The 72,089-nt window shown below is 40.3% G+C and overlaps 4 protein-coding genes across 4 annotated transcripts; 2 read left to right on the forward strand and 2 right to left on the reverse strand.

The window, feature by feature from the left end:
• Window positions 1-5,775: 5,775 nt before the first annotated feature.
• On the reverse strand, window positions 5,776-16,224 carry rragca (Ras-related GTP binding Ca). The gene is made up of 7 exons (XM_026913723.3): window positions 15,705-16,224; window positions 14,521-14,724; window positions 10,436-10,635; window positions 8,787-8,901; window positions 8,504-8,646; window positions 8,089-8,237; window positions 5,776-7,536 (listed from the first exon to the last, which is right to left on the reverse strand). The coding sequence occupies exons 1-7, from the start codon at window positions 15,882-15,884 to the stop codon at window positions 7,382-7,384; spliced, it is 1,146 nt and encodes a 381-aa protein (XP_026769524.1). The 5' UTR covers window positions 15,885-16,224; the 3' UTR covers window positions 5,776-7,381.
• Window positions 16,225-20,210: 3,986 nt separating this feature from the next.
• On the reverse strand, window positions 20,211-23,784 carry LOC113526881 (uncharacterized). The gene is made up of 2 exons (XM_026914304.3): window positions 23,416-23,784; window positions 20,211-21,943 (listed from the first exon to the last, which is right to left on the reverse strand). Exons 1-2 carry the CDS (start codon window positions 23,432-23,434, stop codon window positions 20,454-20,456), a joined length of 1,509 nt encoding a protein of 502 aa, XP_026770105.3. The 5' UTR covers window positions 23,435-23,784; the 3' UTR covers window positions 20,211-20,453.
• Window positions 23,785-24,574: 790 nt separating this feature from the next.
• Window positions 24,575-28,667, forward strand: rrp15 (ribosomal RNA processing 15 homolog). The gene is made up of 5 exons (XM_026913404.3): window positions 24,575-24,718; window positions 25,272-25,636; window positions 25,796-25,893; window positions 26,267-26,456; window positions 28,109-28,667. Exons 1-5 carry the CDS (start codon window positions 24,676-24,678, stop codon window positions 28,262-28,264), a joined length of 852 nt encoding a protein of 283 aa, XP_026769205.1. The 5' UTR covers window positions 24,575-24,675; the 3' UTR covers window positions 28,265-28,667.
• A 1,975-nt stretch (window positions 28,668-30,642) lies between these two features.
• tgfb2 (transforming growth factor, beta 2) lies at window positions 30,643-51,344 on the forward strand. Its single transcript, XM_026914132.3, has 7 exons — window positions 30,643-32,998; window positions 44,011-44,174; window positions 46,586-46,718; window positions 47,399-47,509; window positions 47,821-47,959; window positions 48,077-48,230; window positions 50,147-51,344. The coding sequence occupies exons 1-7, from the start codon at window positions 32,653-32,655 to the stop codon at window positions 50,303-50,305; spliced, it is 1,206 nt and encodes a 401-aa protein (XP_026769933.1). The 5' UTR covers window positions 30,643-32,652; the 3' UTR covers window positions 50,306-51,344.
• Window positions 51,345-72,089: the final 20,745 nt, after the last annotated feature.

The raw sequence follows: 72,089 nt of genomic DNA on the forward strand, positions 1-72,089 counted from the left end.
ATGTATGTATCTTTAAAGGCTTGTGAGAACTTTTCTGAAAATCCTAGAAAACATAAAATAATAATTCAACTCAATTCTTCTCTAACATGGTCAAATAGAATTGGTCTTCATTTTTGGCATAAGCCAGAACCAACCTTAGTTGAATTTTTGGATAAATAAGCTCTGTTCAATGAACACAACAGGAAAAGGCTGATTGGAACTTTTTCAATTATACATTTTTCAATAAATGCTTAAGCGTGATCGCAATCGTTTATTCAGTTGTAGCTTTATAACTTTATAGATTGCATGTGGTTATAAATCTAACACTTTATCAAGAAAAACAGGAAAAAAAGATTTTCACTGAAAAAAAAAAATCAAGGATTCAATCAAAAGACTAAAGATGTTCCTATCAAATTATAGAGAAACAGAAGCTTCAAATAAAAGTCTAAATAAAAGATTTTTTTTTAAAAATAGCCAATAAGGAAACACAGCCTTGTATGCAGATTACAAAGGAAAAGACACACACTTACGAGCATGCCACTTCTTTCCTGCCCCTCCTCCTGTTTCAGAGCTTTGGCAGCTTCACATCTGACTTGAGAAAGGCAAATGACTTGAAGAGTGACAATCCACTGTCAACAACCATCCCTGAACTACATCGTACTGCCCCACATGGCTGCACCACACCGAGCATGCTTCACATTTGTTACACCCAGAAAAACACTGTCTAACAACTCGGGTTCTGTCTAAGCCTGCTGGACTCTAACACACACCTCACGCTCCCCGTTTTTTTTTTTTACCCCTATCTATGACCAGAACATCCCTAGTGAAGCGAGAATGGCATATTTTAAACCTGAGTCTGATGAGAGCACAGAGCATGCAATATGTTTTTCATGATCCTCGTGAATAGGCAATGAGAGACGAGTGAGTAGAATCCTGCACCTCTAGCTGGAACTAGAGTGTGTATACATAGTCACACACTCAGGCAGCTTCACTTGGAGGCACTGAATGTAGACGGGTTCAGACAAGGGGAACAGGACATCCTTGTGCTAGCGATTATCCAGTGCTTCTCCATCGTGTTCCATTAAGTTTAAACAAGCATGGGGGAACACACACACACACACACACACACACACACAGTTCAGAGGCTGAGCCTGTCCAAGGGCCTGACTGTGCTGTCCTGCGCATTGTATCTGCATGAGGCTGAGATAATGGCATCTGTCGCTGCTACTTTAGTCACAGCCGCTCGTGCATTGCCCATTAGCTTACTGCTGGCTGGCTGCCCTGGCTTGACATGCTCTGATGCCCTCCTACAAAAATACAGGAGACTGTTGCCACTCTCTCCCTCCCCTTCCCTCATTCTTTCTCACTTTCTAACCCTTCTGTTTATCCCTCGTTCTTCCTTCCTTCCGTCCTTCCTTCCTTGTCTTGCCTTTTGTCTCCCTGCTGTCACACATACAGGCTGGCTTCTGTTCTGTTCTCTTGGCCTAGGAGTGAACCATTAAAAGTGCTTAAACGAGACTGAACCATGGCCACTGCTAGTCCTGTTTACGTCCAGGTTCTTACTGAGGAACATGAGACTCATAAGAGCATCAATATGGGAGTCAAGTTTTTTCTGGGATTATGTTTATTAGAATATAGAAAGGAATAAAATCAGGGTATGATGTGGACAAACACAAGATCTGAAAGACAGCTTGTCATCCCAGATACACACCTATACAGAGAGTGAAATATGCTCACCATCCACTTTATTAGGAACACACCTGCACAATCATGGAATTATCAGCCAATCATGTGACAGCAGCACAATGCATACAGGTCTAGAGCTTCAGGTAAGGTTTCCATCAAACATCCGATTGGGGAAAATGTGATGCTGGTGACTGTGGCATGGTTGTTGGTGCTAGACAGGTTGTTTTGAGTATTTCAGAAATTACTTATGTTTTTTTCACACCATTGTGTGTAAACTCTAGACTATTGAGTGTGAAAATCCTAGGAGATGAGCAGTTTGGTTTGAATTGCAGTTTGGTTTGAATTACTCAAACCAGCCTGTCTGGCACCAACAACCATGCCATGGTCAACGTCACTAAAATCACATTTTTTCCTGTTATGTTTGAGGTGAACATAAACTGAAGCAGTTGACCTGTAAATGCATGATTTTATATACAGGTATTCCTAATAAAGTGGACATACCTGTAAAGAATAAAATTTTTGAATCTGTGAGACATGTAAAGCCAAAATCTAATGCTTTCTTAAATGAAACTAAAGCCAAAAATTAACATCAGTCATGAATAAAACGCAATTAATACAACAGTTGCAAAATTTCTATCTTAAAGAAGAATCCCAGAAAAATGAGATTGAAAAAACTTGCTTTAAACAGCTTCTTGATCTCTTTTATAGCACTAGTGAAAATAGTTTTGTTAAAAATGATTTGTTTTACAAACAAACAAACAAACAGATAAATAAATAAATAAATAAAGGCCGTAGATGTTTCCACTTATTAGCCATTGGTCATTAGTGTCTGCCAGTGGAGGGGATGGAAAGTGTGGCATCAGTTTTGATAAAGCAAAGCAATTTCAAGGCCTGCTATTCAGCCAAATTACAGTTGTACATCATGCTGCTCCCTTCCCCCTCCTCTCTGTACAACTGTGTGATGTTAACATTTCATTTGCATGTCTGCTAACACACACTGGGTCCGTGCAGAACCTTGGGCTAAACAGTCACTCATCAAGAACCAAATCAGAGCACTGGCTCCATCTAGTGAGTACAGAATGACACATCAGCTGGACTGTGTCCTGACACATAATTGCATTATTTCCTAATATCTGCTCATACATCTGTACATTTTCTTTAATCCATAGATCCAGCGTGTTACCTCTTTACCTTTACTCTTTACAGATAATGCATGAAAAGCAGCACTAGTTCAATTACCTTCATTAAATGTGTTTCTATTTACACTGGAAAATATATGAAAATTTGCAACCTGCATACAATACTATTTAAACAAATTAACTAATTTCAGTTATTCAGAATGGGTTAAAATACTTATCACTCAAGAGCTTCTTCTTCTATAGGTATTACAAATGATCAAAAAGATTTATTTTTTTCAAAACATCAAATAATACAGCAATTTAAATGCAATACTCACCACATTTGTGTCGCTTCTCTTAACTTTAAATACTCACCGCATCTCTGTCACTTCTCTTAAGATGGTGCTGAAAAAAATTTCAGCCACGGATATCCTGGATGGAGAACAGTGTGACTTAAACACCAGCTAACCTTCAGTGTGAAAACTGACAGTGATTGCTCATGGAGACATTAAATCAAGAACAAGAACATCTATTTGGCTTTAAAATGAACAAAGGGAGCAGGAACTACAGAATCTGCTCTCTATATTGGACACTGTATGTTTGCCGCAGGGAAATCAGCTTCAGAATCTTGTTTTGCGTAAACTGTGGCCATGGAAGATTTCTCTTCTACAATAGCTCTTGATGAAAGCTACCGGTGTGAGCGGAATAGATTGCTGAATTAGCAATCCTGCTCACCGGTCTCTTTATCTTAGCACTTTTATCTTAGAAACCATTCACTTATTTGTCAAAATAATTATTTTAAGTTTAGCTTTTAAAAAATGGCTTTCACATTATTGCAGACTTTACTTATTACTTATTGACTTTTTTTTTTTTTTTATATATTACATTGTATTTTTTTTTTTACTTAACTTAAAAATGTAATTTTTGTGTTTTAATTTTGGTTATAATTTAATTGAATACTACTACTACTAATAATAATAATAATAATAATAAAAAATTCTGAGTAGGTCTTCAACATTTTTTTAATGAACTGCTACATTTTGATCATGTGCTGTTTTTTTGTTTTGCTTTGTTTTGTTTTTTAAGTTTAAAGTTTATGATCTGGTCGTCAGAAAGCTCAGAGTTGCCAGAGAGCCAATGCTGTTCTGATAAATAAATGTAAATGCATATATTGTGTATCTTGCCAAACTGAGAGCAACTCAACACCCATGCAGCAAGACAAGAACAACTGTTAATAAACTTAACTCCGAGCTATAAATCATCAAGGACTTTGAGACATGCCAACATATATAAACACTACATATAGCTAACTCCATGACATTTGATTTAAATTGGTTTATTTCCATGCTTTAGTAAGAAATTAGTCATTCTAAGGTAAACAATACTGCAGGCAAGCGAGACAATGTGTGGTGAAACAGCATGCTACTTGAGGGCAGCAGGAAGCCATTTAGAGGATCTATTGCTGAATATTTACCAGAAATTAGTAGCTTAATGAAGTGGATAAAATTCTGTCACTGTTTCATTGCATCTAAATTGTGTGGAAGTGGATTTTAACTGCCGAGCCTACTTTTCATAATGACTCGTGACAATAGCTGCGAGGCTTATTGGCTTCTCCAGCATTTTACGTTCCAAATGCCAGGCTCACATTAAAATATGCAAACTATTCTGTTACACAATGCAGTATGCACTTGCGCTAATTCATAGCCTGTTAATATTATTAGCTGGAGAACGTTGAATTCATATTTCCCCAGCCCGGATTAAATCTCCGGGGTTGTACCACACAATTTGGGTTTTAAAAAATAATAATAAATTATGAATTCTGCTTTCTCATGTATCAGATGTCTCCATTATCAGTGAGATAGCCGAGATCAACACAGCTGACCAGTACTTCAGCATCAACAGCCTGAAGAAAAGCCACGTCCTCCAGAGAACGGAGTCACCTCATAGATCTCCGTCTCCGTGCAAGCCACACACACTTACACAACCCATCCTGATCTACATATTAGGTCAGATAATCCCAGACATGTGAGCATTTTTTTTCCCCCTCAGGTAGACCCAGCCTGCCAGAGAAGCATTTTATTCCACCTCACATCATCAGACATAAGATTTGGAAGTGCTGCACATACTCACATCACTCTCTAATCTAAAATCTTCAGTACTCAATGTTCTAAAGATTCTACATTAGAGCATTGTCATCTTTAGTCACTAGGTTTTAATAGAAACGTAATGCATAAACAACTCATAACACCTACCTTAAATTCAGATTTTTTTTTAACTAAAACTTTATTTCCCAAATAACAGGAAATGTGTATCATTTCAATCTATGCATTTCATTACTAATATGGCTTGCTTAAAGCTTTTACATTCAACACCACCTCTTTTTCTGTGTCCTCGCATGTTCTTGCTCTCCTGATGCTCTTCTCTATTGGATTATTCTCCTAATGCAGCGGTTCTCAAATGTTCTGTAACCAGAGACTCTTTAAAAAAACAACTATAAAATAAAATCCATGGACCTCCTCATGTACATGTTTATTTAAACATTATTTAAAATTGTACAGTAATTTGTCTATTATTTATCAGAGCTTCATTATGAGAGAACTTTTCCACTGACAGAACACAATAAGTACAAGTTGATATTTATAGCCTACTTGTTTCTGAGTTTGATTTAAAGCCATTCAAATCAAGTGACTAGTTAAACAGGCTAATAATTATAGAACTCAATAAGCAGTAGTTTTGATAATGGTGGGTTGTGATTTCCACTGCTGTGACTAAATAAAAAATAAAAATCACTGACCACCTGGTTTTGCTTCATGGACCCCATGGCCACTCTTCAACTAACACTCTAGAGGACATGATACGACTGTCACGAAGAGGCTTGGTGATAAAAATGCATGGGTTTGGAAGTGAGCGTCTGTGTCTATAGCAGTCTGTGGTCTGTACAAACTGACCAATATTTCTGATGTGAAAGGCAGCTACAGTACACCAACCAGCATGACTTCAGTGCATGTTTTATTTCTTGTGAATGGTAACATTTCTAGCAGAACATAAGCCAGATATAATCTCAGATGAAAAGCAAGAATCACAAGAGGTCTAGTGAAATACTCTAGTAAGGTTAGAATGAGATATTTGGTTGCTCCTTCTTTGATTTTGTTTATATCGGGTTAGTGCGCATCCCTTTACAACTCAACAAAAAGTGTTATATGGATTCAGTAGACATGCTTGGAATGAGAGTGATATAGTATCGGCTACAGTGTGGAGTCTTGTGATTTATTTTTATGCCAAATAAACTACTGGTATTTCTGTGAAAAGAGTGAAAGTGAATATGTCAGTGATAGAAGATACTGGCACCACACAACCGGAATGTAGTTCATTCAAATGTTCCTTCTGACTCGAACCACCGTGTGCAGAGATGTGCGGAGTCTCTGAGACCAAGCAACTAAACAAAAGTGAGTGCAATCACAGTGTCCTACCGCTTAACTGTACAATTATTTCCCTGTTTCGCAACATTCCGAGCGAGAGATGAGGGCTGCACAGCTAAACCGCTTCATAGCAAAAATAACAGCTTTGGACTCTAGTCATTTCGACGCAAAAGACAGTGATTCCACTTTGATTATAATGCAGCTGACTACTAAATCCTTGTATTTATGAACAGCACTGTGCATTTAATGAGTGCTCTGTAAATGTTCCATCATTTTTCTCTAACAAAGCATCAGGGTTTCGCTGGAGACAATAATAACTGTTTATTTCAATTAATTATTAATTAAAAAAAAAAAAAAATACAATTATTGTTTTGTTACAACTGTGCAGCCCTGTGTGTGAGGTCACAAGATCTCTGTGAGCCTCAGCAGACAGGAAAGGAACGCACATACATAAATACACACACGCGCGCGCGCACACCTCCTTCTTCACACACAAACAGGCTACACAATGCACTTTAATCCCTTTTCACACTCCCTGGAAAACCTTTAAAAAAGCAACAGCTTAGGAAATAGGATTAGGTAAATGTTGTAAGCAGGTACTTGCATCAGGCAAGTCTCCTCTATATAAGGCTTCACAAGCATTGTTGTGTACACAGCCAGCCGGGCTCTCTAATCGGTGCCCAATAGCAAGTACCATCACATTTTCTGCCATTGGGTTAAACAAGATGCTTTGTAGAATCAGCTCATGAGGCCAGTTGTAGAACAGAACAGGGTTCATTCAGCTTCTGCTGCTCAGGTAGCGGTCAGTGTGTGTGAAGGCTTTGTGCAGAGAGGGCCACAACTGCGGTCCCCTCGGCTTGCATTTCTTATCACTTGATTGCGGTCTAGTATTATTCTTTTAAACCAGTTTTTTAATGCCATTTAATTACACAAAAAGGGCTATCTCTTTGTGCATCTTTCCTTCTGTCCTATTGCTTACCCCGTTATGCTGCAAACGTCCACCCCATTGCTCTGTGTTTTCTTTCAGAGGCTTCAGAGTCCTTTGCTCTGTGTATAAGGCATTTGGGAGCAGGCAGAATGGTTGGCATGGCAGTGCGCCTCCCATTTATTGTCTTTCTGTCTTTTTCTACTGACTCCCTCTTCCTCTCTATTCTTTTCCTCCTCTCATCTATGCATTCTCTACACGGTGCTCCTGGGGGTGCCATTCATTGCCACCGTCTTCATCATGCAGGGCGTTCCAGCTGCCTGGCCTCCCATCCTCGGTGTGGACAGACCAACCTCAAACACTTCATGAATCGCTTTCCGGAAACAGTGGAAGTTGTAGTCTATTAAGCCTAGAATCCAAAGAGAAGAACGGTATACGTCATACCATGCACTAAAACTATTTACAAAATACTGCCCATTATGTAGAACTATATAGTTGTGTATAGTATATAGTTGTGTAATATTTATTTAACCATAATCAGTCATTTTAAGTTACTTTGATTTAAAGATTAAAAGAAATGTAGGCTTTAATTATGCAATAGGAAAAAATCATCTAAAAGTGCAATAATACGATTCCAAGGTTTAGCAAAATGATCATAATTATCATTTTAGCTATTGCTATGAAGCCATAAAGGTTCAGCCAAAAAAAAAAAAAGTTAAATGATTCAATATAGGGGAGATGGGATCCAGATCTCGAGGGCCACTTCACTGCAGAGTCAGCATTTAACTGCATTTAATACACTGCAACGAATCTGGAGTGTTGGAAGTGTGAAAACCACAAAGGACTGTGATCCTCCAGGATCGGAGTCTAACACTCGCATGTAAACCATTTAATAGGAAAATTTAATGCCACTGGCAAACCTTAATTAAAGGGGTACGTGAGGGGAGGAAAATGTGTTAACCTTTGCGCTCGAAGCTCTCTTCTCTAAGAATACAGACAAGGGCAAGAAACTTGGTGACTTCTTTCAGGTAGAGGACGGTGGTGTTATTGAGTTTAATGATTGCCATTGACTCCTTGTCATACGCACTGCCACTGCCATCTTCCTTTAATCTGTATAGAAAGATCTGTTAGGCACCACTATTGCCAGATATAAAAATGGAGCATAAGGAACAGGTGAAACTGACATTTTAGTCACATTGTGCATTAACAAAAATGCGGAAAGAAACTAAAAAATAATAAGACTCAGGAGAATACTGCAACATTTATACACAGACATAAAATCGACCTGCACTACATGTAAGCATGCACACATATTTAAGCTAAAGTAGTATAGAAAGTATGCTTTTATGAATTAACTCGGAAGTCGGAAATCTTACCCATAGATGCACGACACGTCAATGACCACGTCAATCATGTCGCAGCACAGCTCATAGGACTGCATGTCCACCGGTGAACTGTCTGTGGCTATGTAGATCTTACTAACCACGTCAAACAGGAAAGCCTTTTCAATCCCTGAATTCTGTCAGCAAGAAAGCAGAAGAGGTGTACAGGGAAACTGTGAAACACGATGTCAAACAAGACTCAAAGCAGCATTTTCTACATGATAAAAAAAAGATTCAAAGCTTATATTTTATAAGAAGGATATAATAAAGTACATACAGAAATAAAAATGTTGAGAAGGTTCTCCAGGGTGGGCAGCTGGGGGATGAGCTTCTGAACCACTTTACTGAACGCCTCAAATATAGAGTGGTCATAGATACTCGTCAAATAGAAGCTGCCCCAAAAAACACACAGGAACAAGATAAAAGTTATGTTTGCAAAAATCCAGCACTTTCACACTGATATGCTACTGCATTCCCAATTATCCTTTAAAATGACTGGTGCTTACAACAATGAAAGAACAGTAAAAGTTACAAAAGCATGAAGACTAATACAGATAGATGGCCATTTTCCAAATGATGTCAAAGTGAAGTGAAAACAAATGTTGGCTCGAGTGCACACACAAACAAACACACACACACACACACACACCCACACCAGACCACACCTGATGCAGCTAGGCTACAAGGAAATTTAACTCTCATACACCCAGATGAAGGTACACATAAAGCAAAAGCTATGTAATGCCTGTAGTGCTCTGTAAATCTTTCAATCACTACAAGGATTGGTAATGAAAAAAATGGCAAGCAGGTCCATCATCTATTATTATTATTATTATTACTATTATTATTATTACTACTACTACTATTACTACATTAAGTATTCAATCAAAAGGAAATATAATTTAATGAACACATTTATTTAATTTAAATATAAAAAATAATAAAATACAATTTAATAATTATTATAACAAATAAAAGACAGTAGGAAATATAAAAAAGTAAAAGCTGAAATAATATGAAAGTTAAAACAATGCTAAACTAAAATAAACAACGATAGCATTTGACAAATAAGTGCATGATTTAAATGCTAAAGTACAGAGCTGGGTTTCGAAAACTGGTAACTGAGGGGACCTGCTGAATATCAGGGAGATTACAGAATCTCAGCCGTTCTACTGAAATCCCATTTTGAGCAGTTAATGTTTAACGTCCAGCCCACACACAGCATTTGGTTCTGTTTTCTTTATTTGTGTTTCAATCCAACTTAAGCCGGTTCATCTTGAGCAATCTTTAGACGAGGGCCTAAGGGGAATGTGGCACTGTGGATCAGATCATGCAGTACATGTGGTATGCATTCTACTCCACCCCTCTGGCCAAAACAAGCCACGAGCACACATTCCCAAGTCCCTGTCACTTATGTTGCTGAGCTGCACTCACAGTGATGCCAAAGCAAAACAAGTTCTTCGTTATCTCTGTGTAAGCTTAGCAAATGATAAATATTTGCTAAACCTACTAATCTATTACACTGTTTAACATACCAAATAGGTTTCCTTTTCTTAAATTATATTACAAGTAGAACCGCAAGGCATTATTGGTATTTTACTATTGGTTTACGTAAACTTTATACTCTGCATCTCAGGAAAGGCATTTTTTATTTTTACCACTGTGCAAACCTATGACCCAATGAAAGTAGCAAATTCTATTGTAATACACTATTTATGCAATAGCGGCACTGTTTAGCATGTATTAAATTTTTTATAAACTTAATATTGCAAAAGCCAGCATCACATAGGGCAACTGGAAACTGGGGAGAAGGTGATGAAAAAGCAACAGTAATGCTTTTTGTGAAGACACTTGATTTGCTTAGTATTTCACAATTCACAGAAAGACAAATGCACTGCATTCAAGCCAAAAAGAAAAAAAGCTTACCTAAGATGCAGTTTCTCCAAGCTGGCATCAGCCAGGTCATCATTAGCCCTCTGGTGAATATCCCTCTGTGTCTCAATTTTGTGGTCGTCAGATAGCCCGTCAACTTTATGGATGAACACTTCAAAGTTGATTTCAGGGTTGACGCGATAGGCCCGAGATACCGTTAAGTGGAGTCTGCCAAGAGCCTCCACGTAGTCATCCTACAAGAGAGAAAACATATAAAACAAGACCACGTCCCTCAGTCGCACGGTTTATTTGATTCACAAAAGCACAAAATGTGGTCAGAGCAGGGTGACAATAAAAGCACATGATGTATGTGATGTATTTTTCCAGTATGACTCTCTGTAAGACTGAAGTGGATGCCTAAGCGAAAAATTTCACAGTATTTAAAAAACTTTCCTCAATCACGGCTATTTCTCGATCTGATGGATGACATTGGTCCTCCTTTTCATATGTAAGGAATAACATTCCTTACGTTCTGTTATACGAAAATAATCCACGCTAGGGTGGTGTAATACATTATCACCCTCAAGTGGAGTATTATTCCGCTCACACCGCAGTGATTTGCCAACAATTACAATTTTTTTATTTATTAACAAATGACTCATTGCGCTTTTTAACTGTTTATAGTTGCATTTAACGTTATGGAACATCCATGAGACAAGTCAGTTCTTGTTATCACTTACATTGTAAACATCTAACAGAAAACTTATAAAACCCTATCAATGGTATGTTTTTCTTTGTTAAACACCACACTTTTTTAATTCATTTATAACTAGCCTTATATTATGTGGAATGTCTATCATATATGTCCCTGTGAATGAGCTTGTACTGTAAAAACGATAACGCATTAGAAATCCTTGGACTGTTTTTTTGGCCACTCGAACCATCCTTTTCAAGGTACATTGAGACAATACAGACACACGTCCTCTTCCAGGTTGATTCATAACATTTTCAGTTGACTGGAACTTCTTAATTATTGCCCTGATGGTGGAAATAGGCATTTTCAATGCTTTTGCTCTTTTCTTATAGCCACTTCCCATTTTATGAAGCTCAACAACCTTTTGCCACATATCACAGCTACATTCCTTGGTCGTAACCATTGTGATGAATGATTAAGGGAATTTGGCCTGTGTAACATCATATTTATATCCCTGTGAAATAGGAAGTGATGGTTGAACAATTTCCTGTTCCTAGTCATCCAGGTGTACTTAAAAAAAAAAAAAAAAAAAAGTAAAATATCAATGAGAATATACTTCAGATATATTTTTCTCATATGAATTTATAGGGGTGCCAATAATTGTGCCAGACATATATTTAACAAAGTTTTTTTTTTTTTTTTGGATAAACCTGTGTTGTGTTTGCAATGGTTTGATATCCATGAGAGCAGAGTATTTTTGTGAATTTTCTGAACAAAAGATTATTATTGGAAGGCACTGTATGTGGAAAGGGAAATGCAACCACTTAGAAAAACCTATGTCGCAGGGTAAAAACATGAGGTGACTCTCACTGACATTTGAAGCATTAGTATTTTTGTTCTTAACCAAGAGCTATACCGTGGCAAATTACAGAAGTAGGTGTGATTTGCAAGCATTACGTCTTGCGAGATTTCAGGATTTCTCTTCACTTCTCAAAATCAAAAAAGTGTTCTTAGCTCATTTAATAAGACTCACAATGATGAAATTTTTGGTTTAATGTCAATGGGTGGAGAAGGGCTTTCTTACAGACTACGTAACATGAACACAAACGCAGATGCAGAAAAAAGAAGCAGCACAACAAACATCTTTCACAGCATACAGTACAGTACCGAGTTTGGATAAGTTAAAGTGGAATGGCTCATCCAGAAAGATCACGGTAAGGAAGGAAGTCATAAGCTGACCTATTCGCGATAACCGTTTTGTGGGCACTCCACGTGATGGAAACAGGAGAAAAGAAGTCACTGAGGGTGACGTCTGCCAAAAGACATTTCTACAGTGGAACAGGAAGCAAGCAGATAAATGCTGACATCTGACAACAAATTACGAATTGCTAATCCACAAGTACTTATCTCAAACATCTCTCAAGCTGCTAGTCAGGATCAAATCACTCAGAATTTGCCTCACTTTTCTACTACTGATTTGTGATTTGTGAATTTAACAAGTAATTTAAGGCAAAGGTCAGTATCTGTCAATTTTATCAAAATTTGATGCATTGTTTTTGGCCTGCCATTTTATACAATCGATTATAAATAACCTTACAATGAACCATCAAACAACCATCTATCTAATTATATTTTTGTTTGCCTCTACAAGCAGTTAATGTGTTAGTTGGACAGCAAAAAAATATATAAAGGGTATATTTAACATTTACATGCAACTAGGGGGAGATATGATCTGTGAAAGAAGCAAAACAACAATCACGAGGAAACTGTTGTGCAGTTTCAGAATAATGTATTGCTCCATGAAGCACTACTTCTGACCCATGACACACTTACATATTACATATTAAGTGATATTATATACATCTTAAGGTCACCTAAACATAGGTATAGGTAATGTACTTCTCTCATGAAGCTGAAAAACACGAAACATCAATCTTCGTCGTGATATGAATGAAATGATCACACTTCCGAACCACATCAGGTCTAATGCCTAATAGCTAATCAGATGATGTTCTCATATTTGCTGACTCAAATCAAGCTTACGTTGCAAAAACATTAAGCTCAAAGTAAGAAAATGGTACACAGGCCGTGTCACATGTTTCAGCTTTATTTATCAAGGCTTGAAATTCCCAGGCTTTATATAGAGTGTGAAATGAGTCCCTGTTGTGAATCAGCAGCTTGAGATCAGGTTTAATGCCAATTTTGTTATTCTGTTTATTCTGCTATGAAGGCATTCATTTAGATATACTGTTTTGTATAAATGTAAGGGTGGGGTGTATAGGATAATAATCATCTACACTAACAAGTACGCCTCCTATTTGGTTGGAATGAAAGCCTGTAACCACACCGGCCCTTTGTGGATAAGAGTGAAGACCCCTGATCTACAGGGTGTATGCTTACAGAACGAATAGGAAACAAATGGCTTTATATATCCGCGCATTTACATGAAATTTATTTTCTGGCCTCTATTACACAAACATTTTACTCATATTTGTGAATTTAAAGTTCTTTACACTAGAAAACACCCTGAATGTGTTTTGAATATTCAAGGAATTTTTCATATTTCATAACAGTGGTTCACTAAGGCCGCCTACAGGTGATCCAACAGAAAACAGATTTGCACCGGAGAAGCCGTTATTTCTCTATGCGGAGATCAGTGCCGCTTTGCCTGCAGACACACTGCTCTGAACGGCACTCCGCTTGGATCTGACACCCTGAGGCTGCGCTCAAAGTTCACTCAAATTCAACTTTGACCTGGGTTATGCTGTCTTTTCCACAACCAATAAGATGAGCCCTCATATATGACATAGCAAGGACACATGTTTTCTCCAGTCTTCTCCAAAGGACAAGCAAAGCCGGACTTTAGAAACATTCAGAATAAGCTAAGTTTATAAATGATCTTTTCATACATGTCCTGATGACGTAGCACTGCTTTAACCCTAGCGCTTATAAATGATGAGTGTTTTTACCTGATCACCTGAAAGCACACTGTCATTTCTGTCTAACTGGTGAGACAGTGTCTGCTAGAGTTTGTTTGAAGGGGACATTAGAGGATACACATGCCCATGATTCTGCTGGATGTAAGGTTCATAAAATTCTTAGCTTAGAGTCAAATAATAGCCTTGACGCCAATGTCAAGTCCACTGGTTTCATGTGTGATTTCCTGCCTCCTATATGCATTCTTTTCAATCATCCAGCACCAGAATCGCCCCAACCCACCCACCCACCAGCCTTAGACCAGTGCGGTAAGTGTTATAGTGAACATTTGCTCTCTTAGTCAAGATGATCGTGATACTTTTGGAAAGCCCAGGTCTGGTAAATTACAGACAGAACATCCTGTCTGTTGTGCTACAGAACAGGCTCAACTAACAAGACAGTGAAACAAACGTGAGGAATGAACAGACAGTACCAAAGGACCAAGTTCCTTAAATATTCCTTATATTACCTGTGCATCAATGACAAATATCAACGCGCCGGTTCCTCTGAAGATCATCTCGTAATCAAAGGTCGGGTCAAAAAAGTCTACCTGACCAGGAAAGTCCCAGATCTGAAAGTTGACAAAAGAGCTGCTGGAGATGTCGTCCTTGTAGATTTTATTAGTGCTCTCCAGAAACAGGGTCTCATTGGGGGACATCTTATGAAACACAACCTGAGGAGAGAAACATTACTCATATTATTTATATAATAGCACAGTTCAATGAATTCATGCTGCTGAAAAAAAGGTTTGGAGTAGAACTAGGATGTAGATTACTAGCAGGTCATAAGTATGTTGAGAAATCAGGCTTAAAAGTATGTCAACTGCACAGGGACTCCTGGCCTAAATGATTCATGGGGCCCAGTCATGCACACTAGATCATCTGTATTAAACAAGAACATCTGTATTAAAGCAGGGACTGCGGATGTGAGGTTTGGTGGAGATCCGAGCGTTGGACTTTCTCAGGAGGCCCAGGATTCACAGCCTCGACTCTGACCAGCTTTAAGTCCAGCACCATTGATCTAAGGAGTGACCTTAGACATGCATTTTCTATAAGAAGCAAAACACTGAGCCTCTGTACAGAACAATAACAACTTACATAAAACATCTAACCCCCACCCTCACCCCACTTCCAGACTAATCCTTAGGGAAATGTACTGTTTTTTTCATTAGTAGATAAGTTAACCTTACTTCTTACTACTAAAAAAAGAGGTAAACACCAATAATAGGTTTGGTGCCACATTCTGGACGTCAAATGTAGAAACAACTAGCTAATACAGAAATAATATCAATACAGGGTTAGTTCTTCAGTATGGTAAGTTAAAGGACTTTACAAGGTTTAGTAAACTTGTCAGTTTTCACCTTCAAATGAATCCTGAAAATCTATTTCAGAGATCCTCTGGTTGTTTAGCTAAAGAGCACCTTTGCTAACTCAGCAAGTCCATGGTGTCTGTCGCTTAATCCCAATCAGCTGCTTATTCCCTACATAAGCACACTAGGTCGCGCATTAAATACAAGCTTTTACAACCGGTGTAGTGGACTACCTGTCCAACAGAGAGGCATTTGGGACTGAACTTCAGTCTGAACACCTACAGCTGTGGCGGTAGGAGTTAGCTCTGAGGAATAAATCTGACCAGACTCATTTTCACTCGTACCTTCTGAATGGAGGACTTCCCACTCCTTCTCAAGCCCATCAGCAGTATTCTCGGCTTGCTGTCGGACGGTGCTGGACTGTCCTCCATGTCTGTCTCCTCTTCTCCATAGCCGAAATCTTTGGGGAACGAGTCGGCCACCCCGTAGCTATCTGCCAGCGCTTCTCCGTACTGAATCGACATCTTGACCCAAACGACGCTTTCTCCCCGAAAAATCCCCCACCCCTTTACTCTACACTCATGTGCTTTAACACACAGCTGTCGTACATCTAGCACACATACACTGTAGCATGAACAAGCACAAAATGCCTCCCTGTCTATTAATAGAGAACAAAGTCGTTCAGACACATTCGTCTTCCCCAATGTTTCTCTGTAGCAAAAGCTTTACTTTAGTCCCGCCCCCTGCTTGCTTATTGGACAACTGGCTGGCTAGGTGCGCTATCATTGGGTGAGCCAGCTGTCAGTCTTCAAAGGAGGCCGAGGATGCGGGGAGATCCGTTAGAGTCATGTGCTTGACAGTCACCTGACTGCACTGGCGTGCACGCGGAAATGCAGCGTTCAAGAAGCCTACCTTGTATTATTCAGTTTCCGGGTGGGGAAACCTTAGACGTATAACTGAAAGGCGATCAAATGAGGCAAAAACACAAAAAAATGTTTCGTAATGTTTAGAAGTTATTAAATGAAACATCTGTATGTCATCTCAACACAGTTGAAAACGTATCTGAAAAACTTAAAATACTTTCAGCCTATGTGATCACACCCTGTGCATTTTTTTTACTCTAGAGCACAGGTTGCCAACACTGGGCCTGGAGAACCCCTGTCTTGCACTTTTTTTTTCTCTATCCAGCCCCCCTTGCTTTTCCCCCTGCTCTAACACATACACTTCAATTAAGACAGGGCTGTTAATTAACTTATTAGCTCAATCAGGTGTGTTGAGAGCAGGAACTCCAGCACCTGGCCTGGGAACCTGTGCTCCAGAGTTGTGCATGCTCCCAAAAAAAAAAAAAAAAAAAATCACAAAAAATGAGAGTGAGCAGACTTTGAAAGAATTGAGAGTATTAGCACCCAACTGTACTCCACTGTCAACTAGAAAGGAAAATGTACATTGTTCATTTATGTTCACAATTACGATATATTTTCAAGCATCCTGCTAAATGTCCTCTCCTGATCCGATCCTCTGTGCACAAATTAATGATAAGGTGGAGAAGTGAGACCTGAGCCAGAACAAAATTGAGAACAGGAGCCAAATAGGAACGTATTGTGATCCCCTCCAAGTAGCTACGAATTGCTCAAAATAGAAAAACACCTTGTGAAGTATAGTGTACACAGGATATTGTTGTCTTAATGGGAAAATCTTATCTCAGAAGTTTTCAAGAGAGATCAAAAAAGTAACTTAAATATAAAAGATTTGCTTTTCTAAAATGCTCAGGCAGTGACTCTTTCAGTCTACACTATATTACCAAAAGTATTCGGTCACCCATCCAAATGATCAGAATCAGGTGTCCTAATCACTTGGCCTGGCCACAGGTGTATAAAATCAAGCACTTAGGCATGCAGACTGTTTTTACAAACATTTGTGAAAGAATGGGCCGCTCTCAGGAGCTCAGTGAATTCCAGCGTGGAACTGTCATAGGATGCCACCTGTGCAACAAATCCAGTCGTGAAATTTCCTCGCTCCTAAATATTCCACAGTCGACTGTCAGCTTTATCATAACAAAATGGAAGAGTTTGGGAACAACAGCAACTCAGCCACGAAGTGGTAGGCCACGTAAACTGACGGAGAGGGGTCAGCGGATGCTGAAGCGCATAGTGCAAAGAGGTCGTCGACTTTCTTCACAGTCAACTGCTACAGAGCTCCAAACTTCATGTGACCTTCAGATTAGCCCAAGTACAGTACGCAGAGAGCTTCAGGGAATGGGTTTCCATGGCCGAGCAGCTGCATCCAAGCCACACATCACCAAGTGCAATGCAAAGCGTCGGATGCAGTGGTGTAAAGCACGCCGCCACTGGACTCTAGAGCAGCGGAGACGCGTTCTCTGGAGTGATGAATCACGCTTTTCCATCTGGCAATCTGATGGACGAGTCTGGGTTTGGAGGTTGCCAGGAGAACGGTACATTTCGGACTGCATTGTGCCGAGTGTGAAATTTGGTGGAGGAGGAATTATGGTGTGGGGTTGTTTTTCAGGAGTTGGGCTTGGCCCCTTAGTTCCAGTGAAAGGAACTTTGAATGCTTCAGGATACCAAAACATTTTGGACAATTCCATGCTCCCAACTTTGTGGGAACAGTTTGGAGCGGGCCCCTTCCTCTTCCAACATGACTGTGCACCAGTGCACAAAGCAAGGTCCATAAAGACATGGATGACAGAGTCTGGTGTGGATGAACTTGACTGGCCTGCACAGAGTCCTGACCTGAACCCGATAGAACACCTTTGGGATGAATTAGAGCGGAGACTGAGAGCCAGGCCTTCTCGACCAACATCAGTGTGTGACCTCACCAATGCGCTTTTGGAAGAATGGTCAAAAATTCCTATAAACACACTCCTCAACCTTGTGGACAGCCTTCCCAGAAGAGTTGAAGCTGTAATAGCTGCAAAAGGTGGACCGACATCATATTGAACCCTATGGGTTAGGAATGGGATGGCACTTAAGTTCATATGTGAGTCAAGGCAGGTGACCGAATACTTTTGGTAATATAGTGTATCTTTACACACACTCACATACACACTCAGGCCTAGGGATCATTAGGTTTAAGATGGTGTGAAGAAACCAGAGAACCTGGAGGAAACCCAGGTGGACAAGGAGAGGGAACATGGAAACGTGTATATCTTATCTGTTAAGTGTGTGTATGATTTTTAGTATGATTCTCAGTGGCTATTCATGGTTGCCATTGCTGACCACAGGATGGTGCTGTTCGGTAGTCTATGACATTTCTGATAGTGATGCAAATGATGCAAAGATGCAAACAATGCAAATTTCCCCATTGGGGATGAATAAAGGATTATCTTATCTTATCTTATTTTGTGTGTTCATGTGATACAATGTCACAGAGTAATGAATGAACCCATGAAAAGTTTTGGATTTATACCGCAGTGCTGTCAAATTCTCAATTCTGATTGGCAGAAGGTGTTGATAAATTTTCTCTAACAGCACGGCTTTGATGGTTGTTCTGACTGTAAGGCAAATCACAGGTTTTTATAAGTGCTCATTCTAATACCTTAGTGTTTCTGTAGTAACAAGTTACACAGGGGCATTTATGGGAAGGTTGCACATAAATGGATAAAAATTGTAATTGCATAACAGAAGTTTTCTGTGAGGTGATGTTTATTTAGCGCTGGAAGGAGTCTCCAGTGTCAGCGCTTTGTAGCAGTCAGTGGTAAAGCTGAAACTTTTAAGTTTTCCAGTATGGAAAGTCTTCAAGACGGAGGAAAGGTGAAATTATTATTATTATTATTATTATTATTATATATATATATATATATATATATATATATATATATATATATATATATATATATATATATATATATATATATATATATATATATATATATATTTTTTTTTTTTTTTTTTTGTCTTTTTCATAATGAATACTTTTTGAAGGTCTAAATAAAAACATAAGGAGTGAGATGTAATGTAAGTAAGAATACAGATATTCAATGTCAATATTACTCAAGTAAAATATGAATACACCAAAATAATACTTAAATATAGCAACCAAGTAAAATTACTCAAGTATTTTCTACCTTGTGTGTATCACAAAATATTTACATTTTGTACTTAGTGCACACTGTTTTAAAATAACATTTTATTTTTTGATAGCAACCACTGGCCAGCTTGTAGCATGCAATGACTATAGTGGTTCAGTGACTCGAGGTAACCTGCGGTGGTTTGGTGCATTTAGACAAAACTTCTGAATTTGCACTTTCAACAGGGAAGGCAAACACACGATAGCCTCTGGTGAACATGCAGGACAAAACCTAGTTAATGGCTGCGGCTAGTAATTCAGCTAACTAGCACATACTGTGTTACTGTGGTACCTGAGGATTGTATGAATTCTTGGATAATTAAAAATAAGTACAGAAATGTGTTGTTTTATTTATTTACAGATGTGTCCAAAAAGTGTTGGACACATCTGTAAATAAATGCATTCTACAGTTAAAAGTTAATGATAACAAGATGAAAGTGTTGGACACATTTGTAAATAAATGTGTTATACAGTTAAAAGATAACGTGCTACAACTAAGAACTGAAAAAAAAGGAAAAAATAACAGCAAATTGTTGTGTTGTCAGTTATTGAATCTCTGTGCACCTCTCTATGTCCAACTAACGCCACACAGTGTAACCACATCCTCATTCTCTCTTTCTCCTCACTGTCTCTAACTTCTTCAGGGTTTCCGTGTGTGTGTGTGTGTCTTTGACAATCACAAAAAAAGGTCTTTAAATAAGATTTAGTCCATACAGTTAAAAATGTTTATACATGTATTTAATAATGTAAAACATGGTGTCTCTGTTTAACACGCAAGTGGTACAGTACAGTGGTAAAAAGTATAACTTTGAACACAGATTACTGAAAGCTGGTCTGTTGGTGGTTGAACTGTTAAATTACTCTCCAGGAAAAAATCATGTTTCATGTTTTCAGCTGACAATTGCACTGGAGCAGCACCATGCTGAGCTGCAGCTGAAGGATGTAAATTTTTAAGTACCATTCATTAGGCTGTGGTTAAAATCCTCAGTCCTCACGCCAGAAATCAGTCAGTAAGGATTTATCATAGCAAACACGTAGGCCACAAGCACCTGCAGTCCAATGTTAGCGATGTCCCAGTTTCCAGTGGCTAAAGCTCCAGATAGCATCCCAGCTATGGCGCTTATGGTTCCTGCCCACGAGGAGCACTGAACTGCTACAGCTGCAGCTGCCCCCATAGACACCCCAGCTGCCCCTAGTGCCCCCAGCAATGCCCCTGTCACACCACCAATCCCAAGAGCTACTGACAAGGCTTTAACTATTGAAAGAAGAGCTAATGTTGTAACAGATGCTCCCACTATAACTTTATCCAACACTTTTTGATCTAATGGACCTCCAACCATGGCACCTAAAGCAATCTGGAACATTTTGGATACAAAAAACCCTGATGCTATGGCTTCTAGTGAAGATTTGTGGTCCATCCTGGTGGCAATGCTCTCCTTACTTAGTACCTGTCCAGCCTTCCGCATTCTTACAGACATCTCCAGTACTTCCTGTCCTGCATGCAGTGTGAGCACAGCAATAGTGAATGTGGCAAACATTCCTACACAGGCTGTGAACATCCAAAAGTTCAAAGGCATCGACCTCATTAACATGAAGGCCGTACAGAGGACTAGGGTCAATAGGCCAACAAAAACAAATCTGTAGTCTCCGAATCCAAAGATTCCAAAGCCAGCAGTTACAGCGGCAGTCACTGTCATTGGAATGCTGGAGAAAGTCAGAAGCTCTAAATATTTGGCTACAACATTTTTCAGACGCTCCTGAATGCTCCTTTGCTCCAAAGTCAGCTCTCTTGCTTTCCTTCGCTGTTTATCCATATCCTCTCTGTTCTGTCGCTGGGCCTCCCAGGCACCTCTGAAATCCTGCTCATTCTCTCCATCATGGCTTTTTTCTGTCTCAAAAGCTATCATCATCTGTTCAATCTCCACAATGACTTTCTCTCTCTGCTCAGCCTCCAAAATATATAATCTCTCGTAGTATTGCTCTTCAGCCTGAGTGGCAAGGATGCTACAGCACTCCCTTTCTCTGCATGCCAGCCGTACAACAGTGTGAATGAATGCTTTCAGCACAGTGAATATCCCTAGAGCCCAGAGTAGTGCCACAACCCCAGACCTCATGATGTGTTTCTCTATAATAAACCCAATTGCTGCTCCACAGGATGTTGTGCAAACGGACGCAGCTATCCCAGCTGCAATCCACACAAATCCACTCGTAGACTCCGTTTTCTTTTGCGTTATGAGCAGCAAACTAACTAAAGCAGCCACAGTCACTCCTGCTGCAGCTGAGGCCATTGTTGTGGATATCGCAGTCGCTCCTAGCAAAGTTCCCAAACCCAGTGGCCCCACAGTCCTCACTCCATCCATGACTGGATTCAGTAGTGACCCTGAGATAATCTCAGTCATGGCCTGGTGTACTGGAGTCACTGTGGCTCCTAATGCACATCCTCCCACTGCTCCCAGCACAAAGCAAATAGCTCCTTCTCTTACTGCACTCCTGTGATCTGATAACAAAAGAGACCATGGTGTCAAACAGGATAGTATATTGTATTTAATACAGTATATACTGTGATTCAGTATAAGCATGACATGTATTACAAATCCAACACTGATTTTCCCTAAGCAAAGCTACATTCATGTTCTTTTTTTTTTTTTTTTTTTTTAAACGTTGCTGAAAAAAGAGAACAAGAAGACACGACTAAGCAGGCCAGTGCTAAGCGATAAGGATATTACTGAACAAATTAGAAACAGTAAGAGAGAAAGTCATGTAACTTTAGCAAGCCAAAATACAATTATTATTTCTATTAATTGCCCTGCGGTTTACTGGTATCCCATCTGGTGTGTATTCCCGCTTCATGCCCAATGTTCCCTGGATAGGCTCCAAACCCCCTGTGACCAGGATGTAGCAGTTACTGAGGATGAATGAATGAATTACTATTAATGACAGTATGTGTAAAGTTATACTACATAATGAAAATATAACTATTACTACCACATTAATTTCTTTAGGAGCAATTGACTGCTTTTAATGATTTATTAAGACCTCTGAGTAACTAATAGTAAAATTTTTTAGTAGGTATTAATGTTTTATTTTCGCCTAACCCCTCTTCCTTCCTCTGCTACCTTCCAAGCTACCTTCTTTAATACCTACTTAAAGGTTTTTATAAATTTATCGAGTCACTCAGACGTACAGTAGTTATGGGAAAAGTAGTATATTTAAGCCTGACTTTGCACAAAGAAGTTGTCACTTGCTAGTTTTTAGTTTTAAATGTAAACAAATCCGCCTTAGGTAAATGATTTCGAAGAAATTTGACCATCCTGTTCAACCTGTCATCATGAACCTGATGTTGTATTTGTTCACACACATGCAGGCAGCAGTTACAGAATGACTGTGAAATAGGAAACTGGTGTAAGGTTACCATTATTTAAACTGTGCAGGGTGTGAATTAAACCAGGCTAAATGTATGTTAAGAAAAACATGTAGGAAAAGTGTCTCTTCTTCGGGATTAATACTGTTGAGCAATGTTCACTAGAGGACCTTAATTATCAAGTAATAGATAAAAGAAAAAATTAGAAAAAAATGTAAAGATCTGTTAAAGGTCTGGTCTGGAGGAGGTCTATTAAAAGTTAACAGATTATTTAAAAAATAAAAAACAGAACCAACAATGTGACATCATTGACTTTTTGATTGCTTTCAAAGCTTCTCAATGTGCAGACCTAGAACAGTTTAAATTGAGAATAGCAAAGAATTAAACACTGAAGGGTGAAGGGTGTAATGAAAGGTACAATAATTAAAGAATTAAGACTGAAAGAATTAATAATTCCCTCAACTGGTATTCACTGATGCGTTTAAAAATGAAGACCCACACACAGTTTCACACACATCTGAGGTTACCAGTTAAAATGATCACTTATTTTTACTTCTGACATAATCTTTGTATTGTTATAATGTAGGAAAAACAATTTTTAATCTTACTCTTCCAAGATGGTGCCATAGTGGTTCAGGAAATCACGCTGTATCTTCCAATGATTCCATCCAACTGTGAAGACTCACTCACCCATAGAGGACTGCTCAAGCTGAGGCAGCAGCCTTCTTTCTGACGCATGAGTGAAGGTGTACTCCTCGACATATGAGCTAATCTACACACCCTTTACCTGTTTTTCTACCCTACTATTTACATTTTCCACATTATTGGGATCTCTGTACTCTGTCATGGTCACTCTATATAACTATAGCATGCTCACTAGTAGGCTTAGCTTAGTGCAATAAGTGCTTTACATTTATTATTAATGTTTGATGTGAACACATACACACACCGTTCATTTTATTAGGAACACCTGTACACCCTCATTCTTGCAGTTTTCAAATCAGCCAATCATGTGGTAGCAGCACAATGCAGCAAATGATGCCAATACAGGCCAAGAGCTTTGGGTAATGTTCATATCAAACATCAGAATGAAGAAAAAGTGTGACCTCTATGACTTTGATCGTGGTCGATACTAGTACTAGATGGGCTGCTTGGAGTATTTCAGAAACTGCTGATCTTCTGGGATCTTCACACAGAACTGTCTCTAGAGTTCAAACAGAATGGTGTGTGTGTATGTGTGTATATACACACACATACATACACCATTATGTATATCATTATATATACTACTTAACGATTAAATGCAGACTTCATGGCAGTTGTGATTGTAATTCCCAGTTGCACTGCGTTTCACTTTCATCAGTGGGTAGGAACTGTGCCACACTGAAACATGACCACTGTCCATTTCCAGGCCTGAGCTGTACTCGTGGTTCCAATCAGAAACGGATCTGAAACCATCATTTTTCAGGAGGCGATACCTTCCACATAAAGGAAGGCCCTTTATATTTTGGCCTATTTTCATCATTCTTTCTGCAGTGATTGCTGAATCATCAAGATTTTCAAAATGATTACTAAAACATAATAAAATGTTAATATGACTAAACATACAGCTCACAGAAGGAACTAGGAGTTATTATTATCAAAATTTCTCATTCTTAATAAGCAATCCCCTGCTGCTTTTTTTTTTTTTATTCAAGATGAAGGTTTTGCTTTTCAGTGTGGCACGTTTTCTTTTCTGCATGTCACCCATGAACAGCAATGACGTTGGTGTATTTTTCCGCCGGTGTGACACAGAAACCCGGAACCTTTTGTGCGGCTCACTTTTCTTTACCGAGTGTTTTTCATGTAACACAGGAGCGTTCAGAAAGATGGCGGCCTCCGTGGAAAAGCCACATGTGGAGATTGAACTAGGTAATATTATAAATAATAATTCGTTACGTTTATAATGTAGTGATTTTGGATGTGAATGAATTAAGTACTAGACTTAACTAATTTTGTTTAACTAAGTTGTTATTTATAGTAGTTAATAAGCGACCTTATCGTTTTACTAGCCGCTAAGTTTAGCAGCAGACTGTTCCAATAGTTTTGAGTATTAATAAAATGTCTAGCTGGCTGTACTGTTCTAGTTTGTATCAAAGTTTAAATGAAGTTTTAAAAAAAACTTCTTAAAATTTGATTTTTGTAACTGGGAAGGTCATACACTAACTTTACTCTAATAGACACTTGCTAGCAAGGTAGCATATTGTTTAATTAGATTGTTATATATATAATTAGATTGTTATAATTATAGAAACACTAAAACGTTCCTACTGTAAATAAATACTGTCTTTTTTGTATTTTGTAGTCAGTGGCCAGCAAATCTATTTTTATATAAATTTATAGCTACTGTATCTACTGTCTTATTGACCTGAATTGCCAAATGCATATTAATGTAAATGTAACATTATTGTTCTGCCCTGTTGAGACTCAGAAGAAGATGACATGAGTGAGAGCAGCGAGAATGAGGAAAGAAGTGAAGAAGAGGAATCAGCTGATGGAAGCCATGAAGAAGGATCAGGAGAGAAAGGCAGTGAGGAAGAGGAGTCAGCTGATGGAGGTGATGAAGAAGAGAGATCAGCTGAAGGAGGGAGTGAAGGAGAACAGGAAGAAAATGAGAAAGAACAAAATGGAGAGGATGAGACGAATCCCAATGCGGGCTGGGCAGAAGTCATGGCCAAAATCCTGGGGAAGAAAACACCCGAGGACAAGCCCTGCATCCTGCTGAAAAACAAACAGCGGGACAAGCTCAATGCAAAGGAGAGGAAGGAAAAACTGGAGAAGAAGAAACAGGTACATCAGTGTGTCTCTGTGTGTGTGTGTCTCATTTCTTTCATGCTGCTCAGCTCTGCTTCAGGTTCAGTAATGTCCATTGTTTCAGCTCATTTTAAAACAATAACTGCTCATTATGCTTGTCAACTTGGATTAAAAAAAGTGTGTTATGATTGACAGGCAGATAAAAAGAGAGCGTGGGAGATGATGTGTCGAGTGAAGCCAGATGTAGTGCGGGATAAAGAGAAGGAGAGGAATCTGCAGAGAATTGCTACCAGGTAGGTTATGGTCCAGTTTCTTGGAGTTTACTGTACTCATTGTGACCATGGCGCTGTATTCTACTGTCTTGTCTAACTTCTGGAAAGTCAGGGATGAGTTATTGAGGTTGCTGTTAGAGGCCAGATGCGGTTAATGCAGCAATTGTTAATAAAGGTACAGCTTGTTGTCTTGGAAATATCTTGTCTTTTATTGTCCAACTGGCTCAGGAAAATAATGAAGCGTTCGTGCATGTATGGGTCATTTGTGTTGGAACTTCAAGACAGACCAGTTCCTCAAGTTCCCCGATGCTATCAGAGGATGAATTCGTTTTTTCAAAAACCTTCCTTCATTAGTTCTCTTCACATACTATTTTTTATTTTATTTTCCTCTCAGAGGTGTAGTGCAGTTGTTCAATGCAGTGCGGCAACACCAGAAGAATGTGGACGAAAAGGTGAAGGAAGTCGGGGGATCTGAGAGGAAGAAGGCAAAGGTCCTTTCCTCAATATCAAAGAAAGACTTCATTGACGTATTGAGAAGATCTGCTGGCTGTAACACGGAGGCCATAAAGACGGAAAAATCAGTGGTGAGTATGCTTTAGTTCCTCCTGGGAGCTTTTTTTAATGAGCCCAATTTATTTTGATGGAGACAAACTTCAGACTTCAAGCTGGTTAAAACTTAAAATTAAATGATAAAATTTGTTAATTTAATTGTTCACCTCTGAAGCCAAAGATTAGTGGTTCAGTCATGCCTCAGATCATAAAAATGTATATGTTTAATATACCCAAATTAATATTTTGTATGTCTTATATAAAGAGGGCTCATGCAGGTCACACGAAAGAGGTCCAAAAAAAAAAAAACATTTTTCTGTTTATTGTTTGGTTCATGATGCGTGGAGCAGAGTATGGAGCAGAATGATTTGTCACTGCTGGTGACAGTTCTGGGCCACTGGGTATAAAACTGCTCTTAAATAGCAAAGGGCACCATGTGAAATAATCTTTAGCTTTAAAAGTATGCTCGGTTGTCTCAAACCTCTAACAATAGTGAAAGATGGCAGATCAGAGACCAAAAACCTCCTGCAATCAGTAAGATGTGTGTCCATTCAGAATTGTTTTAATGATGCTGAGCGCGTAAAGAAGTAGCAGAGTGATCATGGCTTTGCACTTCCTGGCAACAAAGAAAGAGCGAAAAAAGGACACCGAGTAAATTTATGTAAATGCTTCTTAATAATAAATATTCCAATTATGGAGTGCTTTCTTAGCTAAGCATCCTGTATTTACACAAATGCACACCACATCCCATATTTGCTCTTCTGCTTTCCATAGTGCTGGGTCGTAGACCATTTCTTTAACAATTTCAACCACAGGCTTCACATGAGCCGGTGATGTTTTACTTGTGAGGAAACAATTATAAAGACTTTGGAAATGGGAAGTTAAGTACATCCATTTATTGTGGTTGAAAATATTTATAAAGTTTTATATATTTTTAATTTAGCAGAACAGCTGAATCTGAGGTCTTGGCTACCTTTTGCTAAGCCTTTGACTTTTCCTGACTGGTTCAGTTGAGACCACTATATTATTATATCCTTAACTCTGTTTTCATTTCTACCAACTCTGCAATCCATAAGGTTTGTGCTTGAGCCTGAATTTGGACCATTTTCAAAAATATATCAAGGCTCACTGGATGCTAAATCTTTGATACTAAACTCATATTCAGGCCTCTGCTAGTGTGAGGGAAGATAATACCCAAGAATTAAAAATTCGTCAAATTAGTCATTAATATGTTTATATTTCCTGTATCACCATTAAATTGTAAAATAAAACATAAAATCAGTTCCTGAAGGAGCCAGTTAATGCATCGTGTACAGGTATAAGCAGTCAGTTCCCTCCTGGTTACATCATGGTGACTGATGTTGTCCACAAGGTGGCAGTCTTTACCATAAATTAATTGGTTACACATTTTTGCCTTGTGTTGTTGGTGAAATGTTGTCAATGTGCTTGGACTTGATGCATGAAGACATTTCTTCAGTCTGTAAATTTAAGGGTTCTTCACCTGTCATGGTGGTTCTCTGAATTGACAAAGTACCTGAGATAAGAGCTGAATAACAATAGTGGTGACAGATTACACCAATCCCGTTGACTTTCTAATGCTAGACATCCAGAATGCTTTGGACAGTGATGAAATCGAGAGTGCAGGGTATTCTGTGCCTTAAGCCATGCTCTTGTGTGTTCCTGGCAGTCTGAAGAGCAGAAAGAGGAGAAGCCAGCCTGGAGTGTCCTGAGGGATGATTTCATGATGGGCTCATCCATGAAGGATTGGGATAAGGAGAGTGATCCAGAGGAGAGACATAAGGAGCCAGAGGGTGCAGAGGACTTCAACAGTGACTCAGACTGAGATAAACACCATTCGTGTGTGTGTGTGTGTGTGTGTGTGTGTGTGTGTGTGTGTGTGTGTGTGTGTCTATGTGGAATCACTTCCATACGCCCATCCAGCACATGCTGTGTGTCTCACGTGTGAGGTGGACGGACCACAATTCACAGACCCTGCTTTTAAGCAAGGGATCCTGTTAGCCACAGTCCTGTGTATTTGCTCATATAGCTGAGATTGGATTGGGCAGATTCCAAGGTGTGTGATGCTCTTTTTGGACACTGAAATCCTGATGTATATCAACACTTTAGGGATTTTTCTACCCAGAGAATTCCATAATACTGGTGTTTAACATTTTCTGCTTAAGCAATGTACATAATTCTTTTTGATTACAGGCCATATTCCGGGAATAAAAATGACCTTTTACTTAGATTGTGGATTTTGGCGAGTGACTCAAAGCTGAAGCTGTTGTGACTCAAAATTAAAATAAATACAGCATTGCCCTTTAGTATTCCCTCCAAAGCCAAGTTCCCAAAACACATGCACGATCACTGCCTAGACAAAAACACCTGACTAATGGTGCGCAAGGCAGAAATTTATCATTTGGCAAATAGTATGATTAACAGGCAAGTAAAGATGCCTCCTTGGGCTGACTGGTTGGATGTTGATGCTCCATGTAATTTTTTTTCTCTCAGTTACAGAGCCTGAGTTCTTATTTCACAGAATAAGTTTCAAATTTAATCAAATACTTTAGTGTCAACTGCTAGAGTCCAAATGTTATGAAACATGTGCTGCCTTAAAGATCACTGATCCCACTTAAAGGTTTTATATCTCCCTGCTTATGTACATATATTATTTATGACCAACTACAGTATCTACACCTACATTAACATTTCACGTCAGAGCATGACCTGTTCAGCCAGGAGGAGTAGACCTAGCTGTCCTGGTATCAGTGATCTGCTAACGAGGGAGTCCACTGTAACATTTCTGATGATAGAAAATGCAGGATTTGAAGCTCAAGACTTTGTATGTGTGCTGTTCAGATTGACAATACTGACTCATTTCTTTAACTGAGGCATGGTTAAATTCCTTTTTCTTATTGTATGAGTATAAAATGTGAAGTCACTTTGTATTTGTAAAGTTTCCTATATCAATATTTAGAATGTTATGTAAACGAATGGAGTTTGTATAGAATCATGTAACTACATGTTCTTTTATTGAAGACAGGTCATTTATAGCAGATAGCTACACCTTTCATGAATCATTTCTTGTGGTTAGTTTTGATACTTTCATAATTATACTATTAGAATTTTAAGAGTTAATTTGGTAAAATGCACTGTAGTTTAAGCTTGAATATATCCCTTTCTGCTATTGAAACATTATTAACTGGAAGTACAGTACTTTTTTTTTTTTTTTTTTAGAATGACCGCAAGGTGGCGCTCTGGTCAAACTGTAGAAGTATGATAAAAATTGGTATGTATGACAGGATGGTCAGGTCACTTTATGACTTTATGACCTGGAGGGAAAAACCCCATTTCAGTTAAAGTAAACATACTTCACACCAGGAAGCTCTTAAAGACCCTAATGTTTAAGTTTACTTTAGCGTCTTGCAGTATGATAAGCACACTTAAGACTGTACACACAAATGTGTGTGTGTGTGTGTGTGTGTGTGTGTTTGGTGCTGTGTGAGCTGAGCCCCAGTATATGTCTGTCTGGATGCCTCGGTAGGAAGGTTGCCAGGAAATCTGTCTTGCTCAGTGTGTGTGCCCTTTTAGGGAGCAGTCATGGTGGAATGAAGGTTTTTGCTGACTGCTCTTTTTCACGTTTTCTCATCTTCCTCCCAGCTCTGTTCACACATTGAATGGAAATATTTGCTGAGTGTCTTATCGCCCACACAGGGCATGGCTTTGCGTTTCAGTTGACCTGTCTCGCCACGTAAAGCATCCATCTGTCACAGCAACACTGCGCCCTTTCACTCAGGAATGCCAGCCTTCTCCTATCCTTGTTGACACTTGGCCTCAGAATGTGTCCCCTCTAACATTGTGCGTGTTCTTTCTCCTGCTTGATATACTGGGCTGACTAAGAGTGTGTCTGAATTCCAGAGACTCACCTGTGTGGGTCACAGCAGTTGGGTTTGAAAAATAGCAGGTGACTGAATGAGTGCACTTTGTGCCTTTCCTGACACAGTTTCTAATATGGAAACACTCCCTAATACACTACACACGCGTACAATTAAAGCCTTCTATCTGCTCCACATCTGTCAGTACTGTGAGTACTGATTTAGTGACCACATCTGGTTCACACAGGTGGCTGGCCTGCCAGAACACTTCTGACAGACTGTCATAGCTGACCGATCGTTGGGTTTTGGTTGGGAGGGGGTACTTTGGCAAAAGATGAGAAAAAAAAAAAAAAAAAACGGAATTCCCTGAAAGTGTAAATCAGACAGGTGCTGTTGGTGATGTGTGTATGAAAGAGTGAAAGAGCAAAGGAATACATTGCACTTCTTAAAAGTAGTGTCTCAGCACCAATACTTCTCATACTCAAAATATATCCAGTACATTTACATTTATTCATTTGGCAGATGCTTGCATTTCCACATTCTTCTTAATATTCATCCACTTCACTTGTAATGGTGGTATTTTACAGTTAGTGTCTGCAAGAGTTCCCCACAATGAACATCAGTGATGTTCATCATATATAAGATAACTTGCAAAGACCCTTCTAGCAAGCTGAATACAGGCTTCAAAGTGTATACTTTGTCATACACAAGTACAAAGGTAAAAAAAAAAAAAGTTTATATAAAAGTCAAATAAATACCTTATACGAAGATAGGAATAATAGTTAGACAAAGTTGCTGTCTCACTGTACTGACAAATGTAAACAATGCTGCTGGAAAAACAAGAGCTGTACTGTTTCAATATTGCACTGAATGTAAGTAGTCCATTGAAACAGGATACAATCAGAGTGGCTAAAGACCTTTTCAAGCACCCATCAGTGGCTCTCTGATCAGCGGCTTTCAGATCACAAGCTCACTCCCTGAGAGCTCACACCAATGAAGCAAGTAAACAAGGTTAACAGGAGCCTTCTCTGATCTATCCCAATGTATGGTGGCAGTTGTTCGAGGGGTCATCTAACTTAAATCAGTGTTATAAAATAATTCTAAAATCAACTGCACCATTAATAATAGGAATACGATGGCTCAGTGGTTGAGACTGAGCTAGTAATTGGAAGGTTGTGAATTCAGATCTTGCCAGGGAGCCACTGTTGGGCAATCAAGTCCTTTACAAGTGAGAAATGATACAGTGTAAATCATTTGGGAGAAAAGTGCCTGCCAGACAGATCTGTAAATGAATGAATAGTGTTACATGTGAGAGGAAAAAAAGATAGAAAGACTGTGACTGGCGCATTGAAGTGTAAATCGAAATAAAGTGCGTTTGGTGAACTTGATCCAGCCGGCGTTAGGACCTCGTGGATATGGGTTTTCTCTCTTTTTGCACCATGTCAACACGCGCTGAAATATGGATAATAAGTGGCCGTGTACGCGTAGGTTGGAGTCTAGTCCTCTCGGTCTGAAGGCGATGACCACAAGCTCGGTGTGAAAGAGCACGAAAGCACGTGGTGAGGTGCGTCCCCTTTATAAAGCTGACTTTCTGTCCAGCCAGCCGCCAGGAGATGGTGCGCGCTGGCACGCGGCACTGGCGTTTTCCACAAGAGGGGATGGAGAAGCGCGCTAACGCTCTTTCCGTCGCGCCGAAGGGAAAATAACTTCTGTGCCTCGTTCGTTCCGTTCTTGTCTCACCGCGTCTTTCTGACCGTCCGGACGTGCTCGCGCGCACTGCACTCTTAAGCTTCCTCTGCGACGTTATAACGCGCGCGCTCGGATCCTACGCGACTCGGCAGGCGGTGGAGATGCGCGGCGGCGCACGAGCGGACCGTGCCGAGTTTTAAAGCGCAGCGCGTGAGGCGCGCTCGCGGTATACACCGCAGGGGTTTGTGGGCGCTTGGATGCGGTGGAGGTGCGTAAACCCGCATATCCTCGTGCTATTCGCTCCTCGCAGAACTGAACTTCAGATGGCCGAGACTGTGACTCTTCAGCTTGCGGTGTGATCACATAGGCGATCTGTTGCTCGCTTCCAGGATTTTTGGTTATTTTTTTTTTTAAAGCCATTTAACAACTTCTCAGTGCTGTCACGCCAAATGGATATCCAAAAAAGATCCGTGACTAATGATCCTAGTACAGCCTAAACCCTTCACGTCAAACTTTTATCTGGTGATCTGGCGATAGGCTACAAAATGCATTTATCGTCTCCTTTTCTTTAATACGTGCGCTTCATTCAGCAAACACAAACCTTATTATAGCTCTAAAACTACTTTTTTTGAAAACTGTGGAGGAACACAGCTATCCTCCCCCGAAAATGAACCTCTTCGTAGTGAGCCTCCTCCTGAGCCTGGATCTAGTGGCCGTGGCGCTCGGCTTGTCCACGTGCAGCACCTTAGACATGGACCAGTTCATGAAGAAGCGCATCGAGGCGATCCGCGGCCAGATCCTAAGCAAGCTGAAGCTCAGCAAGCCGCCGGACGAGTTCCCGGAGCCTGAAGACGTGTCCCGGGATATCATCGCCATCTACAACAGCACCCGCGACCTGCTGCAGGAGAAGGCCAACGAGCGCGCCGCCACCTGCGAGCGCCAGCGCAGCGAGGAGGAGTACTACGCCAAGGAGGTGCACAAGATCGACATGCAGCCCTTCTACCCCTCCGAGAGTGAGTGATGCACCATGGCATACCTGCTACTGAGTGTCTTAATATCCTACAGTACACTTCTCCAGCATTATGCGCGTGCGAATTTGTGGATTGTTTATTGCGCACTCTGAATTTTACAGGTCAATCACGTATTTTTCCACATTATAACCTATTAGACACAAATGATCACTGCTGTATGATTCAAGAGTTCAGCCCAAGATTCCCAATGCACGACTTTATATCCTAAACTGGGCTTTTTATTTTATTAACATATGTACCTTATATATGAATACAGTTTAGTTTTAGTGATTGCAGCTTGGGAAATGCAAGATGGGTGGAATAACTTCACCCTCAGTAAACACTACACATAGCGTTTTAACCAGCTATTGTCTCAGTTACACCGTGGGCCTTTTGTGGCATCTGATCTGATCTGAAGAATGCGTGCAGTAATCTTTGGCAAGAGTGAAACTAAATTAAGGCCAATCCCAAACGTCTTCTTACTCCCTACATAAATGTATTACATATTCTGAGCACTTCTCAGCTGCAGGTTTTTAGAGATGACTTCTTTAAGCTGTTGTAAATGCTGGCAAGCACACAAAGTGTCTGCTTTCTAGAACAACATACCTGAAATGCCAGCACATGCTCATGCATCCATGCATTGATTAAAAAAACAAACTAGAAAGAGAAAGAGAGTGCACCTATAGCCTGTGTGTTACTTTTAATCCCCAGCATGAAGCCACTTTCATGTGCTGGATTACCTACACCTTTTCACACAGGTCATTTCCACAACAATGTTTCAGTAAACAGGCCTACAAATTTCATTAGACCCCCCTTCATCTGCTGGAATAATACGCCACTGTGCACCTACACAGGCCTACTGTGCACGTTGGTGTTTGCAAAGTCATGACTGTGTAAGCAAAACAATAATATTCAATAGACTTATTGTGCCATTAATTCTGAAATGGTTTTTCCCCTCACAGATCAAATGTGAGCACAGAGGGGAAAATATAGTTACGAGATATTTTATATTCCCCAAGGTATAGTTTGCATTATATATTATTCTTGGCCCCATCAGTTGTGCAAATACCCTAAATATGAATAGATCTGGCATAGTGCCAGCCTCAGTCTGGAAGGTATTTTTGGGATATAAATAATACTGTGTCAACACACAGAGAAGAGAGGCAGGTTATTTTAGAATTCATCCGTTATTAATCTCTACTTCTGAGTCTGCTGATTTGGGAGAGTTGACTGTAAGCTTGCCTAAATGCACAGGGTTATCAGCCTAATTTGGTCGGGCACCAGGAAGTCCGCACAGGCAGCACTGCGGGGCACAAAGGTACTGGAAGCTGCACAAAAATGCAGAGATCGGGAAGGGAGGGAGACCGAAAAAGAGAGGGCTAGCAAGGAGTGAGCTGTGCAGAGGGACAGAGCAGGCAAAACCCATGAAACACTCCTGGAGCGCAGTAGAGGTAGCGTGCATATATGCTGCTCTGTGCCACATGCTCCATGGAAAATTCCAGCCGGAGACCCGCTGTTGCTGGGGTGTGGAGTGTGCTAGTCACCAGAGAGGCTTTGCCTTTCCTACACCCCTCTCCCCCTTTACACGCTGTCCAGACTCTCTCAAGCCTCTCTGCCCCACACACCTCCCTCTCTCCACTCAATACTCCTCCTTTCTAATCTGACATACACATTTATTTATATAAATACTCTCTATTCAGTTTGTCTGTTAGAAATTTTCTAAAACTAAATATTTCCAAAAGCAGCTATTTTTATGCTGAGTATTATATTAGGCACACTCAGCAGGAACCTTTTCCCAGCATTCGGAATATTTGCCTTATTAGTAAGCACACTGTGGCTGTATCAGCTGTTCCAAATGTTCTTGATGTCTCTTACAGGCTCCACATTTTGATACATGGTTTATTCTGCCACATATTTTAGACACAAAGTGGCAAGGTCAGGTATCCATATAGAAACAGTAGTGTCCCAAAGGAGCGTCTATTAAATCTAATGTAGCATACACTCGGTTAGTTTTGTTTTCCCTGCACATATGCTGAGCTATTAAATGTCCATGCATGCATAAACTTTAGCATACCAATACCCTGTCTGCATGTTAGTAAATGCACATGTCCTGCAGCCAAGTATAGAGCTGCCTTTTGGCTAAATGCAGATGAAGACAAGGCTTCCACTGTGTGCATACATGGAGTTAGGGCTTGGAAATGTTGTAGTCATTTTATGGGGTTGTGTATGTCAGTATGTGTGATTTGCTATTGTGCCCCTTGGTAAGTTGTTTGATGGGCGTTGCAGGAAGGAAGTGATTTCTGATTGATTACACATAAATGATATTCTTCTGGCCTGGGAAAGTGCAACCAAATAAAGGGGAAGAGTTAAGAAATTCAAATTTAATTTGGTTTAATAAAGAGGCAAAAGTGGGCTCTTGAATGAATTGTGAGCTGTCAGGAGTACCTCTAAGTAGGATGTCAAATATTTACAAAAACATTGTACTTGAACCACTTAATAGGCACAAAGCACTCACATATTTGTGGTTGTGCTAAGTGGTACCCAAATTATTCAAAACCCAAATCTGAGTGGTTGTTAAAAGCATTTTAATAGAGGTTTAAGGTCAGCTATTAGCATAATAAAAATGTAATCTTAAGGCTCCTGTTGTAGGCCCAGGTAAACAGAAACCAAATGGAGTAATTAGATTTCATTTAATGTTATTTTGAATTACACTCCTTTTCTTTACGCAATACTTTTCCATTACTTTATTTTCAGTAATAACCATGTCCTGCATAATAAGTGTTTTTAGCTAAATCCATGCAAATAAATGTGGGATTAAGTGCAAACATAATGCTAAAAGCGCAGATGGATTGGTAATACTGTAAAGACTATGTAACTACGTTGGAGTGTATAATGACCAGTTAGGGACTATAAAGATTAATTGCTCAAGGTGGACAACCATATTAGGTGCAGTTGAACACATTATGAGTCAGTGTAATAGATAATTTATGCAGTCACACTATGGACATATTTCAGTAATGACAGCATGTGTTTCTTGTACTTGTCATATCTAACCTAAAGAGACTTGCTGTGACTGGAGTTGCTACAGTGGTCTGTACCGTGTTTACATTTATCGCATATGTATAAATACAACTCGGTCGTGTAGGTCACATAGATTTACTGTGAAGTCAATGCATCTTGCTTCATTTATATGCATGTTGTCAGTGTGAATCTATGACGCTCATTAGTGTCAAAAGTAACATATCTGACCGATCTAATACAGCACATCTCCTTTAACAGCACCATTTGTATGGTCAAGTCTAAATGCAGCCAAACTAACCTATCTTCAGTGCACTGTCTGTTAAGACATTCCTGATGCCTTCTTAGGCCTGGTTTATAATTCTAATTCTGTGTGTTTGTGAGCATGAGAGGGCAGCATTATGGGGAGCCACACAGGTGACTGCTTTCGAACTTTTGGACATAACGTGAACATGAACACTAGGGGGGCAGAAAAAAAACAAAATGGGAGACTTGCGTTTCACTGCAGAAAGAATGGCGAGAAGATGCAGATCAATACTACTTACTTTCGGGTTCTAAATCACAGATAATATACTAAAGTTGACCTTCTAGGGAACTGTTTAGGATTTTTCAGATTTTCTGCACAGAAATATTTCTTGCATATTAAAGGAAAAATAGGAAATATATAATAAGACCCTACTGCATTCCATCTCACCATTTCTACTACGTTTGTCACCTACCCCAAAATGTTTAGCTCGCTAACTAACCTCAGCTGAAACACTATTTTAGTTATGTATACTAATATTACTTTATTACTTGGAAGCAGACAATTGTGTAGAATAACTTAGTATGCTGTAGCATTACAATTTCCCTTCAAAACCTGGGGTCCAAACCTGTTCCAGTGTGACACTGACCCTGTGCACAAAGTGGGGTTCATGAAGGCATGATTTGCCAAGGTTGGAGTGGAAGAACTCGAGTGTCCTGCACACAGCCCTCAACCCCACTGAACACCTTTGGGATGAACTGGAACACCGACTGCACCCCAGACCTCCTCGACATCCCGACATCAGCGCCTGACCTCACCAATGCTCTTGTAGCTGACTGAACACAAATCCCCACAGCCACGCTCCAACATCTAGTGGAAAGTTTCCCAGAAGAGTGGAGCTTATTATAACAGCAGAGGGGAACAAAATCTGGAGTGATTTATGGGTGTGATGGTCAGGTGTCCACAAACCTTTGGCCGTATAGTGAATATAGGCAATATTACTCTGAAAATCTTGAATAAAACCTACAGAAGATACTTACAGAAGAAACATACCTCCCTGTCTCAACCAGTCCCCACTGACATGAAGGCACTGTAGATTCGTGCAACACAGCGCATCACTTTTACCCATTAACTCCCTTTCTGCATCGCAACACAAATAAGCTTCAACACAAAAGTATAAACCAGCCATTAAGGCATCCCAGGACGCTTTTAGAGTCAACCTTTCTCATTTAGTGTTAATGCACTAAAGGCAGTGTTCCTACAGCTAGAACACACTGCTCTCCATGCCCATGAGCAATGAAAGAAAAGTTTGTCTGTCTAGATTTTCCTGGTTTGAGCTGTGCATTAAACTTTAATTAGCACTTAGCACTTAGTGGAAGAATTAGTCATGTTGGAAAACTTAAGTGCCTTCTTACTCTCATGTGCCAATATGGACATAAGAGTTTTGACAAATCTTTATATACAAAGTGTGAATAACTGTATATAATGGGTGACATGTTTATTAACCCATCAGTCTGTTGTCATTGTATCTTTTATCAATAGCCAGACCAGCTATTATATTTTTATGAATACACATTGTAATGTTCATTACTTGTTTAATATGGGTTGAGTGATGACTACATATGCATGCTAGCATTAGGGGGAAAAAAAACAGCTCAAAAGAGGTTGAGGGAGGGAGTGAGAGGTTGAAGTGTGTCAGTGTTTGTGCAGCTTAGCTAGAAGCCTAGTGCGTGTGCATGACAGATTATGTTTAGTGACTGCAAGAGAACACTCGAGCCCCTCTTCCCTCCTGCACTGTAAATAAACACTGTGGGCTCTCCCAAAATCAACCCAGCACACAGAGCCATGCAGAGGCCTCCACATCCCTGCACAAGACTGCGTAAGGGGAAGCCTTCACTGCTGTGCAACCCATCTGTGTGATATCAGTGGAAACAAATAGAGTTTGATCTCCAACAGCCCGCAAGGAGCGAACATGCATGTGATAACACTTTATTAACACAGGCCTGGAGAGCATAATCGAGGGGATGTGTAGCTAGCAACTGTGTTCAATCTGTGGCTCCGTGCTTCATGAGCTGCTGCTCTTCTTTTGGGAGTAATATGTTACACATTGAAATCCGTGACTCCGATTTGATCTTTCAGCCTCTTTTCTGTAGCTCTGTTTCGATTGTGTGGGCGTGGGTGTGTTTGTTTTTACGTGGTTGATGTGATGTCAGTATTTAAATGAAATGTGCCAAATCTGGATTCTGTTCAAGGACCAGTTTAGCACAATACTTGATTTTTTTTTTACTAGATACATTACTAGATTTAGAACGTCAAGTTTCTTGTTTTCTAAATCAAATAGGGAATCTTTCTTCCACTCAATGAAGGTAAGAAATTAGTCTGTGGGCACAATGTGCATGGTGGAGTTGTTGTGAAAAGTGGGGCTCAGTAAACTTATGCAAGACCTGGATGCGCTGCCGCTTTTCCAGCGGCCAAAGTCGATTGCGTAACTTGGGAGAGAGTAACAAGAGAGAGAGAGAGAGTGGGGGGGGAGGGAGAGAAAGCGCAAAAGAATAACAACTTTTCCTCCAACACTTTCATACTGTTTACAGCAAGAGCACAGGTCCTGCGTAATATGATATTCTAACACAAGTAAATCCTAGTGTGGGAAAGAGATCTGGAGCCCATCTATCTCTCATGGGTCTGTAGGAGTGAGGGATGCACTGGGCCCGGGAAGGCGTGTGGAGTATTGCCGAAGATTAATTAAGTCAAACATTGAGGAGGCAGTGTGTGCAAGAGAATCTGCCAAGTGTCACCCCCATTATTGTTTATCTGTATTGTGATTTCACAGTTCTGCAAATGGCAGTAGAGCACGCAGGAAGTGACACTGTACCAACTCTGTTTTTCCAGCAGTGTTTCTTCACAAATGATCCGTGAGACCATGGCAACCACACAGCAATTCTGAAATTTGATAAAGGAGTAAGCTTTGTCTATCTGGGCTGGTTTTAGCAGGGTCATTGGGAACACTCTTCGTTGCAGTTGCTTGTTTTCTGGTTGCCATACAACAGTTGAAGGGAAGCCTGTACAGAGTGCCAGCAGGACAACAGTCCCTTCCACATCAGCTATCTCTTAGCTCCTTTCCCCATCGTTATTGTGTGTGTGTGTGTGTGTGTGTGTGTGTGTGTGTTGATTGGGCTGTTGCTGGGAAGGAACCGTGTGCAGACTGACAGGAGTTTATGCACGGGTCTTCAAAGCTTTGGGTATTTTTAGTTCCCAGGGATTATGCGCAGAGTTGTTTTCAATTTGCTATTGGCAGGTGAGTGACTGGGCGGAGGCATCCGCATGAAATGGCATAGGCAGGAGCACTCTTCTGTCTCAAATTCTTTCTCTCTGTCTGTCTCTCTCTCTCTCTCCCCACCTTTCTCCAGTTCCTTCCTTGCTCTAACCATTGCTTCTCATTCTCTCTTCTCCTACTCCCACTCCTCCACTGTTTTCCTGAGCTCTTTGCTAAGACTGGATTCAGTTCCAGTTCTCCAGGCCTTGACTCAGCCAGTAGTGTTCTTAGACTCTGCAGTCTTGCCACGTAACAAAAGGAATGATAGTCTGACCTCAGAGCACTGCTCTACCTCTCTGTCTGTTCTTTCTTTATATGAGCAGTGCTTTCATCTTGTCTTTTTCTGGCCGTGAGAAGGAGAGAACAGTGTGTCCTTCTGCAGAGGAAGCAGGGGGAATCCGACAGCATATCTTACAGAAGTGAGAAATGCTCAAAAGTAGGTCAGATACTTTCCCCTCTACTCACCCTGAAACGTTTTAGCCCTGCCATACCAATATTTGTTCTGGGTTTTCAATTTCACGTGGTAAAAAACAGAATTATGTCTTCCAATTTGAACAAACTCTGATATTCTACTCATAATTCAAATCTTGTTTTAGTATGAATATTTAATAAAATTGGAATAAAACCTAATTTCCATTTTGTGGGTCCTTCCTCGGGAATGTGCTTTTAAAAATAAAATATATATATATATATATATATATATATATATATATCTTTACTTGTAAAACTGCAAGAGCAAAAACAATTATTTTGTTTGTATGGTTAAGGTTAGGGACAGACTTTGTACATTTTTAGAGTCTGTGTATATGTTTAGTTTAGGGTCTTTATCCTTATCTCACCTCCTCATTAAACAACCATAAAACTGTGCATTTCCACTGTGACTTGTATAGAGAAAGGTTGATTGCCTGCTCAGCAACAACAGTTATATATGCGCACTGTATACTGGAGAGAATCCATTGCACAGGAAACATATCTGGGGTCAGCAAACGAGTAAAGGACATTGGGAACGAATTCCTGGCACAGGTCTCCTGATCAGCAAGAAGACACACTGGCGCAGATTGGGATCTTGGCTCCAGTGTGCTGGAACAAATGTCTACTTAATGTAATACCCCCAAGATGCAAATCCTGGTTAGGGTAAACAGATCTCAAAGCTTCTCTAGTATGCATATTATGTGCAGGGAAGCAAACATTACATCCTCTGTTTGCGTGTGTGTGTGTATGTGTGTGTGGATGTGCGTTTCTGTGAGGGTGAATGAGGTGAGGCTTATGTGTGTTGGGTGGTGCAGAGATGTGTTGGCTTAGAGCCGGTTGAGTGCAGGCCGAGCAGTGGTGGCTGATTATCAACAGACCAAGAGAGGATCATCTATTGCTGCAGAACAGGCCTTCAGGCCAAGCAGGAAGAGGAGGGAAAGGCATCTGCACGAGTGTTCTCCTTCAGGAAGGAAGCTCTTGCTTGATGGTTTTAAGAGTTCACGTTTCCTCCTGTTCAGCACTAGTACTGCTCACTCAGGAAGCCATTCAGGATCTATTAACCAAATGTTTGTAATGGCCTGAGATGGAGAGGCTTATGAAGAACAGAATGAAGACAAGGCGTGTGCAAAAGCTGATATTCAGTGTTGTGGCAACTGTAAGAAATTTGTATGATGGTGAATGTATTAAGGTTATAAATGGCTTCTATAAAATGGATATAAATTTCATTCATCTTCAGTAACTGCTTTATTCTGGTCAGGGGTGTGGTGGATCTAGAGCCTATTGCAGGAACACTGGGCGTGAGGCAGAAAACCCAGAGTACACACACACACACACACTCACACGCTCATTCACACCTAGGGGAAATGTAACATAGCCAGTTTGCCTACCAGCATGTTTCTGGGAGGTGGGAGGAAACCAGAGAACCTGGAGGAATCCCACACAGACACAGAGGGAACAGTAAGCTGGGGACCTTGGAGCTGTGAGATGCCACCATGCTGCCCTATTTTTATACACACACACACACATGAAAGAATATCTGAATTGGATTGTTGGCTTCTTGCACCAAAGAAGTCAGCAGTGAGTATGCCAGAGTGATATTATGATGACCTGAAAATCATGGTTCACTCTTACTATTAGTGTTTCATACCTCTACAATAATCTAGTAATAATCTATTACCCATAATCTCCTAATAATAATCATTACCCGTTAGATCAAAGAAAGCTCTCAGCACTTAGCCACAGGGGTCTTCAGTCTTAACAGAGGGCCGGTGTGGCTGCAGGTTTTCATTCCAGCCAAACACAGGAATTAGCTATAATCAACAATGAAGTGTACAGTACACAACTATAAAGTGTACAGGAAGTACACTTTATAGTTGATTGGAGATCGATATGAACTAATTAGGCAAGTGGAATCAGGTGTGGTTCCTGCGGCTATACCAGCCCTTTGTGGATTGAAGATTGAAGAGCCCTGACTTGGTATATAAAGCTGGTATCGTAAAGGAATTATGGAATAAATTCTTACAACCTCAGTGAGTGCTAATTGATGGGTACTTACTCCTGAAAGATTGCTAAAATCCCTTTCTGAGGCAGGGCAAGGGAGCATTCATACCACAGTGGCGCCAGTTGTGGTGGATCACGTTCATGTCACATTCATATAAATCAGTGGTAACGTGGTTACTCTCCTCTTTGCCTCTCAACCTCAGTAAATCGGTGGTTTGCTTACTGAGTCAGCCCAAATTCCCCAGCGAATCAGAGTGTGTCAGGAAAAACATGGCATATTGGGATTAGAGGTCTCATTATTTCTTAGTATGCTTGCAAAGTGATGCAATTTGTGTGTAAACACACAATAGAGTGTGTTCATCACAGCAGTGTGCGTAGTTATCAGCTCGACGTCTCCAGCGCAAAGCTGAACACAGCAGAGTCATTCATAGAGTCAGGATGCTTGAGAGAAGTTTATATAAACTCTGCTCCTTAAGATGGCCTACTGGAGGTTTGAAGTGTGATTTTTTTTTCCTTTTCTGTTGATGGATGGGAAAGAAGCTAGCAAGAGCTTCGTTAGTCTTGGCCCATATGTTCTCCTGGTCATACAGTGAAAAGTTAGTATTGGCTGCCTGTCAGCAGGATCTTCCGAGAGAGAGAGAGAGAGAGAGCGCTTTCAAAAGCCTGAGTTTGGGAAACAGTTTGATAGTTTGATTAAACGTCAGTTGTACTGCATTATCTTGTCTCCATTACACATATTTCTGCCACACTTCTATTACAAAATAGGCCAAAACTCACACTTTTCAATGTAGTTCCAGCACCATACACAGGCAACTACTACATCTGACGTTGCAAATCCATGGACAAAGCAGCCTCAGTCTACTTCAACCCCCCTACACACACACGCTTCATTCCCATGAAGTAGAAGTTAGTAAATGGGTTTTTCCCTGAAAATCGTGATTGAACTCACTGTCATGCTGACTCTAGAAGCAGCTGCTAAGCATTTTTTTACTCTCTGGTTGGACATCCTGCTTGTGTAGGCTCTTTAAACAAACCACCGCAGTTCCTTAATCCCCGGCTTCTGCACGCCCTAACAGCCATCAGTTTGGTGCCTCAGGCTGTGCCTGACACCACTGAGCAGGCTGTAGTAGCCTGCAAAACTACATACATGATTTCTGCCTGTCTGGCCATGCTAAGCACACACAGCTTCTACATGGTTAGGGGTCAGTTATGGTAGGGATAGGGGTATGTAAAGCTTTAGGCTGTGGTTGTGGCAAACTTCTTTGTAAACTGCACTGTGATTTCAGAACTGCAGAGTGTTTGGCATTTGATGATTTTTACCCATTTGCAAAAAGATGTTCATATTACACTGTTTGACAGTTCACTGTGCTGTTGCTACATGGTGTACAAGACCCGGTCAAAACACACAGCTGTCACACATGGTTTAGAGTATTATGCAAGTGTTGTTGTACTGCTGGGCTCATACAGGCATCATATCTGCAGCTGTCTCTGATCTATTTACTAAAACCTCCATTTTTTAAGGATTTTTATGGTACCCTGGATCATGACAAATTCATTAGCCTTTGAAAAAAACATCTGCCTATCCTGTCTCTAATATGTCTTGTCAAAATGTCTGTGTAATATAAGGTCTTGGTTTTTAACTTTCTGATATAAACTTAAATGATAGTCAGGTACATTGTTTGAGTCAGGCATTCAAACATCAATTCCAACATCCTCCATGTAACCCTTGGCTGAATAACTGATGAGGTGTGTCCTACAGGTGCAGTCCAGAGGTCTTCTAGAACAGTCTGAGTTGTCCACCATATGGCTCTTCTATCAAGCCTGCTCATTTGGCAGCAGCCTCTAATCGCTAGTGAAAAAGCCCCGCCAAGAACATACAAAAACAGTGCAGATGGTGTTAAAGATCTCTGCCCTGCACGAGTATGACTGTCTTTGCTTGTCAATAAGAGAGTCCTCTCTGTCTTACAGATGTCATCTCTCCGACTTACTACAATCCCTACTTCAGACGGCTCAGGTTTGACGTGAGCTCCATGGAGAAGAACGCCTCCAACCTGGTGAAGGCCGAGCTGAGGATTTTCAGGCTGCAGAACCCAAAGGCCCGTGTGTCCGAGCAGCGCATTGAGCTTTATCAGGTGAGCCATATACATAATACAGGTCATTTTGAGTGTCTAGTAAGCAAGACTTGCAGTATAATCTTGAAGAAGTTGTATGTCTGTACATTGCTATGTTTGTCAATACAAAGTACTAATGTTTACTGTTCCAGCACCTTGAATTGAATCAATTTGAAATATTATAGAATCAGTGAAACCCCACAAATACATCGCAAAATATACTTGTGAATATAACACAAGCCAGGTCACCTTGACTTACCACTACTAGACACCCATCTACATTAGTTCATAAATTACTGCACAATGTTAATGAATTCTTTATGTAGTCCTTGACGTAGAGGGTCCCACACAAAAGCCTGTACAGTGGGGGTGTAACACAATGCCACTATCAGTATGTGTATCTGTTAAGTACATCAATTATCTATATCTGTATTCAGATTTAAACCCTAAGTGGGCGTGGCCTAAACTGGAAGGGTTGGCACACATTTTCTAACAAATTCAGTTGGTTCTGTTTCCCAAAATATAAACTAAGAAGTAGGCTAATTTAACCAACATGACCCTGACCAGGTAATTAAGGATATCTAAGGATAAATGAATAAATGCTGTAAATGTATGTTAATGAACATGGGCTTGGTTTGTCTGGCATGCTTCATATCTGACCACTTGCTTAAAATCCATGGAAGTAAAAAATTCCAGCTCATACAACTTTTTTTTGTTGCACCCTATGTGATCCCGGTCTCAATGCACACCTCTAGTCTCAAACAGAAGCCCTGTGAACCTTTCTGGAAGTTTTCTAAAGAAAAGAAAACCCAGAAAACAAATAATGTGCCTATAGGTGTATTTGTATTTGTATCTGTTTAGAACACCTTAACTGTTCATTCTGCATAATGTATTCATATTTGGTTTCATCCCTTTTGTACAGTCATAAACCCACCATTTGCAATGGGCAAATGCCTAACACTTAAGTGGTAGTGATGGCCCAGTGATTAAGACTCTGAGCTAATGATCTGGTTGTAAGTATTTTACTGAGGTTGAGCCCTTAAAAAGGCTCTTAATCTGTTTATTGTTCTACTATAAGCTTGAATTGTAGCCTGTCTCAAATAAGTCATTAATGGAAGTCTTTACAACTATCAAAAACCTCACTAAATAAATGACATACACATACACACACACGCATTCATGTTAATGTTGCACATTCATCATGCTACTCTTTCTTTTTCTTTCAATCCACCCATGTTCACCTATCTGAAAGCAGTACAGTGTACTGATTTAAAAAAAAGCTCTCTTTCACATAGAAAGCAGCGAGTGTGAATATCGTGTTTTCCTTTAAATTGTAGAGGGTGATTGAAAATACCAATATTCTGTCTCTAGCTCCCACTTGCACCTCTCTGGCCTCCTCCACGCTATGGTGTTTATGCCTAAAGGCAGCCATGACAGGTGCAGTAAACACTAGCTAAGCTGGGATTCACTCTCCCTAACACACAGATTATAATGATGTATGTGGTATAGAAGGCGCAAAGGGAGAACATTTTTCAGCCTTGAAAACCCTTCATGATACAAAGTAACCCACAGGCTACTTATATGACATATTTTATAGGACATGTTTTAGCCTGTCTTACTCTGTAGGGGTTAAAAAAGGCAAAATAAGAGTTTATTCTGAACTAAACCAGGCAATATATAAACCTTCAACTTATTGTCTATAAATAGGAATGTCATTAAATCATGACTCAGATACCTTTTTTTTATTCTTTCCTTCTTCATTTTCTAAAGTTTTTGCAACATCTTGCCAGTAGATTTTACTGTATCATGATCTCCTGTGGTGAAACCAAACTACAGGTCCCAAAGCACAGCTAATCTATGAGTTTTTCAGTACAAGGCCCTAGTTCCTCCTTCAGATGCCTGTAGTGTAGCTGTGGCTCTCTAGTGTACACTCTCTGACGCTTAGACCCAGCATGAGCCTCATGTCTAACATATGCCACGGAGGCGAGGCAGGCCGAGTTTCTCAGTGTTGCAGACCAAGCAGTGTTTTACACATTAAGGAGTGCGTGGTCCAACGTAAACACACAGCCATGAAGGACAGAGCAATAACAGCGTGGTCCGGCCAGCATCTGTTTCCGCCAGCACAGCTCCTCCGAGCCTTTTTCCCAGACCTGGCTAATCGATCAGGGAGTCTCCGACGGGAAGGGGTGGAGTGAAGAAGGAGTAGGTGGAGAAGGTGGTGGGATGTAGATGGGGGCAGGGGGCCTTCTCCAGACCTGTGCAGCTGAACTGTTTATTACTTTGGCTTTAACCAGTCGGCAGAGGGCCAATCTGTAATTTGCACTCGCTGGGACACTACAGGAACGAGAAAGAAAGAAAATTTGAGAAAGGTTGTAAAGGGTCTGAGAGCTGTTCGTTGTGAGTGCTGAACTTTTTTCTGTTTCTCTTTGTAGATCCTGGGCCATAAGGACCTCACATCGCCCACACAGCGCTACATTGACAGCAAAGTGGTGCGCACTCGTACAGAAGGCGAGTGGCTGTCCTTTGACGTAACCGAAGCAGTCAGCGAATGGCTACTGCACAGAGGTAAAGGGAAAAAGGGAGCAATTATGTGTGTGTGTGTGTGTGTGTGTGTGTACTTGCATATCCTTTACCCAAAAACAATATGACAATTTATTGCCCTTCAATATGCTGGCAAGCTTGTCTTTCTATTTAGTAGTCCCATTTAATCAATTGTGGTTGTGAGGGAGAGCTGTGGTTGTGGATGAGAACAGGATAGCACATCAATAACTTTTAACACAGCAAAATATAAAATTAAAAGAATTTTATATTGTATGTATGTGAAATTGTATTGTATAATACATTAATAATGTTATTTTACAGTATATAGATTATTGCCAGCTTTCCTGGATGGGAGTATGTATGGATAATATTGGCCTGCAAAATCTTACAATTAACATATATTATAGTGTGTAGATATAATAATAATAATAATAATAATAATAATAATAATAATATCACATGTATTGTCAGAGTGAGAGAGCAGTGAGTTCACTGTGTGTTAGTCAGCATTGTTGGCAGGGCTGTGATGAATGCAGAAGTTGGCTCTGTTTGCATGGAGGGACTGGTGGCTTTAGCTGTACCTCCACATGGCAGGGAGTAGGAGTGAGTTATCTTAGTCACCCAAATCCTGTGCCAGCTCTAGGCTGAGCTCATCGATCTCCAGTAGGTTAGCCGGCCTGACTTCTTCCCCATTCCCTCCCCAGACAGAAACAATGGATTCAAGATCAGCCTGCACTGTCCCTGCTGCACATTTGTGCCATCAAATAATTACATCATCCCAAACAAGAGTGAGGAGCTGGAGGCCCGCTTTGCAGGTGGGTTGCAGTGTGGGAATGCGAGCATGTGTGAGAGAAGAGGAACTTGAGAAAGTGTGTCATGTCTTTCTGCAGTTCAACAAGGGTTTTTTTTTATGTTTTCTTTTTAATCAGTCAGAACAGAGTTATCCAACTCTGAAATAATACATCTGCAGATGCTCTACATACTTGTTTCTATCTCACAGCAGGACACCTAATCTTCTAAATCCACTTAGCTGATTAAAATGCTTGCAGTAAATTCCATGATCACTGAATTAAAATGTTTTCACTTCCTGGCTTTGCTAATCAGTTTTGGGGATGCTGCTTGACAGGGATTGATGATAGCTTCATCCGCCGTCACAGTGGCCAGTCTCCACACTTGCTGCTCATGTTGCTCCCATCCTACCGCCTGGAGTCGCAGCACAAGAGCCACAGACAGAAACGAGCCCTGGACGCTGCTTTCTGCTCCAGGTCAGAATCCTTCTAGTCTCCGTTTAGATCAAGGAAAGAGTGCTTCGGAAACCCCAGTGCTTTACCATTTGCCATTATGCATCTGGTCCATCAAACATTTGCGCTTGAATTTCACAGGAACGTTCAGGACAACTGCTGTCTGCGCTCACTATACATTGACTTCAAGAAGGACTTGGGATGGAGGTGGATCCATGAGCCAAAAGGTTACAATGCCAACTTCTGTGCTGGAGCGTGTCCTTATCTCTGGAGTGCAGACACCCAACACACTAAGGTAAGAATATCTAATGCAATAAAGTGTACTCAGTACAGGCCAGAAGCTTTGGAGCTTAAAGTTTTGGAAAATATTTTACAATTAATTTAATTTGCCAACCAGAACCACAACACAACGTTTTCTAGTCAAGGTGTATTATGGAAAATGTTCTGGCCCTGACAATCACGTAATATGGCTTCTCCTGAGATTCGCTTGAGCGCCCAGTGAGAAAGGACATAAAAAGGCTCTGTTAAAACCTCCTAAACCTAAATAAAGAGAGGCTGCATGCTGTCATTAAAACTACAGAATGAGATTCTTATAAATGAAGAATTTTAAGCAAAAACAAATATAATGTAGACATTGTTGATCTGTTATCTCTTGGAAAAAATGTAGTGTTTATTTTTACATGTATACTTATTTTAATTGCTATTTGTAGTGTGACCTTGAATGTAGCTTTGCTATTCCAGTTGTCACCCTGGATTATATTTCTGAGAGGTCTGTTACTATTATGCAATTCATGCAGACTTAATAAGCCATATCTAGCTCAAGTTGATTTAAATCATAATTGTTGCATTGTAGATAAGTTAAGTAGAATCCCTTAAGTATTAGGAATGATTGAGCAACTATGATGCCATTATAGTAATAATGTCATTATGTGGCCATTCACAAATCAGGACCAGATCAGATATTCAGATATTCCCCTTGTTATTCCATAACTTAAGAACCTTTGCCTTCAATTATTAATGGTGCATATGCCCAAATATGTGTGTAAACTGCGTGTAGGAATTTTTTCAGTGCAAAATTTATCAAAAGATAAGTTTGCTTACATTTGTATATTTACAAGTGGAATGTGTTAGCTCAGGAGTGTTTTGCATAGGAGTTTATTTAATCATTGGTCTGGACTGCTAAGAAACTATGAAAGCCTTTACTGCTTTTTAATTAAACATAATTACTGTTAAATACAATATATTTGTAGTTATGCTCAAATCCTACAAAAGCTTAACAGAGTGGCCATGGTAAAGATGCATCTTCCCTCTCTTTGATGGAGGATGTTGTGTGTGATGCCGTTTGGATAGAGCTCATACCCAACGCACATGCACAAATAGGACTTCCATGTCAGTCACTGGAACTATTGGCTGCACTCATTTTGCAATTAAAGTGTGTGTTTCTCTATGGCACTAATAAAAATGTTTTCTCATCATATATGGTTAATTGTGGGTATGTCAGTATTTAAATAAGCAAAAAACTGGTATTTATGAAACTTTCAAGTTTTACATTAATAATGCTGCATTCAACTTACCTCAAAAGTAGGAAGTTTTGACCTAAGAGCATTGAGCTACAAAGTGAGGGAAGAAAGACACTTCCATGTTTGTCTTTTATTAGCAACAAGTTAGACAGAAAAGTGTGTTGAGTGATGTATATTTACCTCCTCAGAAGAGAGAACAGCATACTCAGTGATATAGATTTAACAAGCTAATTTGTTTGTTGATTGTATATTGATTGATCTAAAGGACACACTTGTATATACAGTATACAGTAACTCATTTAACAGTAAGAGGCGCTTTATTTAGTTTACTGTTCATGCTGTGAGCAGCCATGTTGCTTTGACGTCACTTGCTGAACTCGGGGTTGAGGAGCCCGTCCCAAGTTCAGGAGTAGGAATTCTTGAGTTGAGGGGGTGTTTTCTTTGTTTTTTCCTACTCATAGGTTGGAAACTACGAATTACGACCTTCGGTCAAATGCAGAATTACACGTGGGCCTCTGACCTGATATTTGATGCATCCCGATTTTATTATGCATGCAAAATCTCAAAATTTTATACATGAGAAACAATTTACAGCTTTTTTTTACAGTTACTAAATGAGTCACATGTTAGCACCACTGAAATGGAGTCTGCAAGATGGATTGACGATGGCATTTGTTGTGTTCTCTCTCAGGTCCTTGGTCTATATAACACCATTAATCCAGAAGCATCAGCCTCTCCGTGCTGCGTGTCCCAAGACCTGGAACCTCTTACCATCCTTTACTTCATTGGCAAGACCCCCAAAATTGAGCAGCTTTCCAATATGATTGTAAAGTCCTGCAAATGCAGCTAGGAACTGGCTAAAGCTGCACACACGCGCACACACACACACCCACACACACTCACACACACGCACACACACTCATACAGCACATACACTATAAATTTTAATACAGTCACGAACTGTCTCATTCACACAGGTATAGAAATTGCTGTGCAGGCCGGGAACAGAAAAGTACATTTCCTACAACCAGCATATGTATTTGTACAAAGTGAGCACACAAAGGCGCACACGCAGAGTTTGCACTTAAGTGTGCGCATACGTGTTTGTGTGTATGTGTGCTGGGAAAAAAATGGCCCTTTTAGTACATCTCATCTCACACACTCATCACACCAGGACGTGAGTATGGCAAACACTGGAAGTACATGATTAAGTGTCTACATGTGAAGTAGTAGAAAAGAGAATCCCTCATTTCAGCAAGCAGTTACAGCAAACTCTGTCTCGTTCTTTTCTTTCTTTACCTATGCATCCCTCGAACTGTAGTAACATTTGTTTTTAGTTATTTTTAAAGCTGGTTTTGATTCTTGGAAATTGTTGAAGACCTCACTTATTTAATGTCAATGGGGCCTGTTAGTGACTTTCCTGGCTAAGACATGACAAGAGGAACGGGGAAGGGAAAGGTGAAGAGGTTTTTGTGATACGAAAAGACACCAAGGGACTGAAAATAGTTTAGCTAAATTCCATTGCAGCTGAACAAGAGGTGAACAAGCTACTTCCAAAAAAACAAGCACGTGACTGACTGTGAGTTTGGAAAGCAGCAGGTGTGAAGTCTGCCTCATGATATGCCCAGAGTTTAGGAATATGCTATAAAATGATGCCTTTTGAACTCAGAAAGTGTGCAAAGCATAACGTCAGAGACATTGTGAATCATGCAGTTAAACCGAAAAGTTGGCTCTCTGTTTATCATTTGTAATGCCGAGCGATCATGAGTGTACACTACAGAACATATTATATACTACAGAACATCTGTCATGATTGCAAAAAAAAAAAAAAACAACTTTCACACACATGCACTCCCACACATTCATCCTAAAAGGCAGTTTTTTACGAGGCACACAAGAAATATAAATTTGTTCACTATAGGGACTTACAATGAAGGAACTTAAGAGTTCATATAAAGCCAGTCATGCTGATCAGGTGCAGTCATATCAACATTCTACGAAGTAATGAGATGAGATGTAATTAGAGTAGGACAGAGAGCAGGGTTATGGTAGGTGACAGTGTATTGTGGAAGGCTTGGAAAGGAGATTGTGTCAGAAAAGTCAGAGGAAGGACAGGACAACAGCAGAGGGATTTTTGACAAGTGATTAGAGGCATGTAGAGCAGATGTCTGACAATGTCTCTGTGGCTGGCTATAGTAATGAGAGTTAGTAAAAGCCTGGCACTTCCAGCTTATCCAGTTTCAACATGTGGCATAAATGGGGCCAGGCCAGCCTTACAAGTGTACTTGAGTAGTCATGGATGGATATGTGCCATTGAGAAACTTTGTATTGCACTCAAATCTGAGAGCAAAGCCCCTCCTTTGTTTATTTTTCCCGTTCCAAGGAACCGAGATCCTTTGATACAAAGAATTGCACTGACTGTATTTTATTATTACCTTTTTTTATTTGTAACTTTTTTTGTTTGTTGGATTTTTACTTGTAGTTCATGCCCCCCACCCTTACCCTCAACATACCGCAAGTGTTAATGATATGACTTCAGTAAGGAAATTTGGCCAGGCAAAAAGGAAACAGCTCAGATCAGTGTAGAATGATCTCTTCCAACATTATATAATATGTAGGTGACAGTATATGATGCCCTACCCCCAGCCCCGTCATAGTGCTAGTGGACTTCCTTAAGACACAGGAAGTGGAAGGAAGCACAACCATTGTCACATTAGAACAGGGGTTTCTTTATTCCGTCCTCAAACACCCCCTGCCAAACCACATTTGTTGTTCTTTTCCAATTTCTGATCATATTAAGCCGTGTAAGAGAGAACTGTGCGACTCTGACTGCCTGGTTCTGATATGATCTTGAATAGAGTGTGGACTGGCTGAGGGTCCTTGAGGACCATATCAGTGACCTCTGTGTTAGAGCTGTATATTGTTATTGTTGTTTATTTTGATGTTGATGTTGTTGACCCACTATGATGTATTGTAACACATTATTGTTGTGGTGCTCTAGTGGTAAATAAATTATTTAAGTAACAAGGGAAAAGAAGCGTGTCCGCCTGTCGTTTCTTGTGATCCTGTATAGGCACTGTTTAAAAAAAAAAACACACACAAGAGGAAAACAAAACTGTGTGCGATGAACTGTAAGCATAATTAAGAGATTTCAGATGTCATCAAGGGTGTCAGCATTCATCAATAAATCACTTCTCGGAAGAGAACATTTATTTCCAGGTAAATTATCCACATTATCAGTATATACAATAATACCAAGTAATACAAAATAATATTTTATGTATTCCTTTGATGTTAGATTTAAGGCTAAAAATGAATCATGAAATGACTTCAGACAGCAGCATTTTGCCTGAAGGGGTTTACTTTGTGATTCTCAGTTTTATAAATCAGACACAGAGGCCCTGGACACCATGCATCATCTGTTTATTTGTATTGTCCCTGTTAAACAAATGCAGTATTCTTAGTGCTTGTGCTTCCCAAAAAAGGTTTATATCCAATACTCACTCTTGGTTTGTACCTAAGAACTACTGCTTGTAATCATAAAAACTGTCCTGTGCTCATCCCAGGACTCTTATTTACAATATGTTCATAATGAACATTCTTTCAACATACATACTACTGTTTGCCTTTACTCTTCTACACTTAATGTTTAATGTAATGTAATGACTTATAATCCTACTATTCTGTGTCACCCAGAAGAAGATGGGTTCCTTTCTGAGTCTGGTTCCTCTCAAGGTTTCTTCCTCACATCATTTTACACAGACTTGCCACTGCTGCTTCTGGCTTGCTCATGAGAGATCTAAATCAACATACAGATTTCTGTTAAGCTGCTTTGTGACAAGCTCTATTGTTAAAAATGCTATACAAATACAACTGAATTGAATTGCTTGAATCTTTGCTGTGTAGATTTGCCGAGTAATGGCCAGTGCCTCTCTGCTTATGCTGTATTGCTGGTCATATGTTTAACACAAATTGCCACATTTCTGTCCTGTGTTGTTACTGTGAAATGTGTGTAGTGTGTATTGTACAATGGTCCTGGAAGAACAATATTTCATCCCACTGTATACATATACAGTATTTTGCAATGATGCCGAATGTTGCTCAGGAAGACAGAAAGCATCCTGTGAAAGTATTATGTGGCGTGTTTCTGGGCAATCGTTTGCATAAATAAAGATGGTGTGGTCTGTGCTCTGTGTGCAGGCCAAGGCGACTGCAGAACCTAATATAGACTCTGGCTCTGCAACAGACAAACAGCACTGCCAAAACAAATCCTACACCTTGCAAGTTGATTCATTATTTACACTCCGAAAAGGCGGTGACTCCACTAATATATAAAGGCAGAGTTATGAAATCTCAAAGCAAACTGGGAAAGGTCACTGAATGGTACACCCAAAAATTCATTTCCGTTTACTTTTTCTTCTTCTGTTTCACATACACAAACAAGTCCTTACACACACAAGACTGCCTTATATGCCCTTTGGCTTATTTTGAGGATCCTTTGATACCGTATATCCTCCAGTGGCCCCTCAGTCCTGGAGTGGCGCCAGCCTCGTTAGCTGTAAGTTTGTGGTTCTTTATTTAGGAGCTAAGCAGAGGATTGGGCTGTGCTCTGGAGACTGTCAATTTCTAAGTGCATGCACTTTGATTAACTCTGAACTCCACATTCTAGAGATAAATGCACCACAAGCAGATGATGTCACACATATAGGCTGGGTGAGACTCAGTTTTTATAAACTTCCTGGAAGCCCTGCCTCCTCTGATCATTTTCAGCAAAGGCTTACCATCAGAATCCTCCATGAGACTTCTGCCTAATTAAACACAGATTAGTTGGCTAATACACGCTAAGAAGGAAATCCACACAAGAATTTTTTAGAATATCTTAATTGAGCAGTTGCAGGGAAGTAGATGTGTTTTGTGACAGGAGAACATCCTAGCCTCACTGATTTAAATAGAGGCTAACAGTGCTGTTATTTTTGCTGGACTTCACTTTGCACTAGTTGGTCGGAGGCTTTTCAGTTGCAATGAGTGCAGTGATCTCTCTCTTACACACAGGCACACACCAAAGGCCTGAGAAGATGAGGGAGAAGCGGGAGACTTGGGGTGAAAGGGTTGGCAATACTGCATGATCACAGCCATTTGAGGGATTTGGTAATTCAGCTGCAGCTGCCTGAACACAGCAATATGAAATCAGAAAGAGGCATTCTCTCAAAGGTGATGTCACTTTGCAACAATGCAGGGAGCCCATTAGCACAGACAACAATTTAGAGATGAATTAGAGATGACAAAACCTTTGTGTGTGTATCTGTGTGCATGTACTTTGGCTTATGTAAGGATCAAATAGTTGTATCCCATGATAATAGGAATACATGACAGTTTTAAGCTTGTAGGGACATTTGGCTTGTCCCCATGGAGAAAAGTGCTTATTTAATTTTTTTTTATTTTAGAATAAACAAAGAAACAGCTAAAATATTTCCTTATGGGTTCTGAAATTAAGGTTAGGTTTTCAACACTATGTGTTTGAGAGAGAGAGAGAGAGAGAGAGCGCATAGTATGCAAGTTAGTTTGAATGCCATTTGTTTTCTCTCTCTCTCTCTCTCTCTCTCTCTTTCTCTCTCGCTCATGTGTCAGCAATAATTGCCCTGTAACCAGAGTCGTGTATTGTGTCTGTAATTACACAGGAAAGCCTGTTCTGTTGAACTGAGGATTAGTAACTCTTTGTGAGGGCACTGAAGAGACAAAAAAAAATCCACCTCAAACTGACAGACAGAAGTATCAGTGCATCCAGGTACAAAGTGATTCCCTCCATGCCCTCCACCTTCCTCTTGAGTTCCTCTTGACAGGCATTTTGGAGATGTCATGATGGAGGAAGGTTGGAAGAGAACTGCAGAGCCTCAGGCATTCAATCCCTTTGGCACTCAGTTGCATGCCTGTAGTTTGGCCAGAATTCACCAAGCACTCTGCCACACATCCCCACACTCTGTGCCTGCCCTACTTAGCTCACAAATACACACACACACACACACAATTATAACACTTTCATTGGAATAGTTATTATTGCCACTAATTAATGCTATGCCTACATTTAAACCTAACCCTATAATTATCCTCAGTAAGCAAAAGGACATATTTCAGCTCTCTTCATTTTTTGTTTTGTTTTGTTTTTAAATAAAAGCTTCGGTTTTTGTAAAAGAAAAAAAAATTTTCCTCATGGGGAAAGCCAAATGTCCAAACAAGGACAAAACTGTCAGATATTCCTATCCTTGTGGGGACATTTAGTCCCCACCAAGATATAAAAACATGCCTTCCCACACACACACACACACACACACACACACACACACACACTGAAAATGTATACCTGCATACAGTACTCACATCATATAGAAGCATATAGATATACTTACAACCTAAGCAATACAGTTACAGCAACCTCAACAAATACACACTCATACTGGTTAGTTTAGGTTAGTTTTGTTTGTCTAGGATGTTGTTGTATATCTAGGAAGTAAGCTCTCAACATTGCCACTGGGGTACCTGGATGATTTATTACTTGTCCTGAATACCCCTCATGGGTGGTTATTTTGTAAATATGCTTATTCTTCTCCAAACAGCATCCAATGATTCTTTATTTCTCACATGTATATCACATATTTCACATGTATATCTGTGGCTATTTGAAAGATTTATCTGAAAGATATGCCCTCGTGTTTGGCGGCCATATCTGATGTTTCACTTAAAAGTTCACATCACAGACAGCATGTACTTATTCAGCAGGAACTGACTAAATGTCCCCACAAGGATAGGAATATCTGACAGTTTTGTCCTTGTTTGGACATTTGGCTTTCCCCATGAGGAAAACTTTTTTTTTCTTTTACAAAAACTGAAGCTTTTATTTAAAAACAAAACAAAACAAAAAATGAAGAGAGCTGAAATATGTCCTTTTGCTTACTGAGGATAATTATAGGGTTAGGTTTAAATGTAGGCATAGCATTAATTAGTGGAACTGCAGTGATAATGAGTAGGACGAGGTAAAGTAGATTTTTTTTTCTTCACTTAATCATTTACTCAAAAAACTGTGAGGAATCAACCTCACAGCTTTAGTCAAGATATCCTAGTGATAGTCAGTAGTGGACAGTGGTCGTTTTTCAAACTTGCCTTTGTGAAAAATTGATTGCATTCAGCTATGAACCAGGAAACAAAGCCATCTTACTCTAAAGTTTCTTAAAATGTCAGTCTTGTTTGACATTAAAGACACCATTAAAAAAAGTTCAAGCTAAAAAAGTTCAACATGCACAGTCAGTTCATTCCTGATTATTTTAATATTGCAGTGTTTTCATCAGAAATTTGATCTTTTTGCCATGTGTTATGAAATGATTGACTGATAAGCTATCACTTGGTACAGTCCTGGACATGCTTTTTTGGTTAGGTTCACGGTTTTACTGAACATGCACTTAGTCATTGGTTTTGCTGATTGTTTAGCCTGGGGCTTACCCCTTCATTCTGCATGCTTATTACAGCTTGTTTAAGTTGGTAATATCAGACAGGAGGGCGTTCAGGTGTGTTGTGTTATGTCATTCTGATTTTATGGATTTCAAATAGATTCATATGGTCCATGACCACCCACAGGCCCAGGGCCTATGTTCATGTTAATTCAGCTATGACCATACACACCTCCATATGAGCAACTCCTAAATGGACCTTGATGGAGATAATAAGTGAAGTGACGTGTGACGTGTAGCCAAGTATGGTGACCCATACTCAGAATTTGTGCTCTGCATTTAACCCATCCAAGTGCGCACACACACAGTAGTGGACACACACACACCGTGAACACACACCCAGAGCAGTGGGCAGCCTTTTTTGCTGCGGCGCCCAGGGAGCAGTTGGGGGTTCGGTGCCTTGCTCAAGGGTCTCACCTCAGTCGTGGTATTGAGGGTGGAAGAGAGCGCTGGTCATTCACTCCCCCCACCTACAATCCCTGCCGGACCTGAGACTCGAACCCACGACCTTCAGGTTCACCTTCGGGTTACAAGTCCGAGACTCTGACTTGAATCAGCCCAAATATTCCAAATACTTATGTACTTTGATACCAGCTCTACATAATATTCCTACAAAAAAAGACACTGAAAAAAAAGGTCATCCATACAATCACATCTCCTATATTTTGATCATTACACATTTGATCTATCCTGGGACAATATTAACTAGCTCCAGTATCATTGATTATGAACTAGACTCTATAAACTTAACTCTGTCACCTAAATGATTCATCACCACATTTTTCAGAGCAAGGCTAATTTTACCTTGATCAGTGTTAACAGATGCAATTATTATTTAATGAACTATTCACTGTACATGAATGAATAAATTCTGATGACTTTCAGCCATTATTTCTTGGCTGTCTGTTCACGGCCCATCAGCTCTGTGAGTTGATTCCCAATCTTCACAGTAAATTTGTAGTCACTTGTCGTACACCAAATCAGGTCACGCCTCATTTTAATTCAATTCAATTCAATTTTATTTGTATAGTGCTTTTAATGATGGACATTGTCATAAAGCAGCTTTACAGAACTATATAAATTCTGAATATAAATGTAAAATTTATAAATTTATCCCTAATGAGCAAGCCAGAGCTGACGGAGGCAAGGACTACACACTGATGTCAAGAGCCAACAGCCAATAAGAGAGAAATGAGGGATTGCATGAATCCAATATAATCAGTAAGAGGAAAATGGTTTCAATAAGGAGTTTTAGAATTTGTCTTTTAGAACAGGTAAGACATTAATTTTGAAGCTAGTCATGAATGGTAGTCATCTGATTTATGCTTATTTTGGAATTTGTATTGTTACCCAGCTGCAAGTTTTTGAGATAATAATCAAGAAGAGGCAAATAGGTAAATTTGGTGTATTTTTGAACCCTCTGTGTGTGTAAAATTCACTGTATTTTAGCTAGCCGGCTAGACTTATTGGGCTAGCTTACTCCCATTAGCCTTGAAGTTGCATACAGCCTCTGGGAAAGCCACTGCATTCTCCCCGCTGTCTGGCCCTAAACAGCGTGGTGTGAGCTTACAGCAGAGGAAACTTTCACCTTTAATAAAAAATGTATCTTTACGCTACCTATCTAATGTTAGGTGACTAGTTTGTTCTGTAGTATATGTACTGTTTATGATACCACACCATGGCATCAGCAATGCTCAGACAATGCTCCTGGGCATTCGCAGTGTGAGCTAGCTAGGTGATTGTCATTAAAAAAAAACATCGTTTTGCTCTTTTACCTTATATTGCCTTATAGTAAATGTGATAGTCACGCTGATGTGCACAGTAAAGTTTCTATTCACACTTCAGTAATGCCATAATGGCAGTGGTTTATTTATGTCCTCATAGTTGTGAAGACTTGGGCCGCATCCCAAACCGCATACTACTGTAGTAAATAGTATGTCAGTACAGCTTTGGTGTCCTGACTATTTAGATGTACTACTTAATGTGCAGTATGCTGTTTGGAACACAGCCTTGAATTCTCATTAAATGTGTATTACTTGGCACTTGCAGCCGTGTGATTAACCCACATGCTACAAAATGTTGTTCCGCAAATAGCTTGCAGAAGTTATTTTTGTACCCGAAAGGGAGAAATTTCTAAATATTATATCCAGGAGCTTTAACTTCTACTTGAGCCACAGTTCCCACTCTGGGCAGTATGCACATGTGCATTGACAAACACACACAAACCCACATGAACCTATAAAGCATACAGTAGAGATGGTATAGAGCCATAGTAATAGGGAGTAAGAGAGGAGGCTTGGAGTAGTCTTGAAGCACAAGCTGTTCCTTCACAGCAGGGTTTCTATTTCACAAAGCTGACAGTGATTTCTCAATAACTGTACATAGTGTGGATCGCTATGCAGGGGACCTTTCTCAATGCACATACACACACACCCACACTAACCCTCACAAACGAAGTGTCAAACTTTATCAAAGTACATTGCTTGTTGATCCCTTTCTGGGGTAGGCTTGATACTGTAGCATTTCACTGCAGTGTGGCCTTTGTAGGAACGAGCCATCTCGTTCTCTCACACTTCACTGTGCTGTGAAGGGAAAATCCACAAAGTGCAAGACAAGCAGGCAGCAGTGACCACTGAACAGAACTGGGAAACATTTAGGATCCCGGTGGGACATTCTGACTTTACATATAAAAACACAACCCACCATAATAGCAAATAACAATTAAAACTCAACGGCCCCTGAAAGTAAGCAGGCTTCCTATTGGATGCTGCTAAGGGAGAAGTGTATGGGAATGAGGAGGGTGGATGCTGGGCATTCATATTGCTGGTGATAATAGCAATCTGGTATTGTCATTATGGGGGGAACTGCCAAGACATTCAGAGAAAGCTGTATAAGGTTTAACTCTTACCTCGGACTGTACAGTGCTGCTGGCTGGATCTCTCACTCTGTACCTTTTGAGACATTCCGCACAACCATGTTACTTACTAACACTTTACTTAACACGTAAGCAAACACTGCAGCTCCTGTGCATACATATGTGTTTGTGTGTGTGTTTTGTGTGTGTGTGTGTGTGTGTATTTGTGTGGCAGCGAGTGCGTTTTCCCTGAGTGTATCAGTGGGAAGGAAAGTGAGGATTGCATTATAGGTCAAATGGGCTTCTTTATTAGAATCACTTATTTGGTGCACACATATGTGTTCAATTTAACTTGTGCGAAGGGTTGTCCTAAGTAAGCGAGACTGACCTAAACCCCCTGCAGAGGTTGGGGGGAGGGCTGGGTGAGGGGGTTGTGCCACTTGGTTCTTTAGCTTAGGGAGAAATAGCAAAAGAGAGAAGTAAGAGAAGGAGGATATGGAAGAGAGACTTTATGGAAAGTATGCGCATGGCTCCTCTTCTACTCACATCTTTACCACAGTGGCTCCTACAACAGATTTTTTTTTTTTTGCTCTCCCCCCACTCACTCTCTCTTTCTTGCTTTTTTTTCTTTTTTTAGAGGCAAATTACCTATCCAGCACTTTCTTGAGCCCTCAATAAAACATCTGTGGAGGTGGGAGCAGGAAGAGCAGAGCCTGGAGTAGACAGTAGTGCACTTTACTGAGATACTCGGCAGCTACATGATTTTCCCATGGTTCCGTTCTCCAGGTAGTAGGCAAGATTCCAGAGGCGTCCTGTGCACTTCTGGAAGTCTTGCAAATCTCTCCATGGGGGCTTTTACATCTGGGAGACTCTTCTGTTAAATATTAATATTAAAAAAAGAAAAGAAAAGAAAAAATTACATTGGAGAGTCATTTCAGGGTTCTTCCTCAATAGAGAACTTTTTACAGTAAGGTAGCCTATTAGGTCAAGTTAACAACTAGGAACATCTAGAAACAAATGTTTTTTTTCACTGTCACAAAAGTGTGGGATTTGTTGATTAATGTTAGAATTGCTTAGTTGGCAAAGTTCTTTAGATACAATTTCACACAGTGTTTTCATGTTCAAGTTGCTGCATCAACAATCCCTTTATGAGGGATGGTGAAAGGCACTGGGGGCTATTTTTTTTTTTATTATCCCATACGCACGTTAGGATTGTTATTCAAGAAACTTCCACCATAGTATGTTACCCAACTCTTCACTCTGAAGCACAGTACTGTATCTGAGAGGGGAATTATTGTTGGGGCTGTCTCCCCCACATATCATTATTTGACACAGGTGGAGGAGAGGTTATGCCAGCAGAGTAACAATTGTTCTATTTATGCTCTGCTATCTTCACTGGATGAGAAAGCTATTAAACAGCACTTGGTGTTTTCAGGAGATGTGATTTTTTGGACAGTCCAGAGCTGGGTCTGACCCATGCACCAGTGCAGTAAGCATCCAAGCCTGACTCCTAAAGATTAATGGCGCATAATGTGTCACACCCAGCTAGCAGAGATTAATAGTGCATAATGACTTGCTCTAATCTGCAAGATTGATGGCACATAATGGGTTGTAATGCTGAGCATAATCGAGCTGTCATTAGCTGTGTGAGCAATAACAGGGCCAATGTCATTTTTCACACATCCCTCAAAACTCACCAACTTTCTTTCTTCCTCTCCCTCCTCCTCACTCATCAGTGCAAAGGTTAGCCACATCTCCAGAGACCGGTATGACCCTGGGCCAGCTCAGCTACCTCCTCTCCACGCTGTCCAGGGGGCATGCTGTCTGTGGGCAGCACAACTGCATAAGTATCCTTTCTGTGTGTGTGTATGTGTGTGTGTGTACATGCACGTTTTTGCTTTGATGTATGTTACAACTATCTTAAATGACAGAATTGACCATTTTCATACGGAATAATGACTGGTTCCTAAAGTCCAGCGCATGGCATGATAGAGGCCATTTAAGGTCGCAGCATCTCACGCAGTTCAATCAGGGCATTCGCATTTCTTTCAAGCACTGATAACATCACTCTAAGCCTAAACCCAAGGCTATAAAAGCAAATGGAGAATGCTTTGCATTTTTTTGCCATTTTCTTGAGAAGGGGGAAAAAAAGACTGCTGGCTATAGAGCGTGCCAGAGAAACTGCTTCACAAGGCACCGTGACTCTACATCATACTCTAAGTGGCAGAATCACTTCTGATGGTTAATCACTGTAACATACAGCACTACTGACAACTGTTGCATTTGTTACATTTATGAGAATCAGTACATCAGGTCATGGTACAGAAGCACAATGTTGCCCATAAATTCCTGATGCCAATTCACATTGCATGCTCTGTCAAGTCCATAGAAACACGAATACACAAACTGACACATCCAGTACACAAACTTAAGTTCACTGTCATGAACACAACAGAACTTCATAATAGCACCAGGCACACACACACACAGATGCAGCATCAATTGGTAAGAGTTTTAGCAAATGAAACAACGCCATATTGAATAAAGCAAAGCTTCCATGTGAAATGGGCTCTTTATTGAACAAAGCACCTCTCAGGCAAAATGCCCGCCTTGGGCATTAGCCAGGAAACTCAACTGTCCCTGTCCATCAGTCTGATGAGTCTAATCAGAGGTAAACCCACCGACCCAGCCACAGTGTGTGTGGGGGGGTTGGGAAGGAGTGTTTGTGTGGCAGCCTCATTAAGCTCGCTCACATTCTCAACAATGCTGCCTCTTTCTGCACAACAGTCTCTCTTGGTATACAGTAGACAAGAGGTTTTTAACCACTGGCCTTTTGCAGTGTACCAGTGGCCTTAACAGTGTAAAAAATGATAAATATATGGTGTAGGAGTACAATCAAATTATATTCACTGTTTTGGAATTATTTGTACTACAAGAAGTAAGACTAAATAATGGTAATAAATGCTTTTTATTACCATAAATGCTAATAAATGCTTTTTCAGACAGTAAATTTGTGGACATAAATATTTTTTCAATGCAAATCACTAGAGAGTCTTTAGTTTCACACAATAAATGTTGTCATATTAAGGTCAACTGCGGGTCAGACAGATAAAGAAAAATAGCTGAGTTTAAATTACTTTTTGACTCAATTTGTCTAGATTACATTGGATAGGTTTAAACTCCCCATCATTACTTGTTCTGATCCTGTGTAAAGAGTCACGTGATACTTTTCACAAATACTTTCTAACTCTTACTCATGTAGTTACTTAGATTACTACTTGAACTTGAGTCATTTTTTTAAGTAGCAGTACTTCTACTTGAGTACGTTTTTTGGCTACAGTCTCCATCTCTTCACCTCCCCTGAATCTAATACATCAGCAGCTGCTTTATGTACAGATGACTGGGTACATTAGCTGTATATTTAAGTAGGAGTTTTATGCTTGTAATGTAATAGCTTATTATTCTTAAAGTGTACTGTTTATTAACTAATATGAATTATTCAGTAAATATAGTGTCACTAACAGAAAAGATATGAGTAAAAGTTATGAGTAATATACAGTATGTCTAGACCAGTTGACAGCTCCTGGGACTTTAGGGGTTAAATAAAATTGAGACTTTGCATGTTTTTTAGACACACATACACTTCTAACCCTTTTATTAATTGCTGATTATCTTGCACTTTGTGAGTGAAACTGTTGTGTAGCACTTGTTCGTTGGTGCTCTGTGTTTCCTCCACAGTCTCGCTGCTTTAACCGTGCCATAACTCACACTGTGCGCGAGACTCACTGACTCCGGCTCTGACAGACTCGAGCACTGCTTCCTGGGTGGTTTGATCTGGGTGTAGTACCTGCTGGCTGTGTTCCCTGCCTGCCCCAACCCGGCAGTATCACTCCTGCTGATGATGTAGTGTACCTGTGAGTCTCAGTGGGTGGCTCATGTAGCTCAACTCCTGACCTCAAACACAAGACAAAAAGTGTGTTTATTCATGGAAGTAGAAAGAGAGCCTGAGATGACTGCAGTTAGGTCAAGACTCGTAGATGACATTATAGAAGGTTATATGTAGACAAATACAACACATAGGCATCTTTATGGTTAACAGCTGACTGGCACTGATTTAAGAGCTGTTTAATAGATTAATTAAAGGTATCTGATGATGACCTTTTGGTAATATTCATTCATTCATTCATTCATTCATTCACTGAGTAATTACTGTATCTAGGTCAAGGTCACCAGTGATCCAGGGCCATGAGGCATGACATAAGGCATGAATATACCTTGGACACCCATATATATACACACATATATATGGCCAAAAGTTTGTGGACGCCTGACCATCACGCCCATATGTGGTTCTTCCCCAAACTGTTGCCAGAAGGTTGGAAGCACACAATTGTATAGAATGTCTTTGTATGCTGTAGCATTACAATTTCCCTTCACTGAAACTAAGGGGCCCAAACCAGTTCCAGCATGACAGTGACCCCTACACACAAAGTGAGGTCTATGAAGGTATGGTTTGCCAAGGTTGGAGTGGAAGATCTCAAATGGACTGTACAGAGCCCTGACCTCAACCCCACCGAACACCTCTGGGATGAATTGGAATGGCAACTACACACCAGGCCTCCTCACCTGACATCAGACATTAGTGCCTGACCTCACTAATGCTCTTGTGACTGAATGGACACAAATCCCCACAGCCACACTCCAAAATCTAGTGGAAAGTCTTCCCAGAAGAGTGGAGGTTAATATAACAGCAAAGGGGGACTAAATCTGGAAAGGGATGTTAAAAAGCACATATGAGTGTGATGGTCAGGTGTCCACAAACTTTTGACCATATAGTGTAGCATTCATGGTTATCTATATAGAATTATATTTCACCAAGGTCCAATGATTCAGCGGACCATTAAAACCATTATATAATCATGTTTATTGGAAACCAGTAGGCTAATTCTCATTTAAATCAATTTTAGCATTCTTTTTTTCAGCAAGAAGAAGAAGAAGATGATGATGATGATGATGATGGACAAAATTTTGATAACGTTGACAACAATGACACCAAGTGTATGCCTGTGATTTGCGTGACTGTAACTGCCTCTGTGATTTGTGCGAGTGTCAGTGTCTCTAACTAAGCCTAAGCCAGGAATGCCCTGTGTTTGTAATAAGACATGAGTGTTCTGTGTATTTCACACTAACTCACAGGAGGCTCTTAGTCTGGCAGAGAAAGCCCCTCTCCTTCCTATCTTAAACAAACATACAGTCCCATGTGCTGTGTCTCGGCGTCTATGCCATGGCCAGCCCCACAGACAGAACATGTGTGGGAGTCAGGCAGACAAGAAAGAGAGGGTGTGTGATAGACCCTGTGTGTGGGCGTGTTTGCTCAGAAGTGCTGGTGTGTGTCTGCTACACTGTCAGCAAGTGCTTTCTCCTTCCTGTGTGAAGAGCTGAGCATAGCTCTGCTTTCCCACAGCTGGACTGTGAGTCAAGGGTGGCATGGAAGACACATATCTTTCCATACCAACAGTGTATCTGTCTCTCTCTCATGGTCATGGTTAGGGGTCCCTCTGAACCCAGTTGCTTACCTCAGAGCCATGTTTGGGTTTGAGAGTGAGTTGGTGCTCTGTTACATGATGCCAAGGTCAGAGGTTATTCTTTGACATTGCGGATACTAAACAGAGACACAGGCTGTGTGAGACACACATCTTCCGTGACTTTAGGCTCTTTCTTGACCACATTTTACCTAATCTGATGTCATTTTTGTGGCTGCCTGGGTCCAGCACAATGGAATCTCTTTCTTCTGTCTTCAGCCTTTTTTTTTAACCATTTTCTGAGACAAGTGCTCGTAAAATAACAATAGAAGGGTATCATTCTTCTGGTAAAATTGTGTCAATCCTACATAAAGGGAAATATGCTCCACCATAAACATTCAATGTCCACCATGCTTGATCTTTGTGGCTAGAAGAAAAGTGTTTCTCCATTGACAAGCACGAAATTGTCTGTACTTATTTGAGCGCACAGACTGATGCCATCAGAATTGTGTGTTTCTATGATGTGCTCATGCCCCAAGTTTAGACATTACAATATTCCCATTTTTGGAAATTATGAGGCTCAAGGCCTATTAAAGACCCATTTCATCTACTCATTGCATCAAGGAGGTTGTAACACAATGTAGAATCCAGCACTTCCCGCTCTCTTAAAAAGCTCTGTTGTTCATTATCTCTATATAGCAGGTTAATAGTGTCAGTATTTTCAAGCTGTGCTCTCACGCTCACACAACCAACCCCCCCCACACACACACACATGCACACACTCCCATACAAAGAAAAGCTGTCTTTCCACCACCCACTATCTAAATCACCTTACTCGCCCTCACAAGAACATTCACAGAATCTCATTCCCACACAAATTAATAGACTTCTTTGAGTACAGAGCTCCTTTACTCTCATTCTCTCTCTCTCTCTCTCTCTCTCTCTCTCACACACACACACACACATATACACCTCTCCAACCCAATACACTGAACCACTGGTGAACCCTGTAACTTCAGAGGCTGTTTCTGGCCCAGTCGAGCCAGTGGCTCCCTTCTCACTTTCTCGGAGCCTTATGAAAACAGAGGGAAAGAATGTGAAAAATCTGCAGCATTTCAGCAGAAGACAATAATCTTCCAGGTATGACGGGGGTGTGGGTGATGGAGCAGACCATCCACAGTGGAAGAATCTTCACTATGTGTTCTCTTAAGTGGATACCAGAGGTGCCATAACTCATCCTGCACATTGTCTTTAAGTCTGGAGACAGAGAATGGCTTGTTTTTTTTATGCAAGGCAATCCATGGCAGTTGGCAAAGACAAGAGAAAGAGAATGAAGATCTCCAGGGATCAGTTTACTAAAGTCCATCACATGACTCAGTGTTTGTGGTCCAGGCCAAAGTCAGCTATGATTTCCTAAAAACAACATTTAAATCATTTTTTTCACTTTCCAGTAAAGCCACAATTTTCCTAACAATATAGCACTGTTCAGTGTTTCACCAAATATAATATCAGTATGTTGGTCATTAGCAAAACATTTCTTTTTTGACACACATTTCGACACTGTGTATATTACTGCAGCAATTCAGAGAACACCTAATCCTTTTCTAGTCTTGTTTTCAATATTTTGGCATCAGTACCATGCTAGAATAAAAACATGCTTTAAAAAAAAAAAAGATTGGACCAGAATGTCTTAGGAAGGGAACAAAAGTATATAATACTATCATAAAACTTAAGCACATTTTTATGTGCTTTTACAATTACCTTACATTTTGTCTGGGCATTTTGGTAAATGCTTGCAATTGTTCTATACAAATGCTGTCTCTTTTTTTCCAAAGCTGTAGAAATTTCTGTGCTAGCACTGCCAGTTTCATCCCAAATATACCGTTACACTAGTTATACTAGATAATAGTTATTTAGCATAGCCTGGCCATAAAGATTCAGAATGTACTACTCATGCTATTTATACCTAATAGTGCTTGCATCCTGTTTGAAAGCTTTGGTAGCACAGGATTAGACAAAATAGTAATATATATAGATAGTAAGTAAGCTGTTGTTGTGGTTTGTCAGCTGTTGAGGCAGAGTGCTGGAAAACCCAAACAGGATAACAAGTGGTTTGAGATTTGACATTCATCAGACATTTATGGTGAGAATCCAGATATGGCTACATATGGATTGCAGCACTTATTAGGGAAAACTACAGTCAACTGGACAAATCTACAGGTCATAAAGAATTTTTTTAAAGAATTAATTTCTTAAATTTTGAACTTCTTTTCAGAAAGATATTTTGCTTGTGGATAGCCGGGTCAGGGCACACAGTGGTGCAGCGGGTAACAAACTCTGGTTTGTTGACGGTGGAGTGGCCAGCCGCTTTATTTCCCAGGGTGCCCTCGTGTCTGTGTTACCTTCTAGCTCTCCCTTTTAGTTATGCTGTCATTGCTAGTATTGCCCAAGTCCCTGCTTACACTCTGCACATAAAGAACATTGTCCTTAACCATTACGTGACATTTAGCACACCTAACTATCTCTCTCTCTCTCATTGTCCCTCTCTCTCTCTCTCTCTCTCTCTCTCTCTCTGTCGAGCTACACGTGGTACTCCTGAGATACCAGTGATCCTGACCCCTTCTGCTCTCCAGACCTGCCTGATCCATCCTGATGCCCTACTTCTGGTTGGAGTTCTCATCACTTGGAAGCCACTCGCTGTTACTGAGGATGGGATCACTTCAAAACCATGAAGATGGCTTTGGACTGCAATTGATATGAACAGTCTTGCTATGATGGCATAACTGCCACAAACAGTTTTGCAGCCAACTCTCCATCAGTGAACAGTTGATAACTTCAACAAAATAGACTTCATGTGAAAACTATAATGAATTTCCTGTTTACGCAATTGCACTTGTTGATCATGTAATACACAGTTATAGAAGGGAATTAATTATAACTGCACAATTCATTGTCACCCAGATGAGGATGGGTTCCCTTTTGAGTCTGGGTCTTCGCAAGGTTTCTTCCTCATATAACCTCATATAACCTCATATCACAGGGAGTCTTTCCTTGCCACCGTCGCCTCTGGCTCGTTCATTAGGGATACATTTATAAATATAAAGTTTAAAATTTATATCCTGAATTTATATATTTCTGTAAAGCTGCTTTGTGACAATGGCCATTGTTAAAAGCGCTATACAAATAAAATTGAATTGAACATTGCTGCCTTACAGAGTTCCAGGATGATCCTGAGGTCAGGTCTGTGTGGTGCTTCAGTGCATGTTATCCCCATGTCTGTGTGGGTTTCCTCAGGGTTCTCCGGTTTCCTCCCATCTCCCAAAAATTTGCAGGTAGGTGCATTGGCTATGTTAAATTGTGTCCAGGTGTGAATGAATGTGTGAATGATTGTGTAAATGTGTGTGTGCATGGAGCCCTGCGATGGACTGGCATCCAGTGTTCCCGATAGGTTCCAGATACACTGCAACCCTTACCAGTATACAGCTATTACTGAAAGTGGGTAAGTGAGTGTATCAAGTCAAAGAAAAAAACTGCTTTGCTTCTGTAGTCTGGCATGGTAAAAGTGGACAGAGCTGTTTCTAAGTCAAGATTTGAGACTTCATCTGCATAGAAAGAACATTTGCTTATAACTCACTGGATACAGGCACAAGGACTGGCATAATAGCTGGAGGACTCTGTAAAGGAAATGAATCACTGCTTCAGCCAATTTGTGATCATATGGCAAATATAGGTTTTTTGACAATATACATACATACAACTATTATATATAAGTATAAAGTATATAAGTATAAAGTATTTTTTTTAATCTGTGCTTGGACAAATACAGTTCCTCAAAGACAAACAAGCTGTGTTTTGGAGAGAAGGAAAGCATTTTTTTCTGGCTATGCACATTTTCACTTTCCTTGTGGTCCTACAATTTCATAAAAAAAAGTTATGCAGGCTTTTGAACAACAATTAATAACAGCTTCCCATCTGAAGAACAGGAAGCACTACAGTTTCTTGGCTCAGGCAGTCACTGTGTAGTTCCTCTGTGCCTGCTCTTTATCAGTAGAGAGAGCCTTGGTAGAACGCTATTTTGCACTGATCAGTATCTTGTCGTTCCCCCCTCACCCAACCCCGATCGAATTCTAACCATTAGGATCAGAAACCTCAAATCTGGACTTGGATCAGGAGAGAAGATTTGAAAGATAAAGAGTTGAGTGAGTTTCCCAGCCCTGGCAACATTATCCTCTCAAAAGATGGGAATACAAGGAGAACAGAGAGAGAGGGAGATTGAAAGAGAGGGCGAGAGAGAGAGAGGGAGTCTGCGTGACAGAAGTGTCTGCTGAAAGAAGATCAGGCTCGGGTAGCGTGTGAAGCCTATCTGTCTGTCAGATCAGAGGCTGTCGCCTCCCCCTGTGTGCCGTCTGACGTGCAGGCACCTGCTGCGCTTCCACACAACAACCTCAACACACGCACACACACTTTCCCTCAGGCCACAGGCGCCACCTGATCCTCCAGCCCTTCATAATCCTGGACAAAGTGTTCCCCATTTCTGCTACAGGACCTCTCCGGAGAACATTAGACCCATGCTGTTTGCCGCTGTTCCCTTATTTTGCATGAAATATGGACAAATGATCTTATAATCAGGTGTGGAAATGTGTTTGGACATGCTAGGAGGCCTCATACAACTATGCACACCAGTGACATGTACTAATAACTTTACAGATGTGCTTTCATGTTTTTGTGCCATGCATTTTCAAGGAGGATTTCACAAAATGACTGTGTTTGTGTTACGAGCATACATTTGAGTATTATCATTATAGGGGTATGTGTGTGAGGGTGTGTGATTATCTCAGATATTTGTGGTAGCCGGTAACATTAACCAGTGTATGCTCGCTTGAAAGATTAAGGAGATCAGAAAAGTACAAGAGCCCCCTCTCTTCTCTTCTAGGTTACTTGATCTATTCGTATCACATTTATCTGTCTCTTGTTCTCTCTCACTCTGTCTCTCTTTCTCACTGTGGCTGAGGTAGTGAAGTATTCTCCTTCCGAATACCCCAGACAGAAACACCCACACACAGCTCCCTCTTCCACCTCCTGCTGTGGAAACTATGAGCGCCTTACATGATCCTCTCAAATGAATATTATGTGTAATATTACAATCTTATTCCCCCAATTTATTCGTCTGCCTATAACAGAGGGTGCATGTCGGGTTGGCCCATTACCTGAGGTTCCCTTCGCAGTGGAGATTCCCAAGCCATTCCAGCAGCATTAGGCCATGAATCACATCGCGGGGAAACACTTGTCAGATATAAATTCTAATAAGGCCATATAAAACCACATGCAGCAAGCATTAAAGGCATGCTGTGTGGACACAAGTCCAAGGAGTGTGGACAGGGATGAACAGAAAGGGGAAAGGGAGGTCAGATGAAGGAGGAGGATGAGAGCCCATGCAAGAGAATGGCTATGAGAGAGAGAGAGAGAGAGAGAGAGAGGGAGTAGTAGCATTGATGAAGGTCCAACTTTCACAGCTACTTTGTCATTTTTCTGACATCCTTCATACTTCACTTCAATTCACTGATTGAAAAACAAATGAAATCTTCTGAAACTGACAAAATGCCAAAATGGCTACAAATGTCTGGCGATATAGTGGGAATTTACATCCTTATTTACAAGACCTATGTGGAAGTATTGTTTCCATTGGACAGTAGTTGGATTTGTGCCCTCTTTGCCTGTAGTAGTTAAAGCAGAGATGGTCAAAGCAGAGGTAACCGAACATCCCTGCTCCTTCACTGCAGCCAGGAGACATTTTTACAGTAGACCCTTAAGGCCAGACTGTACACTCTCTCTCTCTCTCTCTCTCTCTCTCTCTCACACACTCTCTCTCTCTCTCTCTCTCTCTCTCTCCTCTCAACATGCTCCTCGCACCACTCAAACTGAGCTCAGTCGAACTGAGAGAATGGAAAAACTGACTGCACATTCTCTCTCTGTCTTACTTTTCATTTTAACTGTGATGAATTTAACATGTTGGAGATCATTTGAATCTAACCAAACATGAAACGCCTGGCCACAATAAGCATACCTTCCAATGTTGTTAACTCAGTTGAGTAACTTCTCTTGAGTGGCTTGAACAGCAGCCATCTGTGATAAGTGCAGGGCACCTTCTCTGTAATCTGGTGACCCTCACTGATCTTCCATAACTACGATGTTTCCATTTCACTGGCCATGGTCTAATATTTCCAACCAGTGGTGTTGAGAGAAAAAAAATAGTCTTTCCCAAACAATGCTGACTGCATCACTATTTCAATTTAAAGGCAGAAATGGACACTGAAATTATTAGTATTAATGCAATGGTTCATTTATTCATTCATTCATCTTCAGTAACTGTTTTATCCTGGTCAAAGTCATGGTAGAGCCAGAGCCTATCCCAGAAATTCACATCTTGGCGCAAGGTGCCTTCTGGCACATTTTTTAGAAGTTTTAGGAGAACATGAGGAGAATATGTGGAAATGTCCATGCAGGTTTCCTTCCACCTACCAAACACACACCAGTAGGTGTGGCGTCCTACCCAGGGTGTATTCTTACCTTATGCTCAGTGTTCCCAGGATTGGCTCTGGGTCCACTGTCGCCTTGCCCAGGATAAAGCGCTTACTGAAGATTAATTAATAAACGAATAAATAAAATTAGTTATTATTTACTATGATTTTACTGTATTACTTTACCATAATACTTTCAGAGGGAACTGTATACAGTATATATATATATATATATATATAT

This window comes from Pangasianodon hypophthalmus, chromosome 1, assembly GCF_027358585.1.
Source record: "Pangasianodon hypophthalmus isolate fPanHyp1 chromosome 1, fPanHyp1.pri, whole genome shotgun sequence".
NCBI lineage: Eukaryota > Metazoa > Chordata > Actinopteri > Siluriformes > Pangasiidae > Pangasianodon > Pangasianodon hypophthalmus.

Excerpts from the sequence above, each read along its gene's own strand:
- rragca (XM_026913723.3), bottom strand. The coding sequence starts at position 15,884 with ATGTCGATTCAGTACGGAGAAGCGCTGGCAGATAGCTACGGGGTGGCC. Across the intron at positions 8,647-8,786 it reads TTCTCAACATTTTTATTTCT|AATTCAGGGATTGAAAAGGC; the intron begins GTATGTACTTTA and ends TCTTGCTGACAG. Across the intron at positions 7,537-8,088 it reads AGAGAGCTTCGAGCGCAAAG|GCTTAATAGACTACAACTTC; the intron begins GTTAACACATTT and ends TTTGGATTCTAG.
- rrp15 (XM_026913404.3), top strand. The coding sequence starts at position 24,676 with ATGGCGGCCTCCGTGGAAAAGCCACATGTGGAGATTGAACTAG. Across the intron at positions 25,637-25,795 it reads AACTGGAGAAGAAGAAACAG|GCAGATAAAAAGAGAGCGTG; the intron begins GTACATCAGTGT and ends TATGATTGACAG. Across the intron at positions 26,457-28,108 it reads TAAAGACGGAAAAATCAGTG|TCTGAAGAGCAGAAAGAGGA; the intron begins GTGAGTATGCTT and ends TGTTCCTGGCAG.
- tgfb2 (XM_026914132.3), top strand. The coding sequence starts at position 32,653 with ATGAACCTCTTCGTAGTGAGCCTCCTCCTGAGCCTGGATCTAGTGGCC. Across the intron at positions 44,175-46,585 it reads AGCGCATTGAGCTTTATCAG|ATCCTGGGCCATAAGGACCT; the intron begins GTGAGCCATATA and ends TTCTCTTTGTAG. Across the intron at positions 47,510-47,820 it reads GCTGGAGGCCCGCTTTGCAG|GGATTGATGATAGCTTCATC; the intron begins GTGGGTTGCAGT and ends GCTGCTTGACAG.